The 72,089-nt window shown below is 41.7% G+C and overlaps 2 long non-coding RNA genes across 3 annotated transcripts; one reads left to right on the top strand and one right to left on the bottom strand.

Moving 5' to 3' along the window:
- Positions 1 to 22,190: 22,190 nt before the first annotated feature.
- LOC131184837 (uncharacterized) lies at positions 22,191 to 36,666 on the bottom strand. Of its 2 annotated transcripts, XR_009152038.1 has the most exons (5): positions 36,507 to 36,666; positions 35,185 to 35,417; positions 29,486 to 29,566; positions 26,238 to 26,360; positions 22,191 to 23,355 (listed from the first exon to the last, which is right to left on the bottom strand). It is a non-coding gene; the product is annotated as an uncharacterized LOC131184837 (long non-coding RNA). The 2 variants fall into 2 exon arrangements; XR_009152039.1 differs by lacking the exon at positions 26,238 to 26,360 and having other exon boundaries at positions 35,264 to 35,414; positions 36,507 to 36,629.
- On the top strand, positions 34,907 to 45,375 carry LOC131184840 (uncharacterized). The gene is made up of 3 exons (XR_009152042.1): positions 34,907 to 35,003; positions 36,537 to 36,682; positions 45,135 to 45,375. It is a non-coding gene; the product is annotated as an uncharacterized LOC131184840 (long non-coding RNA).
- The last annotated feature ends 26,714 nt before the right edge of the window (positions 45,376 to 72,089 follow it).

The following is a 72,089-nucleotide window of genomic DNA, read 5'->3' as shown; positions in this document are numbered from 1 at the left end:
CTTTTATCTTTACGATTTATATTGATATTGATTATATTGATTGATTGTAGCCTATGACTATCATTAAGTGTTGCATCATTAAGTGTTAAATTTGTCCCCTATGATTATCATTGTAAGTGTTGTACTTTGATGAAGATATCTTTTTTTTATGTACAGTGAGAGCATATGCACCAAGACAAATTCCTTGTGTCCAATCACATTCAGCCAATAAATAATTCTATTCTATTCTATTCTATTCTATTCTATTCTATTCTATTCTATTCTATTCTATTCTATTCTATTCTATTCTATTCCATTCCATTTCATTCCATTCCATATTCTATTCTATTCTATTCTATTCTATTCTATTCTATTCTATTCCATCCCATCCCATTCCATATTCTATTCTATTCTATTCTATTCTATTCTATTCTATTCTATTCTATTCTATTCTATTCTATTCTATTCTATTCTTCAGTGTTTCCATCAAAATTAGTTGATGATACATTTTTCTCTCTTGATTGTATTTCAGGACTGTTTTGTTCACTTTCGTATATTGTCTCTCCATGTTTCTAGAAACATTAAACCAAGCAGCTCCAGGCTACTTAGTGGTACTTCATGTAAGTAGGCCTTCTATCACCTTACAATGTCCTTCAGATGAGTTCACCACAAATTCCACAATGTTCTGAGTCCCACAAGTGGGGATGAAAGGAATTTCAGCCTGCACAGAGAAAGGTTTTGGATGGCATTAAATCACAGGGTCCAATTAAATCCATTCTTGGAAATCTTCCTATTTTAAACATTGTCTTAATTTACATCTGCTGTTTGAGGCTATTAATTTGCAACTTCTTTTTTTTTTTCTATTTGGCACCATGTGTTATATACTGCAAGCTATTTTAGGTAGGATTTTGCTGGCCTTTTTTTGCCAATGTATTTAGAGACATATGTATGTGTCTGCTTGCTTACGTAAAATATTTATATTCTGCTTTTCTCCCAAAGAAACAGAAGGGTCACACTCACAGACATGACCTTATCAATAGAAGAAAAAGGCATGGATGAAACAAGGCAGTGAGATTTTATTCTAGAGTTTCATTTGAAGCACTCTTGGATATGATAGTAACTGTTTTTTTCAATTAAAAAAAATCAAAGCACTTTGTATAGCGCCTTGGCAGCACAATGGATTTCCTTCAGATTGAGTCTGCCAATGAACAAGTAAAAGAAAAAAATAATACAATCAAATAACCAAAAACAAAACAACAAATATATACATATATATTAATAAATTCTCTCTTCAGTTCTATTCTAGTTCTCTAGTACAACTAGGAATGTCATTGCATTTATGTTCCAACTTCCACCTTAAAGCCATTCCTTCCTTCCTTCCTTCCATTCCTTCCTTCCTTCCTTTCTTCCTTCCTTCCTTCCTCCCTCCCTTCCTGTCCTTCATTTCCTTCCTCCTTTCTTTCCTCCCTCCTTCCTTCCCTCCTTCCCTTCCTTCCTTCCCTTCCTTCCTTCCCTCCCTCCCTCCCTCCTTCCCTTCCCTTCTTTCCTTCCTTCCTTCCTTCCATTCTTCATTTCCTTCCTCCTCCCTCCTTCCTATCCTTCATTTCCTTCCTCCTTTCTTCCCTCCCTCCTTCCTTCCTTCCTTCCCTTCCTTCCTTCCTTCCCTCCCTCCCTTCCTTCCCTTCCTTCCTTCCTTCCCTCCCTCCTTCCCTCCCTTCCTTCCTTCCTTCCCTTCCTCCCTTCCCTTCCCTTCCCTTCCTTCCTTCCTTTCTTCCCTTCTCTTCCCTTCCCTTCCCTTCCATTCCATCAGCTCCACAATCCTATTATTATTTGTGAATATCCATACAGGATTCATTGACCATTGACGTGCATTTGTGAAAAGGGGACGATTCAGCCCTTACTATCACCCTTGGTTTTGATATAACACTTCACCCCTATTTCCCTAAACTGCAGTGGAGCCGGGTTTTTTAAAAAAAAACACTTCCCATTTTCTCACACCTTTGGCAAGAATTCCAGCGCCTAGTAAATAAAGCAGCTGCCTGCATCCCTCTTAGCAAAAGCCATATATCTGCTCAGTGTTGTGATTTGCGCTGTTTATATCCTTTGCCCTTGAACTCTGCTTATTAATGCAATGTTTCTCCAAATGATGCCATATAAGTCTGCTGCAAGCATCTTCAGGGTGAGATGCACACAAAGGCAATTGTAGGAGGCCGTAGCAAAGAGAGAAAATGTGGAGGGCAAGGGGAGAGGAAAGGAGGAAGGAAAGAATGAGGGAGGGAGGAAATTAAAAGATAATGTAAAAGAAAGAGAAAAAGAGAAAGGGAGAGGGAGGGAGAGAGAGATAGGAAGGAAGGAAGGAAGGAAGGAAGGAAGGAAGGAAGGAAGGAAGGAAGGAAGGAAGGAAGGAAATTTAAAGATGTTGTAAAAAGGGAAATGGAAGGAGGGAGGGAAGAAGAGGGACAGAAGGAAGGAAGGAGGGAGGGAGGGAGGAAGAAAATTAAAAGATAATGTAAAACAAAGAGAAAAAGAGAAAGGGAGGGAGAGAGAGATAGGAAGGAAGGAAGAAAGGAAGGAAGGAAATTTAAAGATGTTGTAAAACGGGAAATGGAAGGAGGGAGGGAAGAAGAAGGACAGAAGGAAGGAAGGAGGGAGGAAGATAGTTAAAAGATAATGTAAAACAAAGAGAAAAAGAGAAAGGGAGGGAGGGAGGGGAGAGATAGGATGGAAGAAAGGAAGGAAGGAAATTTAAAGATGTTGTAAAAAGGGAAATGGGAGGAGGGAGGGAGAGAGAGAGAAGGAAGGAAGGAAGGAAGGAGGGAGGGAGGAGGGAGGGAGGGAGGGGGGAGGGAGGGAGGAAATTGATAATGTAAAAGAAAGAGAAAAAGAGAAAGGGGGAGGGAGAGATAGATAGGAAGGAAGGAAGGAAATTTAAAGATGTTGTAAAAAAGGAAATGGAAGGAGGGAGGGAGAAAAGAAGGAAGGGAAGAAGGAAGGAAAGAAATTGAAAGACGATGTAAAAAAAGGGGGAGAGATGGAATGAGAGAGAGAAAAAGGCAGGAAGGAAGGAAGTTAGTCAAGTTTCATGCAGTTGAATTGCAGATGAGTTGCTCATATACACAGAGTATTTTTAAGTCCCTCTGTCCAATTTGTTTCAGTTAGCTGCGAACTGCACATCCACTTCTCTTTCCTTTTTTTTACCCAGAGCAGCTCTAGGGTTGGCGACCTTGATGCATGACTTTCAGAGGAAAGAGAGTGTTAATGCTAAGTTGATCTTCCCAACTATCTTGTAAACCTGGGCGGTAATGTCATCTGTACATCTGACACATTTTTTCCTGCGTGGGAATGTAGTCAAGAGGTTGAGGATGGCTTGTCCATTAGGGCTATGAAGATGTGGAAATGATTGCAGGGTGACTCTCTCATTACTCCACCATTCATTAAAGAAACCATGCCTTTTTTTTAAGATCGCAATGTAAACTCAAAAAAGATCTCTCTACCTCAGAAGTCACACTAAAAATGTGTTGCTGAAATGATTTGATACATTAAAACAGCAGCAGCAGATATCTTTGGTCAGTTTTAAGGGGGAATCTGGGAAAAAAGATTGTTTTATTTATTTATTTATTTATTCATTCATTCATTCATTCATTCATTCATTCATTCATTCATTCATTCATTTCATCAAGCATGTATTAGATAACATATATAAGTATAGACATAATTATGAATACATGAGATGGATACGAATAAAAGGGAAAAATAGGACAGGAACGGTAGAAACGTCGATGCGCTTATGCACGCCCCCTTACAGACCTCTTAGGAATGGGGTGAGGTCAAAGAAAAAAAAAGCCTTTGATGATCAGGCAACTCAGCTGGGATTGTCAGAGGAGTCTTTTAAAAGCGTTTTTTCTACAACCTCTTTGGCCAGAAAAAATGCTTTTAAAAGCCTCTGATGGTCCCAGCTGAGCCGCGCGATCATCAGAGGGTTTTTTTTTTTACTTTTAAAAGCGTTTTTTCTGCTGAAGAAAAAATGCTTTTAAAAGTAAAAAAAACAACAAAAAACTCTGATGATCACGCAGCTCAGCTGGGCATGGGAGGGGGCAGGGATTTTTGTTACTGGTTCTCCGAACCACCCGCTACCATCGTTACCGGATCAGGCGATCCGGTCTGAATTGGGAGGATTTCACCCCTGGTCTGTAGGCTAAATTGTATGATGGTTGAGGGAACTAGGTATGTCTAGTCTATTGATAAGCAGATTGGAGGGAACATGATAGCTATCTAATTACTGCAGGTTCAAGTCCCACCAGGCCCAAGGTTGACTCAGCCTTCCATCCTTTATAAGGTAGATAAAATGAGGACCCAGATTGTTGGGGGCAATAAGTTGACTTTGTATATAATATACAAATGGATGAAGACTATTGCTTGACATAGTGTAAGCCGCCCTGAGTCTTCGGAGAAGGGCGGGATATAAATTCAAATAATAATAATAATAAAAATAATAATAAAGGATGGGATCTTGTTAAGGACAGATCCAATTTAGAGGTAAGGAGAAATTTTCTGATATTGAGAACAATTAATCAATGAAACAGCTCCTCCCCTCCCCCCGAGTTGCAAGTCCTCCCATCGATGGAGGTTTTCAAGAAAAGATTGGACCACCATTTGGGATACGGTAATCTAAGGCTCCTACCTTGAGCAGGGGGTTGGACCAGAAGACCTCTGAGGTCCTTTCCAGTGCTCTGATTCTATTTTCTATACTTTTCAAACATTTACAATTGTGATCTACCAAAATCTCTGGGACTGTAGCTTCCTCCTGCACTAAAAATGTCGTCCATGATGTCTTCTTCTAGGTAGAAAATGTTGCAAGGAAAATCAGGAAGGCTGCAGAAAGAATCACCTGGAATGGAATGGAATGGAGTGGAGTGGAGTGGAGTGGAGTGGAATGGAATAGAATACAGAATAGGGTAGGGTAAGATAGGATAGGATAGGATAGGATAGGATAGGATAGGATAGGATAGGATAGGATAGGATAGGATAGGATAGGATAGGATAGGATAGGATGATGGGATAATAGGACAGGACAGGACAGGACAGGATAGAATAGAATAGAATAGAATAGAATAATGGATAGGATAGGATAGGATAGGATAGGATAGGATAGGATAGGATAGGATAGGATAGGACAGGACAGGACAGGACAGGACAGGACAGGACAGGACAGGACAGGACAGGACAGAGCTGGAAGAATCTTTGGAGGTCTTCTAGTCCAACCCGCTGCTCAAGCTCAGGGGATCCAACACTATAACATTTCAGAGATGGTTGTCCAATCTCTTCCAGTGATGAAGCACCCACAACTTCTGAAGGCAAGCTGTTCCACTGGTTAATTATTCTCACTGTTTGGAAGTTTACCCTTAATTCAGGTTGCTTCTCCAGGTAAGTAGATAGACGAAGCAGGTATGAATGACACAGTGGTGGGTTGCTACCGATTTGCCCCGGTTCGGGCGAACCGGTAGTAGTGGTGGCGGGAGGCTCCACCCACCCACCCGGACGTCATCAAATACGCTTTGCGCATGCGCAGAAGTGGCACACGTGTAAGTGAAGCGCGCCTGTGCGCATGTGAGCAAACCGGTAGCAAAGGTTAATGAAACCCACCACTGGAATGGCAGGACATCCACATGCCTTGCTTGGGTGCATTGTGCATGTGATAAGGTATCCTGAAAAAACGTGCACACTCCTATGAGGATTTCGTTGCTGTTTCATTTCCAAACAGCCTTTGAGGTTGCTAGTTCATAAAAACCCCTTCAAGAGAGAGGCAGCTGTTTGTGCTTAGGCTGCCTGTCTGGGCCAGCTCAATCAATGGTTGTTTGTCCTAATTGAATGCTCAAGATCCTTTTATTGTGACCTGAAGCATCCATCAATTTTCCCATGTCAGCCCTTTATTTCTCACATTTGTGGAGGATCTCCGTGAGGTCATCAGTGATCTGAAATTAAGACATTAGAACTGACCATTGGCCCTTTCAATAGGAAATCAATAAGTCCTCCACAGAGACAAGCGGAGCTGGAAGTCACAAAAATCACAGGCAAACAATCGAAGATGCCTTTACAGGTGTTCCTCATCTGTTCCTCAGCAACAGAGACCAACATATTTTTATGAAATTGAGTGACTTGTTACATTGGGCATGAGAGGTAGTGGTTTTTTTCTACCCTACCTCGGAGGGGGTCAAATTTTCAGCTAGCTTTCAGAAGAACACCAGCTTTGTCCTCCTTTCTGGGGCAGCTATTACCTGCGCAATGATAAGCTTGATGGTACATTGCATGCACTGATTAAGAGGATATGGCAAATGTCCATTTGCAAGAGAGCAATTCCCTCCTCCCCCCCCCCCCGGATAGAAAGACTTGGAAGGACAAGGGGAGACAAAAGGCAAAACCCCCTACAGTTGATTATTCTGCTTCCTGCTGCCTACCCATGTGTGGTTTGTTTATTTCATATTTTTTTGAGTTTTTGGGATGAGTAGAAGCATGGCTGATATCTAAAATGCAAAACATAGCTGCCGCTGCGTAGCACCATTGATACACATTGGGTGGATTTCTGCTATTAATAATCTTTTAGGCGGTTTTAACTGTTCCAATCAGATAATTCTTATGAATTGCTTTTTGTTTTGGGCAACCAAAATTTTGAAAGCCTGCTTACGCATCCTTGGGAAATGAACAGGAGAACCGCTGGAGAGGAGGCAGAGTTACAGGAAAGGACTACAGGGAGGTAGTCCTTGACTTACAATAGTGCCTTTAGTGACCGTTCAAAGTCACAATGGCACTGAAAAAAGGGACTGATGACTGTTTGCCTCCAGTTAGGAGCTTTTCAGCATCCCCAGGATCGCGTGATCAAAATTCAGATGCCTGGCAGCTGGTTCACATTTATGATGCAAAAGAAAAGGGAAGGAAAAGGGAAAAGGAAAGGCAAGGGAAGGGAAGGAAAGTGTAATGTATCTTTAAGAGTTTTGGAGGGAAAACTGAGCGGGAAAAAGCACGTTGCTGATTGGATGAAGCCTCTGGCTAAACTGTATATAAAGAGAGGGTTTTCCCAGCCCGAGCTGCTGGGTTCACCATATAGTAAAGAGCTGTTGTCACTATCCTGGTCTCCTGCCTCGTTATTGCCCAAACTTAACACTGGCGACGAGGATGGGATCTCGAGGCTAGGAGCGCCAGGAAAAAAGCTGAATTCACCAGGAAGACGCGAACCCAGCAAACAAGGGGCGGAAAGCAGCGATGTCCAGCTACACACCGCCAGCGCCATTCGACCCAGCTAAGGAAAATGGGGTCATACATGGCTCGTTTGAGTGTTTCCTCGTGAGCGAACTCAAGGAGTCTCAGACAACAGGAAGCGGCGTATTTCCTGAGCCACTGCGGTCCAGAGGTTTTCGACACCGCAGAATCGTTGGCAGACCAGCCTTACAGTCGGTGCCGTGGCAGACTCTACAGACCGTATTGAAAGCCCATTATGCACCAACGCCGTCCAAGTATGTGCAGCGGTGAATTCAGGGGCAGCAGAGGCGAGTCCATCAGCGTATACATGGCAGCCCTGAGGAAAGCCACGAACCATTGCAGTACCAAGACTTGGAAGAGGCATTGCTGGAGCAACTCATTCGTGGGGTCAGGGACATCCGTTTGAAGAAGGAAGGAGGGAGGAGGAGGAAGAAGAAATTAAAAGATAGTGTAAAGAAAGAGAAAAAGAGAAAGGGAGAGGGAGGGAGAGAGAGATAGGAAGGAAGGAAGGAAGGAAATTTAAAGATGTTGTAAAAAGGGAAATGGAAGGAGGGAGGGAAGAAGAAGGAAGGAGGGAGGGAGGGAGGAAGGAAGGAAGGAAATTTAAAGATGTTGTAAAAAGGGAAATGGAAGGAGGGAGGGAAGAAGAAGGACAGAAGGAAGGAGGAAGGGAGGGAGGAAGGAAGGAAGGAAATTTAAAGATGTTGTAAAAAGGGAAATGGAAGGAGGGAGGGAAGAAGAAGGAAGGAGGGAGGGAGGGAGGAAGAAAATTAAAAGATAGTGTAAAAGAAAGAGAAAAAGAGAAAGGAAGGGAGGGAGGGAGAGAGAAGGAAGGAAGGAAGGAAGGAGCGAGGGAGGAGGGAGGGAGGGAGGAACTTAAAAGATAATGTAAAAGAAAGAGAAAGAGAAAGGGGAGGAGAGAGATAGGAAGGAAGGAAGGAAATTTAAAGATGTTGTAAAAAGGAAATGGAAGGAGGAGGGAGAGAGATAGGAAGGAAGAAGGAAGGAAAGAAATTGAAAGACGATGTAAAAGGGGGAGAGATGGAATGAGGGAGGGAAAAAGGCAGGAAGGAAGGAAGTTAGTCAAGTTTCATGCAGTTGAATTGCAGATGAGTTGCTCATATACACAGAGTATTTTTAAGTCCCTCTGTCCAATTTGTTTCAGTTAGCCGCGAACTGCACATCCACTTCTCTTTCCTTTTTTTTACCCAGAGCAGCTCTAGGGTTGGCGACCTTGATGCATGACTTTCAGAGGAAAGAGAGTGTTAATGCTAAGTTGATCTTCCCAACTATCTTGTAAACCTTGGCGGTAATGTCATCTGTACATCTGACACATTTTTTCCTGCGTGGGAATGTAGTCAAGAGGTTGAGGATGGCTCGTCCATTAGGGCTATGAAGATGTGGAAATGATTGCAGGGTGACTCTCTCATTACTCCACCATTCATTAAAGAAACCATGCCTTTTTTTTAAGATCGCACTGTAAGACTCAAAAAAGATCTCTCTACCTCAGAAGTCACACTAAAAATGTGTTGCTGAAATGATTTGATACATTAAAACAGCAGCAGCAGATATCTTTGGTCGGTTTTAAGGGGGAATCTGGGAAAAAAGATGGTTGTTTTATTTATTTATTTATTCATTCATTCATTCATTCATTTCATCAAGCATGTATTAGATAACATATATAAGTATAGACATAATTATGAATACATGAGATGGATACGAATAAAAGGGAAAAATAGGACAGGAACGGTAGAAACGTTGGTGCGCTTATGCACGCCCCCTTACAGACCTCTTAGGAATGGGGTGAGGTCAAAGAGAAAAAAAAGCCTTTGATGATCAGGCAACTCAGCTGGGATTGTCAGAGGAGTCTTTTAAAAGCGTTTTTTCTACAACCTCTTTGGCCAAAGAGGTTGTAGAAAAAATGCTTTTAAAAGCCTCTGATGGTCCCAGCTGAGCCGCGCGATCATCAGAGGTTTTTTTTTTTTACTTTTAAAAGCGTTTTTTCTGCTGAAGAAAAAATGCTTTTAAAAGTAAAAACAAAAACAAAAAACTCTGATGATCACGCAGCTCAGCTGGGCATGGGAGGGGGCAGGGATTTTTGTTACTGGTTCTCCGAACCACCCGCTACCATCGTTACCGGATCAGGCGATCCGGTCTGAATTGGGAGGATTTCACCCCTGGTCTGTAGGCTAAATTGTATGATGGTTGAGGGAACTAGGTATGTCTAGTCTATTGATAAGCAGATTTGAGGGAACATGATAGCTATCTAATTACTGCAGGTTCAAGTCCCACCAGGCCCAAGGTTGACTCAGCCTTCCATCCTTTATAAGGTAGGTAAAATGAGGCCCCAGATTGTTGGGGGCAATAAGTTGACTTTGTATATAATATACAAATGGATGAAGACTATTGCTTGACATAGTGTAAGCCGCCCTGAGTCTTCGGAGAAGGGCGGGATATAAATTCAAATAATAATAATAATAAAAATAATAATAAAGGATGGGATCTTGTTAAGGACAGATCCAACTTAGAGGTAAGGAGAAATTTTCTGACATTGAGAACAATTAATCAATGAAAGAGCTCCTCCCCTCCCCCCAGAGTTGCAAGTCCTCCCATCGATGGAGGTTTTCAAGAAAAGATTGGACCACCATTTGGGATACGGTAATCTAAGGCTCCTACCTTGAGCAGGGGGTTGGACCAGAAGACCTCTGAGGTCCTTTCCAGTGCTCTGATTCTATTTTCTATACTTTTCAAACATTTACAATTGTGACCTACCAAAATCTCTGGGACTGTAGCTTCCTCCTGCACTAAAAATGTCGTCCATGATGTCTTCTTCTAGGTAGAAAATGTTGCAAGGAAAATCAGGAAGGCTGCAGAAAGAATCACCTGGAATGGAATGGAATGGAATGGAATGGAGTGGAGTGGAGTGGAGTGGAGTGGAATAGAATACAGAATAGGGTAGGGTAGGATAGGATAGGATAGGATAGAATAGAATAGAATAGAATAGAATAGAATAGAATAATGGATAGAATAGGATAGGATAGGATAGGATAGGATAGGATAGGATAGGATAGGATAGGATAGGATAGGATGATGGGATAATAGGACAGGACAGGACAGGACAGGACAGGATAGGATAGGATAGGATAGGATAGGATAGAATAGAATAGAATAGAATAGAATAGAATTTTATTGGCCAAGTGTGATTGGACACACAAGGAATTTGTCTTGGTGCATATGCTCTCAGTGTACATAAAAGAAAAGATACGTTCATCAAGGTACAACATTTACAACACAATTGATGATAATATATCAATATAAATCATAAGGATTGCCAGCAACAAGTTATAGTCATACAGTCATAAGTGGAAAGAGATTGGTGATGGGAACTATGAAACGATTAATTAAATTAATTAAATTAAATTAATTACTGCAGATTCAGTAAATAGTCTGACAGTGTTGAGGGAATTATTTGTTTAGCAGAGTGATGGCCTTGGGGAAAAAACTGTTCTTGTGTCTAGTTGTTCTGGTGTGCAGTGCTCTATAGCGTCGTTTTGAGGGTAGGAGTTGAAACAGTTTATGTCCAGGATGCGAGGGATCTGCAAATATTTTCACGGCCCTCTTCTTGATTCGTGCAGTATACAGGTCCTCAATGGAAGGCAAGTTGGTAGCAATTATTTTTTCTGCAGTTCTAATTATCCTCTGAAGTCTGTGTTTTTCTTGTTGGGTTGCAGAACCGAACCAGACAGTTATAGAGGTGCAAATGACAGACTCAATAATTCCTCTGTAGAATTGGATCAGCAGCTCCTTGGGCAGTTTGAGCTTACTGAGTTGGCGCAGAAAGAACATTCTTTGTTGTCCTTTTTTAATGATGTTTTGATGTTAGCTGTCCATTTGAGATCTTGCGATATGATAGAACCCAGAAATTTGAAGGTTTCTACTGTTGATACTGTGTTGTCAAGTATTGTGAGAGGTGGAAGTATGGAAGGGTTTTCCTAAAATCTACCACCATTTCTACGGTTTTGAGTGTGTTCAGTTCCAGATTGTTTTGGTTGCACCACAAGGCTAGTCGTTCGACCTCTCGTCTATATCGGATTCGTCATTGTCTCGAATGAGACCAATCACTGTTGTGTCATCTGCGAACTTCAGTAGCTTAACAAATGGATCATTGGAGATGCAGTCATTGGTATACAGAGAGAGAAGTGGGAGAGCACACAGCCTTGGGGGGGCCCTGTGCTAATTGTACAGGTATTTGATGTGATCTTGCTTAGCTTCACCTGCTGCTTCCTGTTTGTTAGGAAGCTTGTGATCCACTTACAAGTCTGTTCCGGTACCTGTAGCTGGTTTAGCTTAGTTAGAAGAATGTCTGGAATGATGGTATTGAATGCTGAACTAAAGTCTACAAAAGGACCCTTGCATAGGTCTTTGGAGACTCAAGATGTTGTAGGATGTAGTGCAGAGCCATATTAACAGCATCATCTGTTGATCTATTTGCTCGGTATGCAAATTGCAAGGGGTCTAAAAGCGGATTCGTGATGGTTTTCAGGTAGGAAAGCACTAGCCTTTCAAAGGTTTTCATGACTACAGATGTTAGAGCAACTGGTCTGTAGTCATTCAGTTCCTTGATGGTGGGCTTCTTTGGCACTGGGATGATGGTAGAGCGTTTGAAGCAAGAAGGAAGATAGCACATCTCTAGTGATTTATTGAAAATATGGGTGAAGATGGGGGCCAATTGGTCAGCACAGACTTTTAAGCAAGAAGGAGTTATCTTGTCTGGGCCTGGCGCTTTTCCTGGCTTTTGTCTGTGAAATAGGTCCTGCACTTCCTTTTCTGTGATCACTAGGGGTTGTGAACCCAATGAAATGGGGTCAGTTGTAGGAGGCTTGGCTGTTGTTGGTGTGTCTGAGATGGGGGTTGTGGAGATAGGTGGCTGTAGTTTCCTAGGATAGGATAGGATAGAATAGAATAATGGATAGGATAGGATAGGATAGGATAGGATAGGATAGGATAGGATAGGATAGGATAGGATAGGATAGGATAGGATAGGACAGGACAGGACAGGACAGGACAGGACAGGACAGGACAGGACAGAGCTGGAAGAATCTTTGGAGGTCTTCTAGTCCAACCCGCTGCTCAAGCTCAGGGGATCCAACACTATAACATTTCAGAGATGGTTGTCCAATCTCTTCCAGTGATGAAGCACCCACAACTTCTGAAGGCAAGCTGTTCCACTGGTTAATTATTCTCACTGTTTGGAAGTTTACCCTTAATTCAGGTTGCTTCTCCAGGTAAGTAGATAGAAGAAGCAGGTATGAATGACACAGTGGTGGGTTGCTACCGATTTGCCCCGGTTCGGGCGAACCGGTAGTAGTGGTGGCGGGAGGCTCCGCCCACCCACCCGGATGTCATCAAATACGCTTTGCGCATGCGCAGAAGTGGCACACGTGTAAGTGAAGCGCGCCCGTGCGCATGTGAGCAAACCGGTAGCAAAGGTTAATGAAACCCACCACTGGAATGGCAGGACATCCACATGCCTTGCTTGGGTGCATTGTGCATGTGATAAGGTATCCTGAAAAAACGTGCACACTCCTATGAGGATTTCGTTGCTGTTTCATTTCCAAACAGCCTTTGAGGTTGCTAGTTCATAAAAACCCCTTCAAGAGAGAGGCAGCTGTTTGTGCTTAGGCTGCCTGTCTGGGCCAGCTCAATCAATGGTTGTTTGTCCTAATTGAATGCTCAAGATCCTTTTATTGTGACCTGAAGCATCCATCAATTTTCCCATGTCAGCCCTTTATTTCTCACATTTGTGGAGGATCTCCGTGAGGTCATCAGTGATCTGAAATTAAGACATTAGAACTGACCATTGGCCCTTTCAATAGGAAATCAATAAGTCCTCCACAGAGACAAGCGGAGCTGGAAGTCACAAAAATCACAGGCAAACAATCGAAGATGCCTTTACAGGTGTTCCTCATCTGTTCCTCAGCAACAGAGACCAACATATTTTTATGAAATTGAGTGACTTGTTACATTGGGCATGAGAGGTAGTGGTTTTTTTCTACCCTACCTCGGAGGGGGTCAAATTTTCAGCTAGCTTTCAGAAGAACACCAGCTTTGTCCTCCTTTCTGGGGCAGCTATTACCTGTGCAATGATAAGCTTGATGGTACATTGCATGCACTGATTAAGAGGATATGGCAAATGTCCATTTACAAGAGAGCAATTCCCTCCTCCCCCCCCCAGATAGAAAGACTTGGAAGGACAAGGGGAGACAAAAGGCAAAACCCCCTACAGTTGATTATTCTGCTTCCTGCTGCCTACCCATGTGTGGTTTGTTTATTTCATATTTTTTTGAGTTTTTGGGATGAGTAGAAGCATGGCTGATATCTAAAATGCAAAACATAGCTGCCGCTGCATAGCACCATTGATACACATTGGGTGGATTTCTGCTATTAATAATCTTTTAGGGGTTTTTAACCGTTCCAATCAGATAACTCTTACTGGATTGCTTTTCGTTTTGGGCAACCGAAATTTTGAAAGCCTGCTTACGCATCCTTGGGAAATGAACCGGAGAACCGCTGGAGAGGAGGCAGAGTTACAGGAAAGGACTACAGGGAGGTAGTCCTTGACTTACAATAGTGCCTTTAGTGACCGTTCAAAGTCACAATGGCACTGAAAAAAGGGACTGATGACTGTTTGCCTCCAGTTAGGAGCTTTTCAGCATCCCCAGGATCGCGTGATCAAAATTCAGATGCCTGGCAGCTGGTTCACATTTATGATGCAAAAGAAAAGGGAAGGAAAAGGGAAAAGGAAAGGCAAGGGAAGGAAAGGAAAGGAAGAGGGAAAAGGGAAGGAAAGAAAGAAAGGGAAGGAAAGAAAGAGAGGGAAGGGAAGGGAAGGGAAGGGAAGGAAGAAGAGATGAAGGGAAGGGAAGGGAAGGGAAGGGAAGGAAAGAAAAGGAAAGAAAAGGAAAGAAAAGGAAAGAAAAGGAAAGAAAAGAAAAGGAAAGGAAAGGAAGAAGAGATGAAGGGAAGCGAAGCGAAGCGAAGCGAAGCGAAGCGAAGCGAAGCGAAGCGAAGGGAAGAGAAGGGAAGGAAAGGGAAGGAAGGAAGGAAGGAAGGAAGGAAGGAAGGAAGGAAGGAAGGAAGGAAGGAAGGAAGGAAGGAAAGGAAGAAGAGATGAAGGAAGGGAAGGGAAGCGAAGCGAACCGAAGCGAAGGGAACGCAAGGGAAGGAAGGAAGGAAGGAGGGAAGGAAGGAAGGAAAGAAAGGAAGGAAGGAAAGGAAGAAGAGATGAAGGGAAGGGAAGGGAAGGAAAGGAAAGGAAAGGAGAGGAAAGGAAAGGAGAGGAGAGGAAGAGGGAGAAGGGAAGGGAAGGAAAAGGGGAAGGGGAAGGAAAGGAAAGGAAAGGAAAGGAAAGGAAAAGGTGAAGGGGAAGGAAAGGGGAAGGAAAGGGAAAGGAAGGAAGAGGGAAAAGGGAAGGAAGGAAAAGGGAAGGGAAGGAAAAGGGGAAGGGAAGGAAGAGGAAAAAGGGAAGGAAAGGAGGAAAAGAAAGGGAAGGAAAGAAAAGGGGGAAAAAGAAGGAAAGAAAAGGAAAGGAAAGGAAAGGAAAGGAAAGGGAAAAGGGAAGGAAATGAAAAAAGGGAGGGAGGAAGGATATTTTTAAAAAATCATTAGAAAGGTTCCCTCAGCTAAAATGACTTGCCGCCATCAAACAAATGAATGGAGCAGCAATATATCGATTACCCATCCTTACTGAAGGTTGAGGTGTTTTACTTAGCAGGAAAGGGAAGCATTAGTTTTTAGGATAGAAAGATGATTGGCATCAGGTGTAAAAGTCCTACTTAAGCTGTGCCAATAGAGAGAAAAATTGTGAAAATATCCAAATAATTGATTCATGGAACCATTTGCACTTCTAATGTAAAAACAAACACTCTACTGTTTCGTTTTGTGTTTTTGCCACAATATCAGCAACAAATCCAAAAGCCTGCAACAAATATCCATCAACTCAGATACCTTCACAATTTCTGATATGACAATCAGAGCAACATCTTGAGAATTGTAAATTCAATTGTTGTAAACCTAATCTTGCGTAGCTTCTTTTGCAAAAACACTACACTACTAACCAGAGCTTACAAAACATTTGCTAGATCAATTCTTAAATACAGCTCACCTGTCTGAAACCCATACCACATTTCAGATATCAATACAATTGAGCGTGTCCAGAAATATTTTACAAGAAGAGTTCTCCACTCCTCTGAATACAATAAAATACCTTATGCCACCAGACTTGAAACCTTGGGTTTAGAAAACTTAGAACTCCACCGCCTCAGACAGGACCTGTGTTTAACTCATAGAATCATCTATTGTAATGTCCTTCCTGTTAAAGACTACTTCAGCTTCAATCATAACAATACAAGAGCAAACAATAGATTTAAACTTAATGTTAACCGCTCCAATCTTGATTGCAGAAAATATGACTTCAGTAACAGAGTTGTTAATGCTTGGAATACACTACCTGACTCTGGTCTCTTCTCAAAGTCCCCAAAGCTTTAACCAAAAACTGTCTACTATTAACCTCACCCCCTTCCTAAGAGGTCTATAAGGGGCATGCATAAGAGCACAAACGTGCCTATCGTTCCCGTCCTACTGTTGCTTCATGCTTATGCTTATGTATGATGTTATGACAAATAAAATAGGGCCAGGCTATTTACGGGACCGTCTGCTGCTACAGAATACCTCTCACCGACCCGTGCGCTCTCACAGAGAGGGACTCCTCAGGGTGCCGTCAGCTAGGCAGTGCCGTCTGGCGACACCCAGGGGAAGGGCCTTCTCTGTGGGGGCTCCCACCCTTTGGAACGAGCTTCCCCCAGGACTTCGTCAACTTCCGGACCTCCGAACCTTTCACTGCGAGCTTAAAACTCATCTATTCATCTGCGCAGGACTGGACTAGATTTTAGATTTTAAATTTAAATTGGTTTTAATGGGTTTTATTATGTATACTGTTATTTTTAATTATTTGGCTATTTGGAATAAGTTTTTTAATGGATGTTTTATTTTGTATCTATATGTTTTTTATCTGCCTGTAAACCGCCCTGAGTCCCTAGGGAGATAGGGCGGTATATAAATACGAATAAATAAATAAATAAATAAATAAATAAATAAATAAATAAATAAATAAATAAATAAATAAATAAATAAATAAATAAATAAAAATAAATAAAAATAAAGAATTCCTCAGATGGCAGCTACATTGCTGAGGGACGTCAGTCTGGAAGGATGAAACAAACGATCACTGCAGAGCATGGTGAGAAGAAATGAAATTGACAAAAGGGGAAATGAAAACATAAAATGGCTGGGGGAAAATGTGGGAAGCAGGAATATTTATATGGAAACCTTCAAAAGTTTAAATCAAGGAAACATTTATCGGGTGTTTTTTTTTTCAATTTTAAAAGAAAAAGGGAATGCCACCGATGTAGATTGTACAACGTTGATAGACTTGCTTCTTGTCTTGCTGCATTTATTTCTTGTCGGCGTCTTCTGCTTTTGAACTTTTGCCAAGAAAAGCCTTTGGCAGTTTGCCTAATTAGACCAAGGTTGGCGATAAGACTGAAGACTTGTGTTATGAAGAACTTGCTTTGGATGACGCTGGGAATAAGTTAATTCTCAGCTGTTCTAATAAAGTCTGTTTGTTGTTGAACTGATTGTGTCTAATACTATCTACTCGGGCCTCGGTCACAACAGTGTGCTACATACACACAAGACTAAAAAATTACTAAGAGTCCAGGCAACTTGGCACCATATAAGAGTTAATGGATCAGGGGGACATGATAGCTGTATTCCAGTATTTGCCACAAAGGGGAGTCGGATCAACTTATTTTCCAAAGCATCAGAAGACAAGACAAGAAGCAATGGATGGAAACTAATTAAGGAATCCAGTCTCTTCTTAAAAAACTTCCATTGATGAAGCATCCACAATCTGAAGGCAAGCTGTTCCACTGGTTAATTGTCCTCACTGTCAGAAAGTTTCTTTTCTTTTTTTTTTCTTTCTTTTTATTTTGTCACAACAATATACGCAGACTTTTTTATTATTATTATTTGCATTTATATCCTGCCCTTCTCCGAAGACTCAGGGCGGCTTACACTGTGTTAAGCAATAGACTTCATCCGTTTGTATATTATATATAAAATCAACTTATTGCCCCCAACAATCTGGGTCCTCATTTTACCTACCTTATAAAGGATGGAAGGCTGAGTCAATCTTGGGCCTGGTGGGACTTGAACCTGCAGTAATTGCAGGCAGCTGTGTTAATAACAGACTGTCTTAGCAGTCTGAGCCACCAGAGGCCCTTAACATAAAACAACAACACATCATATAAACATATATATAAGCAAAAGTATGTAATAACTATATTGATTGGATATAATGAAAGGAAAAAAATAGACAGGAACGGTAGGCACGTTTGTGCTCTTATGCACGCCCCTTATAGTCCTCTTAGGAATGGGGTGAGGTCAATAGTAGACCGTTTTTGGTTAAAGCTTTTGGGAGTTTGAGAAGAGACCACAGAGTCAGGTAGTGTGTTCCAAGCATTAACAACTCTGTTACAGAAGTCATATTTTCTGCAATCAAGATTGAAGTGGTTAACATTAAGTTTGAATCTATTGTTTGCTCTTGTATTGTTGTGATTGAAGCTGAAATAGTCTTCAACAGGAAGGACATTGCAATAGATGATTCTATGAGTTAAACACAGGTCTTGTCGGAGTCGGAGGAGTTCTAAGTTTTCTAATCCAAGGATTTCAAGTCTGGTGGCATAAGGTATTTTGTTGTAATCAGAGGAGCGGAGAACTCTTCTTGTAAAATATTTCTGGATGCGTTCAATTCAATTCAATTCAATTCAATTCAATTCAATTCAATTCAATTCAATTCAATTCAATTCAAGGAATTAACTCCTTATTTCCAGGTTGCTTCTCTCCTTGATTAATTTCTATCCATTGTTTCTTGTCCTGCCCTCTGGTGCTTTGGAAAATAAATTAACCCCCTCCTCTTTGTGGCAGCCCTTCAAATACTGGAATACTGCTATCATGTCCCTCCTAGTCCTTCTCTCTAGACTAGACAAACCCAAATCCTGCAACCATTCTTCATAGGTTTTAGTCTCCAGGCCTTTAATCATCTAAGTTGCTCTTCTTTGCACTTTTTCCAAAGTCTCAACATCTTTTTTGTAACGTAGTGACCAAAACTGGATGCAATTATCAAAGCAGCATTTTGGGACGGCTCATGGTAGTAATTTGTAGTAATTACTGTAGTAATTCACTGCCCCTAGGCATGACCGCCAGTTGATTCAATTTGATTTTACAACTTGTTTTGATTAAGAAAATTGGTCCAATTCAATTTGGATATTCTAATGAAACCGAGCTGATTTGATTTGGATTTCCAAATTGATGCATAGAAGCCTGTTTCTGCAAATGTCAGAGCCATCCAAAAAATAGTTCCAGCCCATTCAAAGGCATTGTCAGAAGTCAATCTTCCACTTTCAAAAAGTCAATCTTGCCAATGAAATCTGCAAATCAAATACCAAAGTAACAAAACAGCTCCACGTTTTGGTTATTTTAGGTGACTAAACTCCTACCATCATTAAGGATTTCAAATTGCTTTTAATTTGCTATTACACTAAAGATGAATTTTCTTTCCTGTTTCTTTTCAATCAACTGTGTTTGATAACACAACTGGTACTTCCCATATTTTTTCTCGGGGTTCCTCTCTAATTCTTTTTGTTTACAGTAGTAGCCAAAATTGTGGAAACCTTTTTGGGAAAAGTATATTTCTGAGGTTTGATGGCTAATAACACCACTTTTTTGGGGGGGAGTTTCAAGCTAATCATATTCCACTGCTGGAATGGCCTGGGAATAGCCCAGACCTTCACCCAATGGAAAATCTGTGGAGCTGACTAAAGAAACTTGTTAGTCAGAAGCGACCCAGCAATAAAACCCAGTTAATAGAAGCAATCATTCAATCTTGGTTTCCCATTAGAACAGCTGCAGAACTAAAAGACTTGGTTCACTCCGTGGAAGACACTGTAAGGTCGTAATTCATGCTAAAGGTTACCCAACGAAGGATTAACTGACATGGTGATCATTTCTGTATATATCTCGTTTTTTCTATGGTGATAATTTTTGTATATCTCGTTTTTTCTACGTGTTTCACTTTTCTTCTTTATACTGTAACTGCTATTCTAATAGCAAATCCTTCATAAAAGTTATTGCATTACATTCTTGATTAAATTATCTTTCCACTGATATATAATTTTAGGGTACTACTCCCCACCCAAAAAAAGTGTTATTAGCTAGTTTTAGAAAATACACTTTTCCAAAAAGGTTTCCACAATGTTGGCCATTACTGTAGCTTCACCTAGCACTTCCTACCAAACCTGAAATCTCAGTTTTCTCTTCCAACTCTTGTTGGAATGACTTTATCTCCTGTAATCTAATCGTGTCTCCTTGATTCTGAACTAAATGCATAATTTGAAGAGCTCTTAATCTGTAATGTCGTTCCCATTTGGCTGGAGGCAGACTTCGCTTCATGATGTTAACTTTTCCAGCAAAGGGCAACAACTCTTTCTTTCTTTCTTTCTTTCTTTCTTTCTTTCTTTCTTTCTTTCTTTCTTTCTTTCTTTCTTTCTTTCTTTTCCTTTTTTCTTTTCCTCCCCAAGGATGCACAGCAAGGCCATTTCTCATGGAAACCACTTATTCAAGACGTTCTGACATCTTAGCATAACAACTGGGTGACAATGGATAACCTTCATCCCTCCGCTCCCTCTAGGGGAGGAAAACACTCGGATGGAGCGAAGTTGATCCAATGGGGCCACACAAAAGATCTCTGCAAGACGGAAAGAAGGAAGGAAGGAAGTTAAACCAAAGTTGTCACTTTTGTCTCTCCCTCTCCTGACACTTTCAAATTTATATTGCTCACAGTTCATTCAATTAAAAGAACATTAGTAAAAAGTTCTTCGGCAGACAGGCTTGTAATCTTAGGAAGGGTGGTGCCGCATGAGAAGTTATTTCAGGCTCACTCATTTTCCTTTGCCACCTAAAATTCCCTAAACTTGTTGCCTTGCAAATTTAACATTCTTTACGTGTGTGTGTGTGTGTGTGTGTATTTGGTGGCAGTGCATAGCTTTAATTGAGTTAGGTTGATAATTCAAAGTTAAAAAGGTAAAGGTTCCCCTCGCACATGTGTGCCAGTCGTTCCCGACTCTAAGGGGCGGTGCTCATCTCCCTTTCAAAGCCGAAGAGCCAGCGCTCTCTGAAGATGTCTCCATGGTCATCTGGCCAGCATGACTCAATGCCAAAGGCTCACGGAATGCTGTTCCCTTCCCACCAAAGGTGGTCCCTATTTTTCTACTTGCATTTTTTTATGTGCTTTCGAACTGCTAGGTTGGCAGAAGCTGGGACAAGGAACGGGAGCTCACCCTGTTATATGGCAGCACTAGGGATTTGAACCGCTGAATTGCCGACCTGTCGATCAACAAGTTCAGCTTTTTAGCCACTGAGCCACTGATAATTCAGAGTTAACTCCATGGAAAATTCAAAGTTAAATCTGGGGGTGGGGGAAACCCTTAAGGCATTTCTATCAAAATGCCCAGATGGTACTAAATTGTAATTTTTATCTGGACAAAGAGGTAAATGTATTAAAAACAGAAGATGAGATAACAAATGCATTTGATTTGATTTAGACAGAATTAAATGTGTGCTTGTGGATGAATATGCATAATGTGTATACAGATATTCCTCGACCTACGACCACAATAAAGTCCACAATTTCTGTCGCTACATGTGACGTTTGTTAAGTGAGTTTTGCCCCATTTCTTGCTGCGGTTGTTAAGTGAATCACTGCAAGTCGTTAAGGGAGTCACACGACTGTGAAGTGAAGCCGGCTTCCCCATGGACTTTGCTTGTCAGAAGGTCAGTTCTCCTCTCTCAGCCCACTCTACCTCACAGGGTTGTTGTGGTGAAAATAGGAAACGGGAGGTGCGTTGGATATCTTCACTGCCTTGAGCTATTAGCAAAAATAATAAGGGTGTGATACACATAAATAAAATAAAAGTGATAGAATCAAGATCATGTGAAGTGTTAATACTACTTTACAATGCCTTGATAAGGCCACACTTGGAATACGGCATCCAGTTTTGGTCGCTACGATGTAAAAAAGATCTTGAGACTCTAGAAAGAGTGCAGAGAAGAGCAACAAAGAGGATTAGGGGACTGGAGGCTAAAACATACAAAGAACAATTGCAAGAACTGGATATGTCTAGTTTAATGAAACGAAGGACTAGGGGAGACATGATAGCAGTCTTCCAATATCTCAGGGGTGCCACAAAGAAGAGAGAGTCAAATTATTCTCCAAAGCACCTGAGGGTAGAACAAGAAGCAATGGGTGGAAACTAACCAAGGAGAGAAGCAACTTAGACCTAAGAAGAAATTTCCTGACAGTGAGAACAATTAATCAGTGGAACAACTTTCCTCCAGAGGTTGTAAATGCTCCAACACTGGAGGTTTTTAAGAAGATGTTGGATAACCATTTGTCTGAAGTGGTGTAGGGTTTCCTGCCTAAGCAGAGGGTTGGACTAGAAGACCTCCAAGGTCCCTTCCAACTCTGTTATTCTATTCTATTTCTAAAATAAATGAATATTTATCTCTTGGCCTTTTTTAATCTTCCACCTCGCCTTTAAACAAAAAAATCAAGAACAATTCACAGTCCACTAAAATTGTACATCCTTTTTTTTTTTTAGAAGATTAAAGACAGAAAAGGCAATTCTTTAGAATCTGTCCAATTACTACCAGCATGATGGTTTAATAAGAGCAAAGATGGAAGAGGTACACCATGAGATCACAGGCACAGTAGGCTCCAGAGTATCTGGTTACTGTAGGCTGTATAAAAAAATAATTGTTACTGTTATTATTTCAGCAGGAAAAACAAGAGCGGTATTACTAGCCACAGCTTGAAACCAACGCAACCCAATATTACATATATCTTGGGGAAAAAATGCTCTATTACTATTGTGGGAAAGGACTCTTTCTAAAAAAAAGATGTAGCTGTCAGTTTTCTTTTCCCCCATCTTTTTCCTTTTTCCTTTTACTATTTATCCATCATTTATAAAGAGCTTTGAGATATTGGGAAGTTATTATCCAAACATTTCACTAAGAAAGGGAAGAAGATTCAAACAAGATTCTCACAATCCGGGCCCACCAAATTCAATAGATGATTGAATGGAATTGAATAATCTTCGTTATTAATTTAACCATTTGGTTTCCAGTTCGACTTGATTTATAAAGAGCCACCTCAGGATTTTCTTCTGCTACCTCTGAAAAAAAAAATCTACGTTTTTGCTAAGAATGGCGCTAAACTGCAGCCTTGTTCACCTCTCATTTTCTTACATAGAAAAGAAAAGACACTCAGACTTTTCCTCTTAGGAGTTAGGAGTTGGCAAGATATAATCTTTAGAGTAGAGATTATTCTAAGTGGACTTTAGTGGATAGCCCCCTAAAACCTTCTGCAGATCGTCTTTCAAAAAATTTGTCGGAGTTCTTTAAGTTCATCATAAAACGGTTCTCCATAAAACCACAGTTCTTAAAATTCATCACAAAAAGCTCCTTGCGTTTAACGGACAAGCCCGTCACAAAGTGCAACGTGTGTGTTTCCACCGCAAACTCAATTACCTCGTGCAGGGAGTGCGTGAGCGTTTATCTAAGGGCGCCTTCAAATGACAAATCCAAAATCCCCAGTTAGAATCGAACGATCTGCAAAGTTGGAACGCTGAAACCTCAGACTCATTTTATGCAAAAGCACAGATTGGCTTTAAGCTGAAGGTCACATCAGGGTCATAGTTTTAAGTGGTTTTCAGGCTTGAAATGGCCATAAATGAAGACAATAGGAAGTCCGTGGTGAAGCTGAGGAATAATATTTAGATAATTGTGAGATCCTTCATCCGGGATTTCGGAAGAAGTTCAACTCGATTGAACTTGGGCTCAGCAGGAAGTCAGACTTGTGTTTGAAGAGGCCTTCTGGCCTTCGGAGACTTTGCCGGGGACTGAGAAGACAAGCATAAAGCATAAAGCATCTTCTCGACCTTGGTTCTGGAGAGAAAAAAAAAATCTATAGAGGAAACCAAACAATAAATAACCCAAATTATATTTATAACGGCTGTGGCAACCCACACATAGGCTATCGGCCTGGGAGAAGGAGTGGAGAATGTTTTCACAGTCATAACAACTTGAGGCCGTTTAATTCCAGCCTTTGCCAAAACACCCTTAGCGGATGTCCCTTCTGAGTGCATGTGCATTTAATTCGGTTGCTGCCATAAACATATATATATATATATATATATATATATATATATCCCCTCCCCCACAAAAGGACAGAGCCATGGCTATATAAAAGGACATAAAATGACACATCTTCCATCTTCCAGCAAATAAAAAAGCTATCAGCTCATAACAAGGCGGTGATAAAAGGTGCTGAGGCCAGTAAGATTAAGACTTTGTAATAAGGTTCGGGCGCCAAAACTGACAGCCATTTTCTTTTATATTTATCATGTCTTCACATAGGGGTGAGAAGCCATGGCTCCCTCCCATTGCCAGCCAGAATTTATGGCAGCACCATTATTAGGAGATTGAGCCAAAATGGGATCGAGGTCCATTTCCCCCCCCTCCCTCCCTCCCTTCCTCCCTCCCTCTCTTTTTTCTTTCTTCCTTTCTCTGGAGCACCACAATAGCCTCTTCCATTATGAAGCTGACAGCTTTGTCAGTGGCTTAGCACGGAGTCTTGTCGAGTACTTTAATATCATTAGCACTATTTTCTTAATGTGTCTGCTGTTTCCAACAGCCTGGAAAAAAAAATACCGTAGATCATCCCAAAAGGGGAGAGAAAAGACGTTATCTCACTCCTACAACCCTGCTTTGAAGTTCGCTAGTCAAGTGACTCTTTGGAGCAGGAGTGGATTCCTTCTTCCATTATTTTATTGCCATATCTGGAGAGTGAGGGGTGGGGAAGGGAGGAGGGAGCGTTTTAATCAAAATAATGGGCCCATTCCTCTTTATTGATTAACAAGTAAATATGTATAAATATGTAGTTAGGCTGGGTGACCATTTTAAGGGGGATATTGGAGACAATATCATTAATAGCTCCGCGGGCAACGTGAGTGGGTGTTTGTCTTGATGCTGCAGAATTGTGTCTACCTCCTTCCTTGTATTTAATTTTTTAAATATTTTTTTTACTAATATTGCTAAGGGTGTGCGCACATTACATGCACGGGGTCAAAGGTCACAGAGAATGAGCTGCATTCTCATTTGCCGAGTGCCCTGTCCGTTCAACCTTATCACCTGAAAGATATGCAAATGTGAAGTTCGTGACTGTGGTAACCTTCGATTATAATAACCACAGTCGTAGGCAATGGCATACATTTCTGGACATTGCTGGAGGGCCCATTAGGATGTATTTAATTGTAGGGAGCGAATAACTCTGCTTTTAGTACAATTGCTCCTGTTCTATATTTAGTACTATTGGTTTATAATTGTTATAATTGTTGAAGAGGGAGGGAGGGAAGGAGAAAGTAGAAGCAAAAAAAAAAAAGAGGGAAACGTAATGAGGGTGTTTGATGAGGGGGACTTCCAATGAGGGCAAATGGCAAGGAAGGAATAAAATTTATCAAGATGGGTATCACCCAGGGGTGAAATCCAGCAGGTTCTGACAGGTTCTGGAGAACCGGTAGTGGAAATTTTGAGTAGTTCGGAGAACTGGCAAATGCCATCTCTGGCTAGTCCCAGAGCGGGGTGGGAATGGAGATTTTGCAATATCCTTTCCTCAGGAGTGGGGAGGGAATGAGGATTTTGCAGTATCCTTCCCCTGGAGTGGGAAGGGAATGGAGAGCTTGCAGTTTGGGGCCAACCAAAGGTGGTATTTATTGGTTCTCTGAACTACTCAAAATTTCCACTACCAGTTCTCCAGAACCTGTCAGAACCTGCTGAATTTCACCCCTGATCTATAGGCAGTGGTGGGCTGCAACCGATTTAACAACCGGTTCTGTGAGTGCACACTTTGCGCCTAATGAGCTTGTGCGCAGTGTTCAAAATACAGCCATTTGAAGCTCAGCTGCTTACTTTCTAAGGCAGCCCTGGTAAGTAGAACAGCAGAGGCATGGAAAACAACTGTCCTGCATGAATCAGCTGATCCAGAAAGAAGGAAATATAGGACAGGATAGGGTGGGTGCAGGTGGGCGGGCCCAACTGCTGACCGTAACTACTGGTTCACTCAAACCAGCTGACTCCCACCCCGTCTATAGGGTGAGAGTGCAAAAATCCGGAGGGTAGACATGCCTATGCAAATGAAAACCCAATGGTTCACTCAAACCAGCTGACTCCCACCCCGTCTATAGGGTGAGAGTGCAAAAATCCGGAGGGTAGACATGCCTATGCAAAATGAAAACCCAAATGAAAATCCGGCACAAAGAATCAGGACCGCTTGTGAAGTTGCCGCATGGAAGGTTGTTTTTTTTTCTTTTTCCCAAGCCTATACACAAAGAATCTGATCAACCAAAGTTCCTCACAATATTGGCATCAGCTAATGGTCAATGGAATTCAGGAGGGGTTGGACTTGGAACGTTTGTGGGAACGCCACAACTCGAAACTGATGACGTGTTAAACTCCACCCTCCCAACTCTGCCTGCTGTTCTACACCGATTATTTTTACGTACATGCGACGCACATAAAAAGAGGCGGCACTTTGATTGTGTGGGCCAGAGCCACCATCTTGGCTTTTTGGATTCCTTCCGTGGAGAATGCTGCTTTCTCTCTCATGAAGCAAGGGCCCTTACTTGGTGTTTACTCATCAAAGCTTGAAAGGAAAGGGATCTCGTCGGCTTGGATGCCATGCAACGCATCTGCCACAAGAGCCCTGGTTAATTTCATGACATCCCCAAAGGATTTAATTAAGTAACCCTTCTGTGAAAGGGTGAACTCACCCTTGGCTTCCTTCCCAAAGAGAGAGCAGAGGCATGGAGCGGTTTTCTTAAAGTTCCTTTTCATGCGCCATACCGACGTTCAGAAGGTTATTGCTTTCATAATCACCCTCACCACATTCTTGCCTAGAAAAATAATCTGTTATATCCATCACACGTCTTACCTTCATGCTGGAAACAAACAAGTGCCAACAGAAGATGTTCATATTTGGAATCGACCCTGGTCTGTGTTTGCATTACGCAGGAGATTTAATGGACATTCTGATCCTTATGTTTGGACTATCACAGCCCAGTGTTTGGTTCAGATGGATATCTGCCGATGCCTTGACTTACGTTAGGCAAAGATTTATTTATTTATCCTTTTGTTTCCAATGGGTCTCATATGCTCTTGAGCAAGAGAAGGAGCCCTTAAGGTGGGCTTCAAGAAAAGTTAGGTTATTATGGGATGCTTCCCCCCTTCCCCCCACATTCCTTTTTGCTCTCACCCAGTGTTAAGGACGCTTAAGGTATTTCTTTCTTAAAAGTGTTTGAATGCCGCTTACATAGTTATTGTATGTTTTAGATATTTGCAATGTGAGAAGTTTTCTTACCATTGATGTGTCTTCTTCACAGAATAACAGAATTGGAAGGGACCTCAGAGGTCTTCTAGTCCAACCCCATGCTCAAGTGTTGGTGAAACTTTTCAGCACCGAGTGCTGAAACGGGAGAGCGCGCGGGTACGTGCGTGCCGGAAAACAAAAGACCAGCTGCCCAGTGCTCATGTGCATGCCGGGCTGCTGCTCTTCCAATTTTTGGTGCACGTATGCACACTGGCCACCTGGTGTTCCGGGTTCTGGCACGCATGTGCGCACAAAGACCAGTTGGGAAACTGGATGAGCAGCCATCCCCTCTTCTGGTTCCCAGCATGCGCTTGCGCACTGGCCAGCTGGTCTTCGAGTGCACATGTGCACCAGAAACCAAAACACCAGGTGGCCGGTGTTCCACACGCTGGCCAACGCGCTGGAACCCAGAAGAGCAATGGGCGATGGCTCGTGTGTCTGGAGAGATGGCTCTGTGTGCCAGTTCTGGCACGCATGCCATAGGTCCGCCATCATGGCCCTATACCATTCCAGACAAATGGCCGTTCAATCTCTTCTTAAAAACCTCCAGTGATGGAGTTGTTCCAGGATGGAGTGTTGTGGTTCTTTTCCATTTCCCAGACGGATTCAAAGACTGGATGTCCTTTCTATCATTGAGAGTTGTGTGGGTCTTCAGAGGGATGTGTGTTTGTGTGTCTTTGCTTCGATGGCGGCTTGAGCAAAAGGGCTCCCCCAAGACTGTGTTGTGAAATAGGAATAGCAAAACAATAGTTTCTAAGGCCAATGCAAAGACTCCACTTTGCCTATGCTGAGTGCTTTCGACGACCCTTATAATAGCCAGAAGAGCATCATGTCCAGGCAAAGTATCTTCCTCCAATAATTCTAGTCAATGGCTGGAAGTGTCAGAAGGGGTATCTGCAGAGGAGCTTTCTGATTTATTCAAGTGCTGGTTGATAGTGTTAAACTATCTCACAAAGGTCTACCTGTTGTTATTGTTTTTTTAAGAATATTCCATCAACTTTTCCCCTGTTTCATCAGGCATTTCAATGTCTTGCTGGCATGACAAAGGGCTTTATCTTTATTTTGCTCAGTTAAGCTGTAATTGTTATTGTGGATGAACTCACCATATCTAATTGCAAGAAAAGATCTCTTTATCTCGTTATCTCTTTCTCCCTCTCCCTCTCTCCCTCTCTCTCTCTCTCTGTATATCTATTATATGTATATCTATTCTCTCTCTCTCTCTCTCTCATCTATCTATATCTGTATCTGTATCTGTCTCTATCTATCTATCTATCGATCTATCGATCTATCATCTATCTTATGTATGTGTGTGTATGTATGTATGTATGTATGTATGTATGTATGTATCTATCTGTCTGTCTGTCTGTCTGTCTGTCTGTCTGTCTGTCTGTCTGTCTGTCTGTCTGTCTGTCTGTCTGTCTGTCTGTCTATCTATCTATCTATCTATCTATCTATCTATCTACCTACCTACCTACCTACCTACCTACCTACCTACCTACCTACCTACCTACCTACCTACCTATCTATCTATCTATCTATCTATCTATCTATCTATCTATCTATCTATCTATCTCTATGTTAAAAAAGATGTTGAAAGTTATGGAAAGAGTGCAGAGAAGACCAACATAAATAGGCTGAAGCATATGAAGAACGGTTGCAGGATTTGGGTTTTGCTAGTCTAGAGAAAAGAAGGACTAGAGGAGTCATGGTAGCAGTGTTGCAATATTTTAGGGTCTGCCACAAAGAAAAGAGGGTCAACCTATTCTCCAAGGCACCTAAAGGCAGGACAAGAAGCAATGGATGGAAAATAATCAAGGAGAGAAGCAACCTGGAACTAAGGAGGAATTTCCTGACAGTGAGAACAATTAATCAGTGGAACAACTTGCCTCCAGAAGTTGTGGGTGCTCCATCACTGGAGACTTTTAAGAAGGAACTGGACAGAAACTTGACTGGAATGGTATAGGATCTTCTGCTTGAGCAGGGGGTTGGATTAGCAGATCTCCAAGGTCCCTTCCAACCAGTGGTTAAATCAATTTTTTTTTTACTACCGGTTCTGTGGGCATGGCTTGGTAGGTGTGGCTTGATGGGCGTAGCAGGGGAGAGATACTATAAAATCTCCATTGCCTCCCCAGTCCTGGAGGAAGGATACTGCAAAATCCCCATTCCCTCCCCACTCCTGGAGAAGGATATTGCAAAATCTCCATTACCACCCCACCCTGGGGCCAGCCAGAGGTGGTATTTGCCAATTCTCCAAACTACTCAAGATTTCCGCTACTGGTTCTCCAGAACCTGTCAGAACCTGCTGAATTTCACCCCTGCTTCCAACCCTGTTATTCTGCTATTTAAAAACCAGGGCGTAAATAGAAGTTTCATCTTGCAAACAGGAAAGACATTGACTGCCTCGTTTTTTGCCATTAAACCCAGATTGGAAAAGCTGACAGGCTGCTCGGCAGTTCCAAAGCATCCGGAATACCTTCTTATGAGAAACCTGGAGGCCATGCAATTAGTGAAGATGCCAACCATTATCTGATTGCTCAGGTTTTTGGCTGTTGTGCGACTCTACCAGCGAAAAGCGAGTCTCCTGTAATGCAAGACCGGATGCTTCGGTTGTATTGACTTCTATGTCAGCAGCTCAGTCACAACAAACCTCACCAAATTTTCCCCGCCGTCCTTCATGTCCAGGCAGCCTTCCTTGTGAAAATGAAGCTGTCTTGTTTTCGACTTCATAAATCACTGTCAAGCCAAAGAGAGATGAGAGAAATGAGTACAGATTTCTCAGATTATGACTCCTGGAAATGACGCTATTAACTCTACAGAGAACCACTTGATTTTCATAAGCCCTGTTGACTTAGCAGAACTGAGACCTCGGTGAGTCTCGGCGGAGGGAGACAGTAATTGGAAATCAACATGCAAATCTTCTCACCTTTCCAGTCCTCCCCACTTGTGTTCCTCTTTTATCTTTTCTGCATTCAAGATATTTTTTTACACTCATGAAAATCCCCAAAGTAGAGCCATGTCACCACAGTTATGGAGCTTCTTCTGCCCAGGAATTTCATGACTGGTTATATTTTATGTCTGGGTTGCTTTTCCTCTCCACCTCTTTAATTGCTAAGTGCAGAAGTGGCTTTCGCATAATTTAACAACTGGTTTGCCTGGAATTGAACATGTGAGCACGCACATGCACATGCTTGCTTCATGCTTTGCGCGCATGTGCACTGCGTCAAAAACATGACGATTGTATAAGATGCAATAGCGCCAGAACGGGTAGGCAGGCCCAACCATTGGCTGTAACTATTGATTTGCTCAAACTGGTCCGAATTGGCTGAATCCCACCCCTGGCTAAGTGCCTTATCAATTAAATCTAAATCATCAGATCTGGAAACAGAAGTAGATTATGTATTTAATTGTTATAATTTTATTATACTTTGGAATTGTACTTTGGTTGTAATATTTGTTGTAGTTACCTAATATTAATTTTGGATCATAAGAAAGATAATTAATTCTCCTTGAAGAAGGACTGAAATTACAGATTGGGGTGAGGCCTGACTACTCTGCTATAGAGGAATTGGTGAAGGTTGGACCAGGAATGGTTTGCCTCTGGAAGTTGTGGATGGTCCTTCATTGGAGGTTTCCAAGAAGACATGGAAACCTCCAATGTTTGGAGGTTTGTCTTGGATGCAATAGGACCTCCTGCCTTTACTTTTCAAGGGGTTTGACTAGAAGACCCCAAGGTTCCTTCCCACCCTATGATTCTAAGTCTAAGATCTTCAGGATCATAGTACTAAATCTTGGACCTCTAAATGCAGTTCTCTTGTCTACTTGTCATAGAATTACGATTACTGCTAAGCCGTTGAAGGCAGCTGTGACAAATCAAACCCAACTCGACCACATGTGTTGCTCTCCACTTTCTCCAACAATAAAGTAAACTCAAAGAAAAGTTGGATATTATTTTTCAAGAATTCCTGAGGACAAAGCAAAAAAGAGAAGCTTCTAATGCAGGGGAAGTAATATTTCAAAAAAAGAAGAATAAGAAGTCAGAACTCATTGTAGCATTGAAGATTTTGTTTGGCATTTGTGCTGTTGAAACTGAGAATTCCAAGGTTGGGTTTTTCTCTTTCTCTGATGTTATCTCACAGATGTCCCAAAAGTGCTTTTTCAAAGGACAACTGGATTTTCTTTGTTTTGCTTGAAGGCATTTTGCTTCTCATCTCATCCCAGAAGCTTTTTTGGGGGCAGACCTTCTTGGATGAGAAGCAAAATGTCTTCCAGCAAATCAAAGGAAGTCCCATTTCCTTTTGGAAAACTGCCTTTGGGACAAGCATGACCTGGATGACTGAGAATCTCCATAGACATTTATTTCACAGATAAATTTTGGGATTCAGCAAGGGGGACAAGACTAAAGAACATAGGCAAAACTACAAGGCTTCGTCAAGTAGATCAATCCAGATAGGAGGACTGCTAATCAAACACCTGCAATTATGAAGGAGGAGTAGTCCAAGGGCTCAGTGGCTAAGGCACTGAGCTTGTCGATCGAGAGGTCGGCGGTTCGAATCCCTAGTGCTGCGTAACGGGGTGAGCTCCCGTGACTTGTCCCAGCTTCTGTCAACCTAGCAGTTTGAAAGCAAGTAAAAAATGCAAGTAGAAAAATTGGGACCACCTTTGGTGGGAAGGTAACAGTGTTCTGTGCGCCTTTGGCATTGAGTCTTGCCGGCCATATGATCACGGAGACGTCTTTGGACAGTGCTGGCTCTTCGGCTTTGAAACGGGGATGAGCACCGCCCCCTAGAGTCGGGAACAACTAGCACATATGTGCGAGGGGAACCTTTACCTTTACCTAGTAGTCCAATACATCTAGAGGACATTATGCAAATGTCCCAAGTTCAACAATTTCAGGCCTGACATGATTCTAGAGATTTTTTGGAAGATATTATACATCTTCAAATTTAATCATAACTTCCATTGGAACCGGCAGCTCAAATTGGTCAGTCAGTTTGATGATTTGATAGATGGGAAAAGAGCAATTTATTTCTTTTTTTACTCAGATTGTGAAATCTGATTGTGGATCATAGGCAACAATTCCAAGTACCAGGAACGGTTTGCCTCTGGAAGTTGTGGGTGGTCCATCATTGGAGTTTTCCAAGAAGACATGGAAACCTCCAACGTCCAATTCCAACTACAAATTTGAGACAAACCAAATTGGGGGACCTGAATTAAAAAAAAAAATCAAAGAATCTATTCAAACCAAGGCTGCCATACAGATGATACTATTTACCCAAGACTAAATATTTCACTGGGCATATTTTTTTGAAGAGAAATTAATAAGATTACTATAAATAGTTTATAGTATGTTTAACAGAGGCTAGGGATGATCCATGCTTTGATTGTTGTTTTATTGTTTGAATTTTACGCACTGCATTGATCATCTTTCAGAACATGGTAGAAAATTGTTTATAGATTATATACCATGAATGTTATTTATTTTAAGTTCTATCAGCATGTGCCTATGAAGAAAAAACAACAACAAATCAGCAGTTTTTGTTATCGTATATAATTTCCCTAATCTTTTTCTAACATATTTTCCCCTATTATGCAGAGTTTTGTCAGCAATTATCTCTGCTGTTCACTGGGGATATTGATCTCTCCCCATTTCTAACACCTGTTTTCCCAGTACATCTTTTCTTCATATCAACATTGTCCAGTTGCAGCGTTTTCACAGGCCCTCCTCAAATATTTGTACCTTAAGGTGACTGCAGCCAAGAAATTAAAAGACACTAGCTCCTGGGGAGGAAAGCTATGGCAAACTTAGACAGCGTACTAAAAAGCAGAGACATCACCCTGCCAACGAAAGTGCATATAGTCAAGGCTAGAGTTTTCCCAGTTGCAATGTATGGCTGTGAAAGTTAGACCATAAGGAAGGCTGAGTGCCAAAGAATTGAGGCCTTTGAACTCTGGTGCTGGAGAAGACTCCTGCGAGTCCCTTGGACCGCAAGGCGAACAAACAAGTCAGTCCTAGAGGAGATCAACCCTGACTGCTCTTTAGAAGGCCAGATCCTGAAGATGAAACTCAAATACTTTGGCCACCTAATGAGAAGGAAGGACTCACTGGAGAAGGGCCTAATTCTGGGAAAGATTGAGGGAAAAAGAAGAATGGGACGACAGAGAACGAGTGGCTGGATGGAGTCCCTGAAGCAGTCGGCATGAGTTTAAATGGACTCCAGAGGATGATAGAGGACAGGAAGGCCTGGAGGAATATTGTCCATGGGGTTGCGATGGGTCAGACATGACTTCGCAACTAACAACAAAAGGTGCTTTTGGGAGAAATGTCCATCTGGGTTCAGTGCCAAGTGGGGAGAAAGACACTGGAAATACGGACACTGCTTGAAAAGATGGTTTAATGGTGGACAGGACCACATGGTTTGAGGTACTGGGAGAAAAAGCACATGGGTGAGATAGATAGATTTATACCCTCTGTTGGGCTTTGAATTTGAGCTTGTATTCTGATTGGTTGTCGGACTCCCATGTAGCCATGCAGGGGTGACTTTGTAAGTTGTCTTTGGAGTCCCAAGCTTGGTTGAGCCTTGCTGGGTGATGTTGTAATGAAAGGGCTTTGGGCAATTCCTACTCTGGCTCTGCCTGAAGGAGGTAGATCTTTGTTATGTAGAATAGACTGCCCCAGGCCTTAAAGGCCCATTGACAAAGGTGTGGGGGGGAGGGCTGAATTTCTGCCTCCCTTTTAGGGGAAATATTCTGCCCTTTTAAAATTTCCCCAAATATTTCATTTTCCTAGGAGAGGGGTGGGTATTAACTTCCTACAGTGCAAAACTTGAAATCCAAGAATTATTTTGAGATATTGCTTCCAACTTCCATGACTTTTCAGCTCATTTAACTAACTCTTCTGGGAAGAAATAATTGTGGAAAAGTCCCTCAACGTGACTCATTTAGCTCAATAGCAATGCAAAGTTTTATATCACAAAAGTCATACATTGTGTTAATGTCAATCAAAGGTACAGGGAAGAAAAATATCAAATTGGATTCCTCAAAGGCTAGTGAGTAATCGGAGCTTCTTATCTCTTTATTCCCTAGAGGGACAAAGTTACAAGTCTTTATATTCCTTTTTTTTTCCTTCTGCATTTGAGTTGTTAAAAGTTGTGATTAACCCCGGAGCGAACGGGATCTCCCTAGTTAAGCAATCCTTTTAAGTTTGATGTCCTCTGACATTTCTTCTTTAAGTTCAATTTAACATTTCAGTTTAAGTTCAGAGAAGAACAACTAAGATGATCAAAGACCTGGAGACTAAAACATATGAAGAACGGTTGCAGGATTGGGGTTTGGCTAATCTAGAGAAAAGAAGGACTAAGGGGGAGATGATAGCAGTACTCCAATATTTATGGGGCTGCCACAAAGAAGAGGGGGTCAACTTATTTTCCAAAACACCAGAAGGTAAGAGAAGAAATAATGGATGGAAGCTAACCAAAGGAGAGATGCAACCTGGAATTAAGGAGAAACTTCCTAACAGTGAGGACGATTAATCAATGGAACGGCTTGCCTTCAGACGTTATGGGTGCTTCATCACTGTAGGTTTTGAAGAAGAGATTGGACAACCATTTATCTGACATGGTATAGGGTTTCCTGCCTGAGCAGGGGGTTGGACTAGAAGACCTCCAGGGTCCCTCCCAGTTGAACATAGTTTAGATCAGTGGTAGTCAACCTGGTCCCTACCGCCCGCTAAGTGGACGTTCCAGCTTTCATGGTGGGCGGTAGGGGTTTTATCCGATACTGAAGCACTTTCCTTTTTTTTTAATTTAATTGACTTTTTAAAAAAATTTCATAGCATTATTTAAAAAACATTTTCATTAGGTTTTCATAAAATTCCCTGTGACTATTTAAATTTCTGAAAATATACTATTTGTATCGCCCGCGCATAAGTTTAGTTCACGTTACGTAAGTGAAACTAAATGGCGCTGTAGTGCGACCGCAAACAGAAGAGCCTCGTCCCAGAATAGCTCGTGCATTTCCCCCCCCACACCACCCAGCTGTAAGAGACAAGCAGTGCTGGTAGCTGATGTCTCCTCCCCCAAACCCAATCTACAATGTGCGAGAGGCAGTCGACGATACACGGCGCATTACTGTGGAACCAGTGGGCGGTTAGAAAATTTTACTACTAACAAAGGTACAAAAGTGGGTGGTAGGTATAAAAAGGTCGACTACCCTGGGTATAGGGTTTCTTGCCTGAGCAGGGGGTTGGACTAGAAGACCTCCAGGGTCCCTTCCAGTTGAACATAGTTTAGATACAAAGAACCTCCATTGGGTGCTTCTGAGCTTTTTCCTGGGAATCTGCAAATGTCCCCTACCTTTCGCCTTACACCGGACACTCTTCCTCCTTTTTCTCCTCCCCAAACACGTTTAACAATTCGAACAATGGATGTTAACCTTTGTCACTTTCCTTTTTGGCGGTTGTTGTTTTATTATTCGTCTCTGCTTCCACTACCGACTCCGCGCAGAGGGCTTTGAGCTAATTATGTTCCGTGTGCGGCAGCCAAGACTCCGGTTGCTTCATGCTGACATTCAGATACATCTGGGCCTGCTAACAATTACAAATGCTCTCAGCAAACATTAAAGGAAAAAGGAAAAAGAGCTTACGTTTTCAATGTGAAACAGCATGCTTTATGGCTCGCATAATGGTCAGATAAATACAATGGACTCACATCTCTTTGAGGGTTTCCCCTCCCCTTGGAGACATTTGGCAAAGATCCCTTTAGATCAGGAGACCATCAAACTGAGAGAGAAGCCAGAAACTTGTTTGTTTATTTGTTGATTTAGTAAAGAATTGCCAGATTTAGCCAAGGTATCTTAGCCAAGGCCTAAATAAAAGAAAAAGTCTTGACTTCATTCTCTTGGTGGTCCTGTTAGGATAACAACTTTCTGCAAATAAGAGAAGAACAGGAGTTGGAAGGGACCTCGGAGGTTTTCTACTCCAACTGGCCCTGCTCAGGCAGGAAACCCGATACCATTTCAGACAAATGGTTGTCCAATCTCTTCTTAAAAACCTCCAGTGATGGAGCATCCAAATTTCTGGAGGCAAGCCATTCCACTGATTAATTGTTCTCACTGCCAGGAAATTTCTCCTTATTTTGAGTATGGATCTCAGAATACGGAATACAGTATAACAGAGTTGGAAGAAACCTTAGAGGTCTTCTAGTCCAACCCACTGCCCAAGGCAGGAGACCTTATATCATCTCAGATAAATGGTTGTTGAACCTCTTCTTGGAAACTGTTCTTCATATGTTTTTTTTTTCAAATTGAATATTGGTACTCGGAAGACTTGAAATGATAGAAAGTAGTTTAAGAGAGAGAAGAAAGAAAGAGAGAGAGAGAGACAGAAAGGAAGCAAGAAAGAGAGAGAAATTCAGAAAGAGAGAGAGAAGGAAAGAGAGAGAGAGAAAGAGAGAGAGAAAGGAAAGAAGGAAGGAAAGAAAGAAGACGGGGAGGGAGGAAGAGAGGGAGGGAGGGAGGGAGGAAGGAAGGAAGGAAGGAAGGAAGGAAGGAAGGAAGGAAGGAAGGAAGGAAGGAAGGAAGGAAGGAAGGACCTAAAACTCCAAACCTAGCAATCTGACTCTATTTCTTGATAAACATAGAAATGCCAGTGTTTTTCTCTATCTGCATAATATTGTACCTTTAATCAGTCTCCTTGCCATTTATGTAGATTGTAGAGAGTTCTTTCTGAAGATTTCAGTCTCCTGATTATTTGAATCTTCGTCATATACTTGGCCTGATCCTCGGCGAACCAGACTGCCAACAGCATCAGACCAACCCAGGACAAATATCTAAATGTTTACCACATGACCATAAGTAAGTAAGATGAGATAGCAGTCATTTTGTGAGCTCAAGGAAATCTTACAAAGAGACTGGCTTGTTTTAAAATTATGTTGACCTTGATACAAAAGCAGTTCTTTGAATAATCCAATATCTGAGCTTGTGTGTCTAATATAAGGTGTTTTTTTTTAATATATATAATCCAATATCTGAAGACATTAGAAACAAGAGGGTTAGTAGTTCAAAATAATTTTTTTTCAAAGATCTTGGTTTTAGGAACTTAATGGTGCAACTTATATTTAAGTCCTGATGAAATGTCTCAGGATCCTGTGCTTTAGTAAATTTAATGTCTGGTTAAATTTCGATTTGCAAGAAAAGAGACAGAGCGAAAGTGCGGAATAATGCATTGCAAGAAATTTGAGCACACCGGAGCTTTTTCTTAGATTCCGCATGAAAAATAACAGGTAGATATGTACCCTGCCAATAAAAGTGCGTATAGTCAAGGCGATGGTTTTTCCAGTGCAATGTATGGCTGTGAAAGTTGGACCATAAGGAAGGCTGAGCGCCAAAGAATTGAGGCCTTCGAACTCTGGTCCTGGAGAAGACTCTTGCGAGTCCCTTGGACTGCAAGGCGATCCAACCGGTCAGTCCTAGAGATCAACTCTGAGTGCTCTTTAGAAGGCCAGAAGGCCAGTAACTACCGGTACTCAAAATTTCCGCTACCGGTTCTCCAGAACTGGTCAGAACCTGCCGAAACTGACCTCTGGGATGCATGTATGCCCATGAATGCATATTTCAAAAGAATTTCAGAATCCTGGCATTATATAACCGGGGGGGGGGGGATTATGATTCGAATTTATTGCCAAATAAATCAAAGAAGGAATTAAGCATTTTGACCTCATAGAGTTCTGCAACCACAATCCAGGGAAAGCAAGGAGAAATTAAAGATCCCCCCCCCTCTTTTACTAGATTTCTCCAATTGGCCATTTCATAGAACTGAGGACTTATATACTCTTTCTGTGTTATCATTATCAGCAGACCGACATCTTTCCTTAGTAAACAGTTGTTCAGTCATAAAAACTGAGTGGCACGGATAAGTTTAACCTGGCAAATTTCCCTGAATTTCGTGTTTACATCTCCTGAAGTATATCTTTGTCAAATGGCTGCAAGGCTGTTTTACAATCTCCCGTTTCTTTGGCAGGACAACAGACACTTTTCCTATCATGTTTGCAAATACGTAACCCACTTAGCTGTCATTCTTTCTTTCTTTTTTTCGTTTGAAGTGAAAAAAAAAATCATATCCAACTTGTGCGTAGAGTTAGTTCTCCATCACAGCACTATTGGGTCTCCTATTCTGCAATATGTTGAAGAAGAGATGTTTTAAGGGAGTCATGGGCTTTCAGGAAATATCTTACAGAAATTTTTTTTTCATTTATGCGGAAAGAATTACCGTATTTTTCAGAGTATAAGATGCACCTTTTCCCAAAAAAAAAGAGGGTGAAAATCTGGGTGCATCTTATACTCTGAATGTAGCCCCGCCCAGCTTCTCAAACGGGGGTTTTAGAGGCTGAAAAAAACATCAGAAACAGAGCTTCAGAAAAAGAGCCCCAAACGGAGCTTAGAAAAAAAGCCCCAAATAGAACTTCCAAAAAAAGCCCCCAAACAGAGCTTCCGAAAAGAAGCTCCCAAACAGAGTTTCAGAGGCTTTTTTTCTGAAGCTCTGTTTTGGAGGTAGAAAAAAGTTTTTTTCTGAAATGGAGTTTCAGAGGCAGGAAAAAAGAACAAAAAACAACAACAACAACAACAACAACAACAAAACAAGGCAGAGAGCTCACAACCAAGGAACCTGTTGCTAAAATTCACCTCTGGGAACAACTGATTGGGGGTATTCCGGGCGGCCGATCCACCTGCCAATCAGCTTTTTTCATATTTTCCTCCCCAAAAACGAAGGTGTGCCTTATACTCTGAAAAATACAGTAATTGTGTGGCTGTGCTTTTTGCCTGAAGGATGGCATAGAATTTTGTTTGGTTGGCAACTGGAGAAGAAACTTAGTGGATTTGCACTTCCTACTTCAGTCTACCATTGAAATCAAGACATCCTTCCATATTCACGATTCTCAGAATATTGTAGTGGCAATGTTCTCAACAGGCCAAAAACTGCATACCAAATAAAGTATCTTCTCTTTTTCCTTTTTTTTTTTTTTTGCAGAGACATTTGACAATAGGAAACTGTGAACAAGAGCTCCTTATATAAAATGTGGGGCGAAATGCTTCTTTTTAGGAGGAAAGTACATGGAAATCTACCTGAATTTTGATCCACAAAAAAAAAAAAATTGTAAATAAGCCTCAAACGGATGTAGAAACAAGATGAAATGCATTTTTAATATTAGAAAATTTGAAACGGAGAGAGACAATCTGAGTCTCTTGCATTTGGGCACATATACTCACAGCTACAAAACAGAGAGAGAGAGAGAGAGAAAGAGAGAGAGAGAAGAAAGAAAATATAAGTTCTTTTCTTTTCTTTTCTTTCCTGGAAACCTAGCTTCCTGCATTCTCAGGGGTTATAAAAATGGGAATCATTTTTATTGGCAATCCACTGGAATAGTGCTGAGACAAATGGAAACTTGAAGATAAGGATCCTCGGAGGTGAAAACATACAGCTGTTGGGAATTGCCAGAGATTCTGGCCAATAAAGGAAGTTGAGGTTTTTTTCCAGGCCTGAAGTGAATTATTAGCCAAGACGGGTGTTGTATATTTATGCAAGGGTGCAACAAGGGAGTTTCAACGCCCGTATATTGCTGAAAGAGCATCATTCAGATCCATGCTAAGACAAAAGGTGGAAATGAAGGCATGTCCTGAGTGAAGAAAGGCTCATGACAGTATAATAACATTTCAAAGAAGGGGGGGTGTTGGTGGTGTGCTGGGCCGTGGGTAGGCCTCCGAATGAGGAAATGATCAAGATGCCTTGTCAAGCTTTTTTTGAGAGAGAGACAGAAAGAGAGAGAGAGAGAGAGAAGAAAAAGAGAGAGGGAGAGGGAAGGGGCAAGGGAAACAAAATCCAGATAAACACAGGCTCCCCTTCACTATAGTGGCCTCAGCGAGAGTCCTTGGGAAGAATAGCGATTTATCTTTCCAAGAAATGCATACGCAATTACTCGCAAACTTCATCAGCAGAGTAGCAAACCAGAGATCGGCCTGCCAAAAATCTTAAGAAATGCATACATCACGGCACGTATTATAATTTTGATTCCGAGGCACTACTCTGTTTATCGGTCTAAGGCAATCTCCAAAGCTGATTGCATGCACCAGAAAGCGTTTGAAGTTCAAGGAACATCCAGATTTTGAAAGCAGTTGTGATTTTAGAGAGATATGTAGTGCCAAACATTTAAAAAAAACAAAAAACCGTTGCTTCGTCATGGCTTTGTTAAGGTTCCCACCTCTGACTCCTTTATTATTTTCATGAGTTATCTTCCTGCAAACAACGGTCAATAGGTAGTCGTAGAAAAAGAAGAGAAACCATTCTGACAGCATTAAAACTATCTTTGGTGAATCATTCCTTCAAGCCAGAAAAATCTGGAAGCTCAGAGATGGGATGTGAATACATTCGAAAATTACCTACTGCAAAGAATAATATTTTCTAGCATGCAGAAAAAGTCATTGGTATGTTTTTCCCCCCCCTTTCAGTTCTTGTTCTTTCAAAGAAGAAGGATTTTGAGAAATTCTCATAAACGAAGGGTGGTCTGACTGAAGTTATTTGTTGACAGACTGGCCAAAAGAGATGTGTAACAGTCGTTCTCCGGTGCAAAATATTCTTTTGGTGATCTCACATCCCTCGGCTCCTTAGATTGAAAAAACCACACACACACACACACACACACACACACACACACACACACTTCTCCATACCAAAGGGTGTGTGGGGGGGGAATCAAAGAAAGATAATCAGGAAGGAAATCCTCTTAGGGACTTTTTTCAGATTAGAAACCGTAGTCAGCTAAGGAGATGCTGAACGGCAGAAAAATATGCTACAGAAAATGCCGTGCTGAGAAGGGAGTTGCTCCACTTCTTGAATCGTTTTGGTTGCCGTGTCCTGCAGTTTTCAGTTCTACCAAATCTGAGGGGGAAAAGAAAGCTGACCAAAAGAAGGCTGTATCTCAAACCACTGGATTTCAAATTCAGAATAACAAGCATTGGAAGGGACCCTGGAGGTCTTCTAAACCAACCCCCTGCTGAAGCAGGAGACCCTTTACCATTCTAGACAAGTGGCTGTCCAATCTCTTCTTAAAAGCCTTCAATGATGGAGAACCTACAATTTCTGTTCCACTGCTTTAATTGTTCTTCTCACTATCAGTAAAATTTCTCCTTAGTCCTAGTCTGCTTCTCTCCTTGATTAGTTTCCACCCGTTGCTTCTTGTCCTGCCTTCAGGTGCTCTGGCAAATAGATTGACCCCTTTTTCTTTGTGATAGCCCCTCAAATATTGAAATCTTGCTATTTAGTGCTATTGGTGCAATTCTGGTCTAGACACTGTCCATAAATTAGTCCTGTCAATTCCCGTTTTTTAAAGGTATAAATTCATATCCTAATCTGTGCTCAAAATCTTTTGTTGACTTTCATCCACAAAAATTGTGTGTTTTTTTTAATTTTGTCACAACAGTATATACAATCATCAACATAAACAATAACCCATCATGAGAGAGAAAGTATATATAAGTAAAAGTATAAGTAAAAGTATGCACATAATACTATAATGAAGAGAACAATAGGACAGGAACGGTAGGCACATTTGTGCTCTTATGCACGCCCCTTATGGTCCTCTTAGGAATGGGGTGAGGTCAATAGTAGACAGTTTTTGGTTGAAGATTTTGGGGTTTTGAGTAGAGACTATAGAGTCAGGTAGTGAGTTCCAAGCGTTAACAACTCTGTTACAAAAGTCATATTTTCTGCAATCAAGTTTGAAGCGGTTGACATTAAGATTGAATCTATTGTTTGCTCTTGTATTGTTGCGATTGAAGCTGAAGTAGTCTTTTACAGGAAGGATATTACAATAGATGATTCTGTGTGTGTTAAACACAGATCATGTCGAAGTCGGCAGAGTTCTAAGTTTTCTAAACTCAGGATTTCAAGCCTGGTGGTATAAGGTATTTTGTTGTTTTCGGAGGAGTGAAAAACTCTTCTAGTAAAATATTTCTGTATATAAAATATTTTGTATATGAAACTGCACACATTTCAGGTGGGAAATAGGTTGCCACTTTAGCCATTACTGGCTAAATAATGGCTATCGGTTTTAAAAGAAATGTTGGATTAATTTTGGAATCCTCTGGACAACTTGTATTTTGGGACGTTGTATGGTTGAACCTGACTTGATTGATAGTCCTCATAATTAAGTCTGGGACTTGCTGACTTAAGCCAATCTATTTAGCAGTCTGTTCAGGGTTTTGCTATTGTCAATGATTGTTCTTATTAAAATAGCATACACAGTATTTTAGGAAAGCTAATTACATATGCATAGATATTAATATGGTCCATTCTCTCTAGTATATTGCATATTTAATTCATTTCATCATCTATTAGCTTTTGAACATTCCCGAGACTCTGTTTTTAAAGTGAGAGGCAGAATAATATTTGTTGCTGCAATATTTTCCCCCTACCTATGTGTTCTATTTTAGGTCATAGATTTACAGTATGCTTTTATACTTTTATATTTTGAATATTATTGTTATGAGATGGTTTGAGAAGCGTAATCTGAAAAGCATTCAACAAAAATAGTAACTGTAGAAATAAAATGGAGTGTGCATAGGCTTTGCAGCTGGGATTTCAAATGTACAAGTAATATCCACAACACGGACTGCAACAGTAAAATATTCCACAATATATATTTAGCCAATCATCAGAGTGCCTTTATTTATAAAGGATATTTGAAAAATAAAATATATTTACAGAATGGAGTTAAAATAGAGTTAAGAACAAAAGCTAATTAGATGTTTATCTTTCTGTTTTTAACTAAATATCAAAATAATCCTTTTTGGAACATTTGTCTGTAACATATATTATATACACAATTTCCCACTGATAATTGTATGACTGAAACTACATACAATTTTCCCACTAATATATGAAAGACTAGGAATAAAAACATTGATAAGTTAATGTGGAAGCTTTCTATAAAAAGCAATTTTTAAAAAATCATTGCCATGAAATACAGCTATTGTTGCATGTGTGCATACCACAGAGCGTAAACCTTTTTCAAAACTTGGGATTTACTTTTGAGTAAATGTGGCTTGAACTGTGTGCAGGCAAGTCATTGTTGCTCACGATGGACATCTGTTTATAAACAACAACAACAACAACAACAAAAAAGAACAAAAAGCTCTAAGACAAATGAAAATATTAAAGTTTAAAAAACAAAAACACTGCAGTTTGCATTCAGGATCTAGAGCAAATGTCCTTTTTAATTGTCTGTCTTAGTTAAACAGATTCAGCTTCCGATAATAATAATAATAATAAAAAGCCAACCACAAGACAGTGCACAATGTATCCCAAATAATTTTAGAATTCTTTAGTTTTCCTCTTCCCAATTCCAGGATCTGAGTTTTTTTAACTCAGCGAGCTTTCCGATGGACAGAGCTTGAAAGCCAAACTACTTTTTTGAACGGATGGATGAATCAGTTTCCTTTTTACTTAACTTACCAACATTATTATCCTTTATACATTTTTAAAAAAAAAAGGCAGGTTAGGGAGGACGGGGGAAGGGAGGTAAAGTTCTTGCATTAGTCCTTTTAGTTGCAAGGAAATTACAAAATGCTTCCTTGCCGACTAAGCAATTTCTGCAGTCTGCTGGGACATCCATCTTCGTAATGAGTCTTGTTTATAACCCGACACCACATTCTAGTCACCTACCCTGTTTACGTCTTTGGCCCCTTTAATTAAGAGGAGAACCAGTTAAAAGAAAAGTAAGAAGAAATATTAATACGATCTGATTAATTCAGCTAGCAGGAGGTTAGGGGGGACCAAGGTTATTATAACTTATAAAGGCAGCACAAGTAAAGCTTCGTTCATTTGTAATTTTATTAGGCGGAGCAAATTAGCGAGTTTGCATGGCAGTGACAAAAGACTCTTCCTTATTCTCACTTACCCCCTGCTGAAAGAGCCAGGAGCCGAAAGTTAGGCCCAATATTAAGCAAATGAGACCTGATAAATCTCAGACACGCATCTAATGAGGCCCTCCAGATACAGAACTGTGCTAATTTGAAAAGATTAGCTGGACTTTCTCTCTCTCCTTTCCCTTTCCCTCCCTCCTAGTTTATCCGAGAAGTCCAGTGAACTCAAAAAGTGACAATTCCAAGAAAAAGCAACCAAAGAGAAAAGGAGATTCAGGGACAAAAAAGTTTTAAGTTTGGGAAAGAAGGGCAGTTTAGGGAAATTAGAAACATGACCACAGATTAGGCAGCACAGTTAGTAAGTGATTCCCAGAATTGGTACTTGATTCATTGATTCAAGAGGGCTGTGGAAATATCTACAGACCCCTCACATCCTGGACATAAATTGTTTCAACTTCTACTCTCAAAACGATGCTATAGGGCACTGCACAGCAGAACAACTAGACACAAAGACAGTTTTTTCCTGAATGCCATCACTCTGCTAAACAACTAATTCCCAAAACACTGTAAAATAATTTACCAAGACTGTATTACTATTATTCTTCTCTTCCTTACTTACTCTTCCCACTTATTACTATAACTTGTATCTTTCAATTTATATTGTTTTTACTTGTTTCCTAGTACGATTTGATAGCTTATTAGTAACCTTGACTATCACTAAGTGTTGTATCTTTTTATTCTTGATGAATGTATTTTATTCTCTGTATGTACACTGAGACCATATACACCTAAGACAAATTCCTTGTGTGTCCAATCACACTTGGCCAATGAAGAATTCTATTCTATTCTATTCTATTCTATTCTATTCTATTCTATTGAGAGGAAGAGGAGAAGGACTTTTTCAGATGTAGCATTTTTCTGCTTATTATCTCTGGTTTGCAAAATCAGTGTGGATAAGACTCAAATGCAACAGCCAAATAATGAATTCGTTTTTCATATTCCATGAACATGTACACAAAGCGGAACGATGTACTATGTATCATGTAAAAGTGTGCAGAGTCACGGGCATTTTTAAAGAGAATTGTACATGACACACCGACATCAGGAGAAAATATGGGGAGAAAAAAAATCATGGCTTAGTGAAAGTTGCTTGTGAAGGGGTTTCACACACTAATGTTCATATCGAAAGAGACACATTAGCATTGCCCATATATTTTCATGCATGATTTGTTGAAAAAGCATGTAGACTCATTCACTGAACTGATCTAAGGTTGGAAAAAATGAGAAACTGAACAAAATAATAATGGAGGTGTATATTTTCCAACAGAAAGGTAAGATCTGAAAGTCAATTCTTGAATCCACAGCACAATAATGTTATTTATTTTATCAGATGTCTCCTATTTAGCACCTTTCAGCCACTGTATATTGAGTCTACCAGTCCCAGAATTCTTCAGCCAACAAGGGAGTTATGAGAATTACAAGTCCAAGACATCTGGAAGGATGAACCACTTTGGAGAAAGTTGTGTTAAGCTCTTTTTATTATTATTAAATCTCTCCTATGCCACAGTTCATGAGAAGTTCAGATGCTAAGAGAATAACACGGATAGTTCAGCATGAACTATGATCTACAGTTCAACGGGTGGCCTTGGACTTCATTAATTGTTTATATATTTCAAGGTTAAAATGTTTAATTGATTGTTCAATAAATTATCACTTTACAGATCTGGCTGCTCTCTTGAACAACACTCCAGTAGTTGCGTTAACATGGAGATATAAATGATGTCCTCTCAATAGGATAAACACTATTCCCAAAGTATGGTAGGTGTGGCAATTAGGTTATTGATTTTAGGTAAATGTCTTGTTAATTATGCAAGGGGCTTCATGTCTTCTGTTAATTAACTTACTCCTTCAAAAAAAAATCAATAAGGAATAGTCCATGAGGAGAAAAAAAAAACACTGACTCCATGGACCTCAGGCCAGAGGGAGAAAAACTCTTGCTTGTCTCTATTGAAATGGGCATCTTTCCCATTTTAAGAAGATAAATGGCAACAGATTGTAACAGACCTTGATGCAGCTATAGACCACGCAAAGTTGAATGTGCATGTTTCTAAACTGAGGGAAGTTAAGTCTCACGTATGTTAATGGCTATCCAAGTTCCTCAAATAATTGGAAAGTAAATTCAACACTGTGTGGTAAAGAGATAACAGAATAACAGAGTTGGAGGGAACTTTGGAGGTCTTCTAGTCCAACCTCCTGTTCAAGCTGGACACCCAGGGGTGGGATTCAAGTAATTTAACAACCGGTTCTCTGCCCTAATGATTTCTTCCAACAACCAGTTCGCCAAACTGCTCGGAAGGTTAACAACTGGTTCTCCCGAAGTGGTGCGAACTGGCTGAATCCCACCACTGAGGACACCCTATACCCGCTCCCAATTCCAGATAAGTGGCTGTCCAGTCCCTTCTTAAAAGCAACCAGTGAGGGAGCATCCACAACTTCTGAAAGCAAGCCATTCCACTCATTAATTGTTTTTATTGCTAGGAAATTTCTCCTTAGTTCTAGGTTGCTTCTCGCCGTGATTAATTTCCACCCATTGCTTCTTGCATTGCCTTCTAGTGCTTTGGAAAATGGAAAATTCTTTGTGGCAGCCCCTTGTATAATGGAAGACTGCTATCATGTCATCCGCCAGTCCTTCTTTTCACTAGATTAGCCATACCCAATTCCTGCAACCATTCTTCATATATTTTAGCTCTTTGTGCTCTTCTTTGCACTCTTTCCAAAGTCTCAACATAACAGAATAACCCCCGCTGTTCGTGTGAGCAGGATAGATCCGGCTGGATTTCACCGCTGGGCTCAGCCTATTCTCCAAAGCACCAGAAGGCAAGACAACAAATGAAAGATGGAAACTAATCAAGGAGAGAAGCAACCTAGAACAAAGGAGGAATTTCCTGATTGATTGTTCTAACAGTTAGGAAATTTATCCTTTATCCTAGTTTTGCTTCTCTCCTGGAGGCGTGCTCCATCACTGGAAGCTTTTAAGAAGAGACTGGACAGTCATTTGTCATTCAGTTTTGATCGCCACAATGTAAAAAAGATGTTGAGACTCTAGAAAGAGTGCAGAGAAGAGCAGCCAAGAGGATTAGGGGACTCGAGGATGAAATATATAAAGAACGGTTGCAGGAACTGAGTACGTCTAGTTTGATGAAAAGAAGGACTAGGGGAGACATGATAGCAGTGTTCCAATATCTCAGGGGTTGCCACAAAGAAGAGGGAGTCAAACTATTCTCCAAAGCACCTGAGGGTAGAACGAGAAGCAACGGGTGGAAACTCACCAAGGAGAGAAGCAACTTAGAACTAAGGAGAAATTTCCTGACAGAACAATTAATAAGTGGAACAACTTGCCTGCAGAAGTTGTGAATGCTCCAACACTGGAAATTTTTAAGAAAATGTTGGATAACCATTTGTACGAAATGGTGTAGGGTTTCCTGCTTGAGCAGAGGGTTGGACTAGAAGACCTCCAAGGTCCCTTCCAGGTCTGTTTATTCTATGAATAGTTTTGTTGGTTTCCTCTGGGCAGTGTGAAAGTGTCAAAGACCTTTTAAAAGTGTTTTAACAACAAAAGCCTTAATCCTTTCATTGAAAGCCATTCAACTGACCTTGCCCATTATAGACACTTGATGTCTTTTTTTTTTTAACTAGGAGGGTGATTTGAGCAATAGCCATACTCATGGAGGGAGACAGGCAAAGGAAAAGTGCAAAACACTTTCTCCTTTTCACTTTCTTGTTTTAAAGGAGACTGGCACGCCCCTCTAATAAAATAGTACAAGTTGGAGCGCAGTTCCACACCGATGTTTACACGAGAGCCTGTTATACATAATTCTCCGAAGCTGTTCTCAATCATGCAAATTATTTTTTTCTTTTTGCAATATGCTAATGCAATCTGATTTATTTCAGTTGTAAAAGTTAATTACAATGTGTTTGTGAGTCCCTAAAGATGATGTATTAAATGTTTATAACCAGGATTATTAAAATGTCCTGTCTCGATTACAGTGCTTTCTTTCAAACACTAGAACTAATTGTAGCCTTAAATCACAACAACCTCACTATTAAAATTAACACAAGGGCAACATTGCATAATTTTAATTAATTTTAATTTGGCCAAAGCAAATTAATTTTTGCTTTCTGGAAGGACAGCTAAACTCTCCTGCAGCCATCTTCCCGATGAATATTGAGTTCAAAATTCATCCTGTTTTGTCCAGCTCTCCAATTTTTTAAATCTTTTTTTTCCCTTTCGTTATTCTGTATATTTATGTTTTCGCTTTTCATGTAACTTTAGTTGTGCTCCACTTATTTTTCCCCTGCTGTGTAGAAAAAAACAACAACCCCAAATTCTTTATTTAGTTCCTGCAGACTCATTCCTTATGGTGGAAATATTATTAGTATATTATCCAAATGAATATAAAATATACTGGAAAAGACTTAACTTTCAAAAATTATTTTAAAGAAGAAAAAAAATTCAGTGGAATATTTCTCTCTGCTGTTATGTTCTCAGAGCTAAGAACCATATGGATGCCCCGTCCATCATTATATAGTCATCCAACCAGAGAGACCATCACAGACTCGAAAGGGACCTTAGAGGTCACCTAGATCAACTGCCTGCTAAGCATATGATCCACTAGAATCTCCTTCTGTTCAATCAGAGGGAAGACATCAGGAGTGAATTGCTATTTTTTTTTTTTTTTGCAAATAAATAAATAAAAATCCTCTGCTTTTTTCCAATGAGAGCAACAGAAAATATCACAGAAAATAACACCAGCAAGTTGCCTCTTCTGCCCCCAAGATAAATTAAAATGGAACTCTTAAATTACCTGAGGTAATAAGGTAGGAAAATAGAAACCTGTTTTATAAGGAAATGAAACTCTGGAGAAGTTTTGCACTTACGAGTGTCACAGTATGGTCACGGGATCACGACTTGTGACATTCCCAGGTGGCTTCCAATAAGCAAAGTTAAAGGGATCTAAAATGAAAGACAAAAGAAGAAAGAAAGAAAGAGAGAGAGAGAGAGAGAGAGAGAGAGAAAGAGAAAGGAAGGAAGGAAGGAAGGAAGGAAGGAAGGAAGGAAGGAAGGAAGGAGAGGGAGGGAGGGAGGGAGGGAGGGAGGGAGGAAGGAATTATCAAACAAAAATTTGATTTTAAATTACAATGAACTGTGTAAAAAGATCCTGATCGATCAGTCGATATACATACTAGTTGATAGGTGCCTTGGTTGAAATTGATTATAGGTTCTAGCCATAACATATATAACAAATGAAAGGTTTCCACAATAAAGGGTATTAAAAAAAATAACCATCTGTCCTGGATAGGGTTGATGTAGATTCTCTCACCAGTAGATTAATGGCAAGCACCACTCAATTTTATTTAAAAAAAGAAATTGGTTTAATTTTAAGCAGACATCCTAGCCAGGTTTTGCTTTCTTCCATACCCATTAGAGGAAGGCGCCAATCATTCCTAGCCTACTCTAATTAAAAGAGGAACTAGGGGTGACATGACAGGAGTATTCCAATATTTGAGGGGTTGTCACAGAAATGAGGTTGGGTCAATTTATTCTCCAAAGCACCTGAAGGCAGAACAAGAAGAAATGGGTGAAAACAAATCAAGGAAAGAAACAACCTAGAATTAAGGAGAAATTTCCTGACAGTGAGAACAATTAATGAGTGGGACGACTTTCCTTCAGAAATCGTGGGTGCTCCATCACTGGAGGCTTTTAAAAAGAGACTGGACAGCCATTTGTCTGAAATGGTAGAGGGTCTCCTGCTTGAGCAGAGGGCTGGACTAGAAGACCTCCAGGGGCCTTTTCAACTCTATTATTCTGTTCTATTAATCTTTTTTGAAGCACTTCCTTAATGAACCAGGCACTAACCTGAGTTCCCCTAGTCCAGTGATGGCTAACCTTTTTGCCATGGCTGCTAGGAGCATGTGTGTGTGTGTGTGTGTGTGTGTGTGTGTGTGTGTCGCACGTGCGCGTGCCCATACCCGTAATTCTAAGCGCCCTGTCCCCACGCATGCGCGCTCGATCCCTCCACTTCCCCCGCTCCTGGCACACGATGGCACGGTAGGCCCGTAACCTCTAGAGCCTTTCTAGGAGTCTACGGAGGGCAAAAACAGCCTTTCCCATCCACTGGAGGCCCTCCGGAGGCAGAAAATGGCTTGTTTGGCAAATTCTGGTCCCACCAGAAGTTGGCAAATGGGCTGTTTCCAGCCTCCAGAGGGCCTCGCGGGGGGAGGGGGAGAAGGCCATTTTCACCCTCTGCTGGCTCCTAGAAAGGCTCTGGAGGCTGGGGAGAGTAAAAAACTGGCCTTCCCGCCACCCGAGGCCCTCCAGAGGCAGGAAACAGCCTGTTTCCCTACTTCTGCTGGGCCCAGAAGGCCTGAAAATCAGCTGGCGAAGCTGCGCTCGCATGCCCACCGATTTGGCTACGTGTGCCACCTGTGGCATGCATGCCATAGATTTGCCATCATGGCCCTAGTCCTTCAAGGAAGAGCTTTAATATCTGCGTTGGGCACTGTTATAAACATGTAGAGGTTTTTCTTTTCCTTTAGAAGGTTTTTTTTTAGGTAAAGATTTTTTAAATTTTTTTCAACATATGTCAATATCACCAATATCATCGTATGGACACTGTATGTCCAAGTGTCATTCATTTTGATACAAAACCAATATTAATAATAATAATATTATTATATTAATATAATATAATAATAATATATAATATAATAATATAAATATATTATTTATATATTTATATTAAATATATAAATATAAATATAAATATAAAATAATATAATAATATAATTATTATTAAGGGGCGTGCATAAGTGCACAAAAGTGCCTACAGTTCCTGTCCTATTGTTTCCTTTCAATATATGTTCCTGTATATAATGTTATGACAAAATAAAAAAAAAAATACAAATAAAAGTCACTACATTAGTCAAACTTACACGGTCTAATGTTATTATACCTATTTCTACCATCACAAATTCCTTCATTTTTCAATTATTCAATATTTGCTACATCGTTCTAATAGTCCTAACATTATTCTTGGGCATATCTGATAGCATCCTTTTTCCAAATCTAATCTTAACCTCTAACATTCTCTTTAAATGTGTTATGTAAAGATAGGTATAACAATATCTCCCCCCCCCCCCCGTCCCCGTTTCTAATTTCTTACTCTATTCTAATTCTCAGTACAGCCAATCATTTTTTTTTTTAAAAAAAGATCCTTTCTATCCATCATCTCTCACCCTGTTGGAAGTTTCATTTCTTCTCTTTTTAACTTGCCTCCCACATTCCTCCTTTCCTTTAAAAGTTTAAACAAACAAGCTAGGAGTGAGTTCCTCCTCAAAAACAAAACAAAACAAAACAACAAGCTTTGTATTTTATTTTCAAAACTATATAGCCACCCTTCCAATCTTCCCTTAACATCTTTCTGTCTATCTGTCTGTCTATTCTACAGAGCCAACTATCAACAGAACATGTTTACACTAATTGGCACATCCTGTGTGTGTGTGTGTGTGTGTGTGTGTGTGTGTGTGTGTGTGTGTGTGTTGCAGCCTTAATCACTACCATTGATTGTGAATGTGACCTCAGTCCACACACTTCCCCTTTGACAGGGCTCTCATTCAACAGGAAGTGGAGAAGATTAATGAAGCTGCAGCTTGGTGTGGAATCTCAATGACTAAGATGATAAATCTCACTTTGCACATGCTGGCCAATAAGAAGACTGGCATCTTCTAGCTCTATTGGATTGCAACTTCAATACTCAGACATTGAGATGACTGCATTACTCTTATTGGGTGTAAGGGACAAAAAAAAGTGGCCCAAGTGATTGATTCTCCCTCTTGTCTTTCTGAAAACTCATTTATATTTCTTGGAGATCGTGGCCAAGTGGGGAGAAAAATCTTCTTTGGCACTAATTCTCTGAGTCGGAGTATATTTTCTGCTTGCCAAACTCTGGATTGTCTAGTAGATATTAGGGATCTTAAAGTGGAATCTTCAGAGCAAAGCAAATTGCATCTCAACACCGACACCACTCTGGCTTGAATCTTCTCGAATGTCTAAGGAGATTCTCAGTCCTCCAGGTCATGGTTGTCCCAAAGGTGCTTTTTCCAAGGGGCACTAATGCAGTCACCGCAGTGGCGGAGTATTGAAGTTGCGCTCATTCCAAAACCTAAAACTAAAGATAAATTTTCTGACAGTGAGAACAATTGATCGGTGAAACACATCACTGTTCCACAGCTTGCGGTTGCCCCATATTCATTTCAAGAAGTTTGGAAAGCCATTTGTCTGGAATGGAATAGCGAATCCTTTTTTTGAGCAGCGGGTTGGATTAGGAGACCCCCCAAGGTCCCTTCCAACCCTATTATTCTATGTTCTATGACCACTTGATAGAGTTTCAGATATTTGGATGCTTAGGGGAGATCTTTCTTCTTCTTCTCTTTTAACTTGCCTCCCACATTCCTCCTTTCCTTTAAAAGTTTAAACAAACAAGCTAGGAGTGAGTTCCTCCTCAAAACAAAACAACAAGCTTTGTATTTTATTTTCAAAACTATATAGCCACCCTTCCAATCTTCCCTTAACATCTTTCTGTCTATCTGTCTGTCTATTCTACAGAGCCAACTATCAACAGAACATGTTTACACTAATTGGCACATCCTGTGTGTGTGTTGCAGCCTTAATCACTACCATTGATTGTGAATGTGACCTCAGTCCACACACTTCCCCTTTGACAGGGCTCTCATTCAACAGGAAGTGGAGAAGATTAATGAAGCTGCAGCTTGGTGTGGAATCTCAATGACTAAGATGATAAATCTCACTTTGCACATGCTGGCCAATAAGAAGACTGGCATCTTCTAGCTCTATTGGATTGCAACTTCAATACTCAGCCATTGAGATGACTGCATTACTCTTATTGGGTGTAAGGGACAAAAAAATAATACAAATAAATGTCACTACATTAGTCAAACTTACACGGTTTAATGTTATTATACCTATTTCTACCAGCACAAATTCCTTCATTTTTCAATTATTCAATATTTGCTACATCGTTCTAATAGTCCTAACATTATTCTTGGGCATATCTGATAGCATCCTTTTTCCAAATCTAATCTTACCTCTAACATCCTCTTTAAATGTGTTATGTAAAGATAGGTATAACAATATCTCCCCACCCCTCCCCGTTTCTAATTTCTTACTCTATTCTAATTCTCAGTACAGCACAGTACAGTACTTTTTTTTTAAAAAAAAAGATCCTTTCTATCCATCATCTGTCTCCCTGTTGGAAGTTTCACTTCTTCTCTTTTTAACTTGCCTCCCACACTCCTCCTTTCCTTTAAAAGTTTAAACAAACAAGCTAGGAGTGAGTTCCTCCTCAAAAACAAAACAAAACAAGTTTTGTATTTTATTTTCAAAACTATATAGCCACCCTTCCAATCTTCCCGTAACATCTTTCTGTCTATCTGTCTGTCTATTCCACAGAGCCAACTATCAACAGAACGTGTTTACACTAATTGGCACATCCTGTGTGTTTGTGTGTGTGTGTCTGTTGCAGCCTTAATCACTACCATTGATTGTGAATGTGACCTCAGTCCACACACTTCCCCTTTGACAGGGCTCTCATTCAACAGGAAGTGGAGAAGATTAATGAAGCTGCAGCTTGGTGTGGAATCTCAATGACTAAGATGATAAATCTCACTTTGCACATGCTGGCCAATAAGAAGACTGGCATCTTCTAGCTCTATTGGATTGCAACTTCAATACTCAGCCATTGAGATGACTGCATTACTCTTATTGGGTGTAAGGGACAAAAAAAAAATGGCCCAAGTGATTGATTCTCCCTCTTGTCTTTCTGAAAACTCATTTATATTTCTTGGAGATCGTGGCCAAGTGGGGGAAAAAAATCTTCTTTGGCACTAATTCTCTGAGTCGAAGTATATTTTCTGCTTGCCAAACTCTGGATTGTCTAGTAGATATTAGGGATCTTAAAGTGAAATCTTCAGAGCAAAGCAAATTGCATCTCAACACCGACACCACTCTGGCTTGAATCTTCTCGAATGTCTAAGGAGATTCTCAGTCCTCCAGGTCATGGTTGTCCCAAAGGTGCTTTTTCCAAGGGGCACTAATGCAGTCACCGCAGTGGCGGAGTATTGAAGTTGCACTCATTCCAAAACCTAAAACTAAAGATAAATTTTCTGACAGTGAGAACAATTGATCAGTGAAACACGTCACCTCCACAGCTTGGGGTTGCCCCATATTCATTTCAAGAAGTTTGGAAAGCCATTTGTCTGGAATGGAATAGCGAATCCCTTTTTTAAGCAGCGGGTTGGATTAGGAGACCACCCCAAGGTCCCTTCCAACCCTATTATTCTATGTTCTATGACCACTTGATAGAGTTTCAGATATTTGGATGCTTAGGGGAGATCTTTCTTCTTCTTCTTCTTCTTCTTCTTCTTCTTCTTCTTCTTCTTCTTCTTCTTCTTCTTCTTCTTCTTCTTCTTCTTCTTCTTCTTCTTCTTCTTCTTCTTCTTCTCCTCCTCCTCTTCTTCCTCCTCCTCCTCTAATAGCAATGATACTTTTCCCAATCAAAATCAATCATCTGTCTCTTCTACTTTAACAAACTCTCCTCCTCCTCCTCCTCCTCTCTTCTTCTTCTTTATCCACATTCTTCTTCTTCTTTATCCGCCTTCTTCTTCCAACTTCTTCTTTTTCTTCTTCCCCCTCCTCCTCCTCCTCTTCCTCCTCCTCCCCTTCTTCTTCTTCAAGTGCTTCTTCTTCTTCAAATGCTTCTTCTTCTTCTTCTTCTCCTTCTTCTTCTTCTTCTTCTTCTTCTTTTCCTCCTCCTCTTCCTTCTCCTCCTCCTCTTCCTTCTCCTCCTCCTCCTTCCTCCTCCTTGTCTCCACCACCACCTCTACCACCAAAAGCAGCCATAGAAGAGAAACAATTTGATTTAGTGGTTAAGGCATCAGGCTAGAAAGCGCAAGACTGAGAGTTCGAGTCCTGCCTCAGTCATGAAAGCCAACTCGGTGTCCTTTGGGTCAATCAATCTCTCTCAGCCCAGTCAGAGGATTGTTGTTATGGAGAAAACAGGAGGTGGGATATGTTTTCTGTTATTCAGAGATATTATTCTCCCCCGTCCATGAACCGACTCTGCCTCATCCTTTCCAATGGTACAGAAGATGCGGCTCCAACTCCTTCTGACATCTTATGAATGGAACGCCTATATTTAGCTTTCTTTACCAGGGGAACTTTGACCTCCATTTAAATTTCAATCTTCAAATGATCTATGCTTTCCTCCCCTTTGGATTACAACAATGTCTGCATTTGCCTGGCAGACGTAGCATTGTGACTCCATTGGAAGCAGCTGCCCCATTTTCATCCACTTTTTGATAGAGGAAGTAAAAGTGCAATTAAAAAAACTGCATTGTTCTCCGATAGGCAGTCACGCTGAAGGGGGGGAAAAATGTAATCAGTGCCTTTCCTTTTCGGCAGAAGGTGCGTGCGACCAGAAAGACCTTTTCAAATAGGGTTGTAAAAAGTACTGTGATATTAGATAAGACTTATTCTTCTATTCCTTAGGAGGAGATAAGCAAAAGAAGGAAAAGATAAGACATCTTGCTAGGGAGACTCGTGTTTTTAGACAAACATATCTGGCGTTGGGTTTGATTTGGAGAATTCTCTTCCTGCATTTCTTTGGTCATAATGGATGTTACCGTGGGCACCAGACTAAAGCTGGAAGCCCGACTTCAAGGCGGGAACCTCTATTCATCCTCCCCCTCACAAGTTATGGGTGCCTGACCTCCAGGGGTTATCAAGGATGTAAATGAAATTTTTCCCTCCTCAGATGTGGCTGGGAATTCAAAGAAGGGAACATTAGGAGAAGAGGAAATAATGTGCGGAAAAGCCCTAGAATAGTTCTGTCACAATTTGCAAAGCCCATATTTTAATAAGAGTTTCTCATAGGAAAATCTTTCTTCTGAAGTAGAAGGAAAGAGGTGGGGAGAAAATGCCATGGGATCTGTCTGAAAATGGCCATCCATCTTAATCAATCCATCAGAATAGAGCCCGAAAGGGACCTTGGAGGTCTTCTAGTCCAACCACTTGCTCAAGCAAGAGACCCTGTTCCATTTCAGACAAGTGGCTGTCCAGTTTCTTCTAAAAAAAAAAAAACCCTCCAGGGATGAAGCACCTACAACTTCTGAAGGCAAGCGGTTCCTCTGATTAATTGTCCTTCACTGTTAGGAAGTTGCTCCTTAAAGGTAAAGGTTCCCCTTGCATATATGTGCTAGTCATTGCCGACTCCAGGGGGCGGTGCTCATCTCCATTTCTAAGCCGAAGAGCCAGCGCTGTCTGAAGACGTCTCCATGGTCATGTGGCCGGCATGACTCAATGCCAAAGGCTCACAGAACGCTGTTACCTTTCCACCAAAGGTGGTCCCTATTTTTCTACTTGCATATTTTTTATGTGCTTTCGATCTGCTCGGTTAACAGAAGCTGGGACAAGTTACAGGAGCTCATCCCTTTACGCGGTGCTAGGGATTCGAATTGCTGAACTGCCGATCTTTCGATCAACAAGCTCAGTGTCTTAGCCACTCATCCACCATGTCCCTTAATCATTCTCCTTAACTCCAGGTTGCTTTTCTCCTTGATTAGTTTCCATCCATGGCTTTTTTTGTCCTGCCTTCAGGTGCTTTGGGAAATAAGTTAACCTCCTCTTCTTTGTGGCAGCCCCTCAAATACTGGAATACTGTTATCATGTCGTGTCCCCAACCACTCCACCCCTGTCCTTCTTTTCTCTAGACTAGCCAAACCCAGTTCTCTGTGTCTCATTCCTCAAAGAATGTTTAGTGCAGGGAAAAAGGCAAGCTTCTCAGGCCAAGATGAATCACTATTTTTAGAATTTCCACATCATGGGGGTTGAGGACATGTTCTCCTAGAAGAAGCCAAATGGGTGTTCTCTCCCTCTCTCTCTCTCTGTGTATGTATGTATGTATGTATGTATGTATATATATATATATATAAATATATGAATGAATGGGAGAGGAATCGGTTTCCCTCAGACTGCCAGTTCATGGCCAGCCTGGCCTTCTCCTTTTCCCCCCTCCATCCACTCCCATTTCTGGTTTGTGTCTTGTCACCTAAAATATAAACAAAGCTGGGGAATTCAGCAAGAATAATGAGAGGGGTCCTGGTTCCTGGGGGAGGACGAGATGCCATTTCCTGCTTTTCCTTCCCACTATCTGCTCTGAACGGGAACATTCCAGTCGCACAGACTTTCAGGCAGATAGAGTCCATGTCACTTGGCATCTCTCGAGAGGGACGGCTGCAAATAGAGATTCTGCAGGGCTTTCCTTCCTCCTTCATCCCCACCCCACCCCCCACCCCCATCCTCCCAGCAACCAGCAACAAACTTGTTTGTTTGATGTGTTCTTCCCTTAGAGAGGGATGTGTTTTTTTCTCTCTCCACCCAATGGGTGAAAAGGAGAAACCTCTTATCTGCTTCCTTGGTGTCTCCAAGAGCTTTTGATAAGTTTCAAATGAGGACAACTCTAAATAATGACTGAGAGAGAGAGATCCAAGGTGCCTCAAACTGATATGGGTATCTCCATTGGAAAATATAAATAAGAGTTAAAAATAGTTCTTTGGAATCAAAATGTAAGCCTCTATCCTAAAGTATCACAGGCTGCATTCAAATATCCATCCCTGTTGTTGCAACGAAGATGTTTTAAAGTTTGAACACAATTCTAACAAGCAAAAATGTGGAGTTCGTGGCAGCAGCCATAAAAAGCTAATACAATCCTGCTTCCTTGGTGTCTGCAGGAGCTTTTGATAAGTCCTAAGACATCCAAGGTGCCCCAAACTGATCTGGGTATCTCCATTGGAAAATATAAACAAGAGCTCTGAAATCGGAGTTAAAAATAGTTACTTGGAATCAAAATGTAAGCCTCCATCTAAAATATCACAGGCTGCATTCAAATATCCATCAATGTTGCTACAAAGATGTTTTAAAGTTTGAACATAGTTCTAACAAGCAAAGATGCACAGTATGCATCAGCAGCCCCGCAAAAAAGCTAATGCAATTTTCAGTTGTATAAAGAGAGCAGTGGTGAAATCCAAATTTTTTTACTACCAGTTCTGTGGGCGTGGCTGGGTGGGCGTGGTGTAGCTTGGTGGGAGTGGCAGGGGAAGGATACTGCAAAATCCCCATTCCCACCCCACTCTGGGGGGAAAGATACTGCAAAATCCCCATTCCCACCCCACTCCAGAGGAAAAATACTGCAAAATCCCCATTCCCACTCCATTCCTGGGGGAAAGATATTGCAAAATCTCCATTCCCACCCCATTCTGGCAGAAGGATATTGCAAAATCTCCATTCCCACCCCATTCTGGGGCCAGCCAGAGGTGGTATTTGCCGGTTCCCCGAACTATGCAAAATTTCCGGTACCGATTTTCCGGAACTGGTCAGAACCTGCTGGACTTCACCCCTGAAACACAGGCATAGAATCAAAATCACATAAAGTATTAGTATCGCTTTAGAAAAAAGCCTTAGTAAGGCCACACCTGGAATACTGCAACCAATTTTGGTCACCACATTACAAAAAAGATGTTGAGACTTTGGAAAATGTTCAGAGAAGAGCAACAAAGATGATCAAAGATCTGGAGACTAAATCATAGAAAGAACGGCTGCAGTGGTCAGCCTAGAGCAGGAGTAGTCAACCTTTTTATACCTACCGCCCACTTTTGTTTCTCTGTTAGTAGTAAAATTTTCTAACTGCCCACCGGTTCCACAGTAATGCGCCGTGTATCGTTGTCTGCGCATGCCTCTCACGCATTATGGATTGGGTTTGGGGGGGCGCCGGCTACCAGCTCTGCTTGTCTGTTACAGCTGGGTGGTGTGGGGGGAGATGCGCGAGCTATTCTGGGATGAGGCTCTTTGGTTTGCTGTCACACTATAGCGCCATTTAGTTTCACTTACATAACGTGAACTAAACTTATGTGCAAGTGATACAAATAGTATATTTTCAGAAATTTAAATTGTCACGGGGAATTTTATGAAAACCTAATGAAAATGCTTTTAAATAATGCTATGAAAATTTTTTTAAAAGTCAATTAAATAAAAAAAAAAAGGAAAGTGCTTCAATATCGGACAAAACCCCTCCTGCCCACCATGAAAGCTGGAACGCCCACTAGTGGGCGGTAGGGACCAGGTTGACTACCACTGGCCTAGAGAAAAGAAGGACTAGGGGTGACCTAATAGCGGTATTCCAGTATTTGAAGGGCTGCCATAAAAAAGAGAGATTGAACTTATTTTTTCAAAGATCAGAAATAATGTATGGAAACTAATCGAGGAGATATCTAACCTAAAATAACGGAGAAACTTTCCAACAGTGAAAACAATTAACCAGTAGAACATCTGGCCTTCAGAAGTTGTAGGTGCTCCAATGCTGGAAGTTTTTAAGAAGAGACTGGACAGCTATTTGACCAGAATGGTGAAGGGTCTCTGCTTGATCAGAGGTTGGACTAGAAGACCTCCAAGGTCCCTTCCAACTCTGTTACACTGTTACTTTCCAGCAGCAGTCTATAGGGCCAGGAGTGTCAACATTGGCAAGATGTTGGATGGAGTGTCTCCATGAAAGCTCTACCAAATCGATGTGTGATGTTGGTACATATCCAAAAAGAAGACAAGGTTCCATCTGTCCTTTGGCCAACACACACAAACACTCTTGAATACAGCTCGCCTGTCTGGAACCCATATCACATTTCAGACATCAATACAATTGAACGTGTCCAGAAATATTTTACAAGAAGAGTTTATTTATTTATTTATTTATTTATTTTATTTGATTTTTATACCGCCCTTCTCCCGAAGGACTCAGGGCGGTGTACAGGCAAGATAAAACCAGCAATACAAATATACAGGTTAAAATACCATTTAAAAAACTTATTTAAAATTAGCCTGAAATTAAAATTACCGTAAACTAAACAACCCGTTTAAAATTAATAAAATTTCATTAAAATCCAATTTAAGCCAGCCCCGCGCGAATGAAAAGATGTGTCTTCAGTTCGCGGCGGAAGGTCCGAAGGTCAGGTATTTGGCGTAAACCCGGGGGAAGCTCGTTCCAGAGTGTGGGAGCCCCCACAGAAAAGGCCCTTCCCCTGGGGGCCGCCAGCCGGCATTGTTTGGCGGACGGCACCCTGAGAAGTCCCTCTCTATGGGAGCGTACGGGTCGGTGGGAGGCATGTGGTAACAGCAGGCGGTCCCGTAAATACCCAGGTCCTAAGCCATGGAGCGCTTTAAAGGTCGTAACCAACACCTTAAAGTGCACTCGGAAGGCCACAGGTAGCCAGTGCAGTCTGCGCAGGAGCGGTGTTACGTGGGAGCTACACGTAGCTCCCTCTATCACCCGCGCAGCTGCATTCTGGACTAACTGAAGCCTCCAAGTGCACTTCAAGGGAGCCCCATGTAGAGCATTACAGTAATCCAGCGAGAGGTAACGAGCGCATGAGTGACTGTGCATAAGGCATCCCGATCAAGGAAGGCGCAACTGCGAACCAGGCGAACCTGGTGGATCCCCCCCCTGGAGCCGGCCGTCAAATGACCTTCAAACGACAGCCGATCATCCAGGAGGACACCTAAGTTGCGCACCCTATCCTTTGGGGCCAATAACTCGCCTCCAACAGCCAGCTGCGGCTGCAGCTGACTGAATCGGGATGCCGGCATCCACAGCCACTCCGTCTTGGAGGGGTTAAGCTTGGGCCTGTTTCTCCCCATCCAGACCCGTCGGCTTCCAACCACCGGGACAGCACTTCAACAACTTCATTGGGGTGGCCCGGGGTGGAAAAGTACAGCTGGGTGTCATCAGCGTACTGCTGGTATCTCACCCCGAAACCACTGATGATCTCACCCAGCGGCTTCATGTAGATGTTGAACAGCAGGGGCGAGAGAATCGACCCTGAGGACCCCACAAGTGAGGCCCCTCGCGGTCGACCTCTGCCCCCTGTCAACACCGTCTGCGACGGTCGGAGAGATAGGAGGAGAACCACCGATATCGGTGCCTCCACTCCCAATCCCCCAACCGGTGCAGCAGATACCATGGTCGATGGTATCGAACACCGCTGAGAGGTCTAATAGGACCAGGGCAGAGGAATAACCCCTGTCCCTGGCCCTCCAGAGATCATCCACCAATGCGACCAAAGCTGTCTCCGTGCTGTATCCGGGTCGGAAGCCGGACTGGAGCAGGTCTAGATAGACGTCTTCATCCAGGTATTGGGGTAGCTGTCACGCCACGGCACTCTCTACAACCTTCGCAACAAAGCGAAGGTTGGAGACTGGACGATAATTACCCAAAATAGCTGGGTCAGGAGGGCTTCTTAAGGAGGGTCTCACCACCGCCTCTTTCAAGGCGGCAGGAAAACCCTTCCAACAAAGCGTTGATAATCCTCTGGAGCCAGCCTCGTATCACCGCCTGAGTGGCCAGTACCAGCCAGGAAGGACACGGGTCCAGTAAACATGTCGTGCCGTGAAGCCTCCCCAACAACCTGTCGTCGTCCTCGGGGGCCACAGGGTCAAACTCATCCCAAATGGGCTCAACAAGGCGTGCCTCCTCTCCCTCGCTTGGATCATCCCAAATTCGGTCCAGACCGTCCCTCAGCTGGCGATTTTATCGTATAGATAACCACTAAACTCCTCGGCTCGTCCCTGCAAAGGTCATCCGCACCTCCTGATGTAGGAAGGCGGGTCACCCAGCTGGGGCGGCGGGCGGTTATCTGCCGGCGCAATGAGGGTGGAGGCATAGGAACGCCTCGCTTCCCTCATTGCCACTAGGTAGGTCCTAGAATAGGATCTAACTAGTGTCCGATCAACGGGCGACTGGACCTCCAGGTGCTCTCAGGCGTCTTCTCCGGCGTTTCATCTCCCTCAGCCCCTCGGAGAACCAAGGGCCGGACGAGACCTCGCCGGGTCAGAGGCCGCAAAGGCGCGACACGGTCAAGGCCCGGCGCGGCCTGTTCCCAGGCCACGACCAGTTCCTCAGTCGTGCCGTGGGCCAGTTCCTCAGGGAATGGCCCAAGCTCCGTCAGGAACCTCTCAGGGTCCATCAGGCGCCTGGGGCGGGACCACTGTATAGGTTTCGTCTCCCTTCGGTGGGGGATGGCGGTTCGAAGTCTAGGCGAAGGAGAAATGATCCGACCATGACATTGGTTCTGTTACTAAATCATCTAACACCAGATCATTTAACCACTGTCCAGAGATATAAATCAGATCCAGCGTGCCTCCCCCCGTGTGCATAGGGCCATCATTTACTCGAATCAGGTCCAAGGCCGTCATGGAAGCCAGGAACTCCCGAGCTGCCGTCGATGACAAGCCGACTGATGGCAGGTTAAAATCCCCCATGACTATGAGTCTGGGGGTCTCAACCGCCACAGCCGCGAGTACCTCCAACAGCTCGGGCAGGGCTGTGGTCATGCAGCAAGGAGCCAGGTACGCGATCACCAAGCCCAACTGATTCCTATAGCCCCACCGCACATAGAGGGATTCACAGCCAGCAATCTGAGGAACAGTGGTCTCCCTCAGCTCTAGATCCTCCTTAATAACAACCTCCACCCCCCCACCCCTACCTTGGGCCCTCGGCTGATGAAATGCTCGGAAACCTGGAGGGCACATCTCAACAAGGGGGACCCCCCCCTCTGGGCCCAACCAGGTTTCCGTAATGCCCATAAGGTCTGCGGACTCCCCCTGAATAAGATCGCAGATCAGGGGAGCCTTATTAACCATGGACCGAGCATTACATAACATCAGCCGAAGATCCAAGCTCTGAGGATCATGGCCACCCGAGGAACGGGTAGGGACTGAGGGGCCGGAGAACGCGATCGCTCTCAAACATCGAACGTGTGCTCCCTCAACTCGGTACAGCCCCTCCCCCCCGCCATATCTGCCTCTCCCACTTACCGTACAGATCGAACAACCCTCTAAACCTGGAACGTCCTCCAGTTCTCCAGTCCCCTGAATACAACAAAATACCTTATGCCACCAGACTTGAAATCTTGGGTTTAGAAAACTTAGAACTCTGCCACCTTCGACAGGACCTGTGTTTAACTCATAGAATCATCTATTGCAATGTCCTTCCTGTTAAAGACTACTTCAGCTTCAATCGCAACAATACAAGAGCAAACAATAGATTTAAACTTAATGTTAACCACTTCAATCCGGATTGCAGAAAATATGACTTCAGTAACAGAGTTGTTAATGCCTGGAACGCACTACCTGACTCTGTGGTCTCTTCTCAAAATCCCCAAAGCTTTAACCAAAGACTATCTACTATTGACCTCACCCCATTCCTAAGAGGTCCGTAAGGGGCGTGCCTAAGAGCACAAACGTGCCTACTGTTCCTGTCCTGTTGTTTTCTTTCATTATATCCAATTAATATAGTTATTGCATGCTTATGCTTATATATATATGCTTATATATTATATAGTTACTTTCATGCTTATGCTTATATATACTGTTGTGACAAAATAAATAAATAAATAAATAAAATAAAAATAAACAAACACCCACACGCATACCATAGATGTTGTCCAACTCCCTCCCTACTTGAACGTTCCACAGTTCCAGCTTTCTCCAGTGGAACAGCCTGCCTCCAGAAGTTGTGGGTGCTTCATCACTGGAGATTTTTAAGAAGGGACGGGACAGCCACTTGTCTGAAATGGTATAGGGTCCCCTGCCAGAGGAGGGGGCTGGACTAGAAGACCTCGAAGATCCCTTCCAGCACTATTCTAATTGATTGATTGATTGATTGATTGATTGAAGATGAATTCACATGCTTTTTCTGGGGCAAGAGAGTTCATAAGTGTCACAAAGAATGGTTTCAAACCAGTGGTGGGATTCAGCCAGTTCGCACCACTTCTGGAGAACCGGTTGTTAACTTTCTGAGCAGTTTGGTGAACTGGTTGTTGGAAGAAATCATTAGGGGAGAGAACCGGTTGTTAAATTATTTGAACCCCACCACTGTTTCAAACCCTTGCATCTTAAGCGACTGGAAAAAAATGATGAAGGGATACACCATCATACCTATTTTAAAAAAAAAAGAAAAAGAAAAGAGAGCCCATAGAAAAGTAAATGGATCAGGAAAAAAAAAGTAATTAAGACGAATGATGCCACGATCCACATCAGAAACCTTCTAATAGCAAGGCAAGTGTTAGAAAGAATGTGTGGTTAAACCCCATTAGTAAAAATAGGCCTGGTAGTTGCTAGAGGCTCAGATGAGGAGACATTCCTCCCTTTGTGAAGTAGCCAGTGAAGTTGGCCTAGAAAGAGGATTCCTTGATTTCTTTCAGCAAATCAAGTTTGTCCTCGATTCTTTGATCAGCTGGCTGATAGGACATCCCAGGACCTACTTTATAGCTAGGCCAGTTCTTACCACCCATAATAATTCTACAGAGGAATCTGATCTTCCAGAATTTTCTAGTATATTACATTTTATGCCCTTTTTGATATCTATAAAAGTCCCCTCTCCCAGTGGCCACCTTCCTGTCTTTTCTATAAACTTTATATTGGTATAAATCAGTGGTGGAATTAATTCTTTTTTACTGCCGTTTCCGTGGGCATGGCTTGGTGGGCGTGGCCTGGTGGCTGTGGCAGGGGAAGGATACTGCAAAATCCCCATTTCCTCCCCACTCCTGGGGGAAGGATACTGCAAAATCCCCATTCCCCCCCACTCCTGGGGGAAGGAGATGGCAAAATCTCCATTCCTACTCCACTCTGGGGCCTGCCAGAGATGGTATTTGCCGGTTGTCCGAACTACTCAAAATTTCTGCTACCGGTTCTCCAGAACCTGCTGAATAGCACCAGGGGTGGGTTCTACTTACCTTTACTACCAGTTCACATCATGCCCGCGCTTTGGACACCTAATGAGACGGAAGGACTCACTGGAGAAGAGCCGAATGCGGGAATGATTGAGGGCAAAAGAAGAACGGGATGAGGTGGCTGGATGGAGTCACTGAAGCAGTAGGCATGAGTTTAAATGAACTCCAGAGGATGGTAGAGGACAGGAAGGCCTGGAGGAACGTTGTCCAAGGGGTTGCAATGGGTCGGACACGACTTCGCAACTAACAACTACAACATTTCTTGATCTATTGACACCCTTCTGAACTGCACACTGTCCAGTATCTATTGGTTTCCTCCAGGGATCTGTTTAAATCCTGTTTTACCAATTGTTAAAGTAAATCTGATTCCACTTGGGTTGACATGGAACCCATTTCTTGTGTAGCTTTTTGCCTTGTCTCCCAAATTTCCATGTGCCCCAACGATGGAAACCCTCTTTCTCAAACCATCAGCGCATCCTTTCATTAAAACCTTAAAACTCTTCTTATCCAGTTGGTCTTCTGCCTGAAATAGATGGGATTTCTAAGAATGCTATCTTGGCACAGTTCTGGATTTTAATCTGCTACTAACAGACTAAATTTGGCTTCCAGGAATGGTCGATTACATTTTTCAATGTCATCTCTGGGTTAGTTTGACTTTTTTTTTTTTTTGGATTTTAATAATCACTTGGCTGGAAATTTGTCTTTAAATAGAACAGACCATCTTCCAATGCCAAGTTAGAGACTACTGCGGTATATCCCTTGATTGTTTAGAGTATTGTCTCAAAGTTGCATGAAGGGTTCCAGTGAGATAAGAGAACTGGAAATTCCAGCAAAAGTAAGGGGAATTTTAGAAATGGCTTGTTAGATCTCAGGTTGTTTTATTGCATGCAGAAACTGAAATCACAAGACAGTCCCTCCGATGGATTTCCTTAATTGATTAAACTTGCCCAATTTCTGATCATTGCCTTGTTAACAGGCTCACCTAAGAGAATTAAAAAAAAAACAACAACACCTGCCCTTAGATCTTTAGGGTGAACGGAGAATTGTAATGCCATATGGCTCTATTCGTTTTAAAAATAAAATATTATTAATGATAAAATGCAAAAGCCTTTCTAAGCATCCGCCTTAACTGCACCTCAACATCTTTTAAAAAGCAGGAAAAAAATGAACTTTGTGGTTTTAATCATATTTTACAGTCCTTATGATTGCAGAGTGGCAAAAATGAATTTAAAAATAATTATATCAGAGTTGGAAGGGACCTTGGAGGTCTTCTAGTCCAACCCCCTGCCCAGGTAGGAAGCCCTACACCATTTCAGACAAATGGCTATCCAACATTTGCTTAAAAATTTCCAGTGTTGGAACATTTACAACTTCTGCAGGCAAGTTGTTCCACTGATTAATTGTTCTAACTGTCAGGAAATTTCTCCTTAGTTCTAGGTTGCTTCTCTCCTTGATTAGTTTCCACCCATTGCTTCTTGTTCTACCCTCAGGAAGCAATGCGTGGAAACTAATCAAGGAGAGAAGCAACCTAGAACTAAGGAGAAATTTCTTATGAGTTACTTCAGAAAAGCATGTACTGGATGCATGAAATAGCCGGCGACATCAACTTTTTAAAGGAAGAACATCAGAGAAAAAGTTGAGGCATTGCGATGTCAGAGTAGTTTGGGTTTCAGAAACAATTTCATTACTTTCAATAGAATAGCAGAGTGAGACGGTCTTCTAGGCCAAGGGTCTCCAACCTTGGCAACTTTAAGGTCAGTTGATCATCTTCGTGTTATTGATGGCTTCGTGTTCGTGGTCGTGCTGGCCAAACAACAGCAATGCAGCTCACCAGCTCAAATCCCCCTGCAACTCAGACTAATCTGAGCACAACCAAGCTCCCACCTAATCAGTTCAAACCCCCACTAGCAGTTAAAAGGAAGAAACAACTGCAATCACACATTGCTCCCAGAAGAAGAAGTAGTCAAAAAAATTGAAGGTAGGATCAAGAATGAACATTGAAATGCTCAGTATGTTTCAATATGTTTCAACTATGGGTGACATGATAGCAGGGTTCCAATATTTGAGGGCTGTCACAAAGAAGAGGTGTGTGTGTGTGTGTGTGAGTTGTGTGTGTGTCAGCCTATTTTCCAAAGCACCAGAAGGCAAGATGAGAAGCAATGGGAGAAACTAATCAAGGAGAGAAGGAGGGTGAAATGCTCCTGGATTGGATCGGACCAGCTCGCCCGATCCAGTAGCGATGGCAGCGGCTGGTTCGGAGGACCGTAGCAAAATTCCTGGCCCGCCCCCTGCCTCTGCTGAGCTGCACCATCTGCAGAGGTTGTTTTTTTTACTTTTAAAAGCCGGTTTTGCTTCAGCCAAAACATGCCTTTAAAAGTAAAAAAAAACAACAACACCTGCCCTTAGATCTTTAGGGTGAACGGAGAATTGTAATGCCATATGGCTCTATTCGTTTAAAATAAAATAAAATAAATGTGGTAGAACTTTCACTAAAGATGGAGAATGGATGGAGTCATTTTAAGTTAGGAAACACTGATAGAAAGAAAGAAGGTGGTCTCTTAGGAGGAATTATTGTGGAAAGCAAGTGTCAATTGTTGTGGATAAAGATATGTTTATACCCATGTTGATATATGGGAGGAGAGGAGGAGGAAGAGGAAGAATTAAACTGTAACTCCAGTAACCTAGCATTTTGGGATTGCCAGTGGCCAAATTGAAGCATTTGAAAAGCTCCCAGAAGAAGAAGTAGTCAAAAAAATTGAAGGTAGGATCAAGAATGAACATTGAAATGCTCAGTATGTTTCAATATGTTTCAACTATGGGTGACATGATAGCAGGGTTCCAATATTTGAGGGCTGTCACAAAGAAGAGGTGTGTGTGTGTAAAGTGTGAAAGTTGGTTTTGAGCTTTTTGTGGCTGTGTGAAGTGCAGCTGCTTTTACATTGTCAAGCCATTTAGTTGCCTTCTGAATATTCTAAAGAATCTCTCCGGGTATTCCCTGCAATTTTTATTTTACAATTTCCTCTGAGCTCATTGCTCATATATTTGAAATCCATCAAGTTCCAGTTCATGATTTGAGGGGTGGGGGAAATGCACGAAGTTCTTCCTCTGAATCTCTTCTATCTCACTTTCCTAGCAAAGCCCATTTGCAGAAGTCATCTAGGTTTTTAGAAGTCCTTTAGATCTTCATTTTCCACTATGCTAAATCTGTCTAATTCTAAATGCAGTATGGATGAGTGTATAAGGAAAGCTTATGTATGGAAGTGTGTTAAGAACGCGAACATTTATACACGTTTGTATATATATATATATATACAGTGGTGTGTGGTTGACTGAGAACAAGACTGATTTGCAATAACTATTAGTGTAATGCAACAAGGAGCAAGGATCTGCAACTTGATAGATCAAAGAACAAGGCGATTGTGTTTGACAGAGGAAATGGACTGAATGTTTGACAAATGGTGAGCAACTAGTGCATAAAATAAATGTGGTAGAACTTTCACTAAAGATGGAGAATGGATGGAGTCATTTTAAGTTAGGGAAACACTGATAGAAAGAAAGAAGGTGGTCTCTTAGGAGGAATTATTGTGGAAAGCAAGTGTCAATTGTTGTGGATAAAGATATGTTTATACCCATGTTGATATATGGGAGGAGAGGAGGAGGAGGAGGAGGAGGAGGAGGAGGAGGAGGAGGAGGAGGAGGAGGAGGAGGAGGAGGAGGAGGAGGAGGAGGAGGAGGAGGAGGAGGAGGAAGAAGAATTAAACTGTAACTCCAGTAACCTAGCATTTTGGGATTGCCAGTGGCCAAATTGAAGCATTTGAAAAGCTCCCAGAAGAAGAAGTAGTCAAAAAAAAATTGAAGGTAGGATCAAGAATGAACATTGAAATGCTCAGTATGTTTCAATATGTTTCAACTATGGGTGACATGATAGCAGGGTTCCAATATTTGAGGGGCTGTCACAAAGAAGAGGGGTGTGTGTGTGTCAGCCTATTTTCCAAAGCACCAGAAGGCAAGACGAGAAGCAATGGGGAGAAACTAATCAAGGAGAGAAGGAGGGGTGAAATGCTCCTGGATTGGATCGGACCAGCTCGCCCGATCCAGTAGCGATGGCAGCGGCTGGTTCGGAGGACCGGTAGCAAAAATTCCTGGCCCCGCCCCCCTGCCTCTGCTGAGCTGCACCATCTGCAGAGGGCTGTTTGTTTTTTTTTACTTTTAAAAGCCGGTTTTGCTTCAGCCAAAACATGCCTTTAAAAGTAAAAAAAAAAGGTTTTGAGGATCCCGCCCCTCAGCGGAGATCGGCAGAGACTTTAAACTTAAAAAAAAAAATGTAAAGTCTCCTCTGGCGATCTCATCTGAATTCCTCATCAGCAGAACCTTACTTGTACTCTTACTTGTAGAAAACATGTTTTCTACAAGTAAAAGTAAGAGATTCTAAGGCACTTATCTGATTACTGATGAACACATGGCTCTTTTTCCAGCCCGAAAGCAGTTTCAGTTTCAGCCAGACAGAATCAATCGCTTAGCTAATCTATTTCCTTGGTGTTTAACTGGCTGGCTTTGCTGGCTGAGGAACTCTGGGATTTGAAGTCCACAATAAAATAAAATAAAATAAAATAATACAATAAAATATTTGTGCATCTTTCTGAGATTTGGTGTGTTTCTGTAGTGTTTCACTCTAACTACACAAACACACAAAATCTCAGAAAGCTGTATGTGGCATTTTGTGTGTGTGTGTGTGTGTGTGTGTGTGTGAGTTGTGTGTGTGTAAAGTGTGAAAGTTGGTTTTTGAGCTTTTTGTGGCTGTGTGAAGTGTGAAGTGCAGCTGCTTTTACATTGTGTGTGAGTCACTTGTGTTGTGTTGTGTTGTGTGTGTGTAAAGTGTGAAAGTTGGTTTTTGGTACCTCTTATTGTTTTTTATACTTTGTTAATTATTTTTATTATTTATTGTTATCGGCCACACCCACCCAGTCATCTGACCACCAAGCCACGTCCACCAATTAAGCCACGCCCATAGAACCGGTAGGGAAAATTTTTAGATTTCACCCCTGGAGAGAAGCAATCTAGAACTAAGGAGAAATTTTCTGACAGCGACAATAATTAATCAATCGAAAAAGCTTGCCTCCAAAAGTTGTGGGTAGATGCTCCATCACTGGCGGCTTTTAAGAAGAGACTGGACAGCCATTTATCTGAAATGGTATAGGACAGTGTTGACGAACCTTTTTGGCACTGAGTGCCAAAATAGGAGCGTGCGCGCGTGTGCATGCCAGAAACCGGAAGAGCAGCAGCGCACATGCGCGCGCTGGGAAGATGATCTTCAAATTTCTGGCACTAGTCTTCCCATGTGCATGCGAGCCGGAAACCGGAACACCACATAGCCGGTGCGCACGTGCACACCGCAAGCCGGAAGATTGTCTTCCCGGCATGCGCATGTGCACTGGGCAGCTGCTCTTCCAGTTTCCATCGCTCCCGCATGCGTGAAGACCAGCTGGCTGGTGCGCCAGAGCCCAGAAGAGCAACGGGCGATGGCTCACCTGCCGGGAGTTGATGGCTCTGCGTGCCACTTCCGGCATCCATGCCATAGGTTCGCTATCACGGGTATAGGATGTCCTGTTTGAGCAGATAGTTGGACCAGAAGACCTCCAAGGTCCCTTCCAACTCTGTTGCTCTGCGTTCTGAATGTAGCTCAAATGCAAAAATGGCTTACTAGTTTGAAGTGAGGACATTGAGGTAGTTTGGCCATATAGGGAGAATTCTTCAGCATCAAGCTGCAAAACTAATCTGTGAAGCAGGAGTGAGCGGTTGGATGGACTTGACAAGTTTAAAGAATTTAGAAAGTGGAGAAGTTGAAAGGGGGGGAAAAAAGAAAGAAAAAGTTAAGCGGTGTAAGGATGAGACACAATTCGGAACAGTATTTCTGTAAACTAGATTTGATTGATTAAGCGCCATCGGACTGGTGTCATTTCTTCGTGCCCCCGTATGTAGATTGTCTGTAGGAAACTAGATTTAGATATATTTCTTTTTCATACTTCATTCCCTTAATTTATTTGGATTACTCCCTCACAAGAGAATAATATGATGAATTTGTATGTATGTATATCCAACTATCCATCTTAATTCATAATAGCAAGGCCTGACTTTTCTTTTTCTTTTTCTTTTCTTCTTTTGGATCCTGGCTGTAGCACAGGAGAATTTTAGATTCCACAGGGATGTAAATAACAGAATAACAGAGTTGAAAGGAACCTTTGAGGTCTTCTAGTCCAACCCCCTGCTCAAGCCGGAAACCCTATACAATTTGAGACAAGTGGTTGTCCAATCTCTTCTTTAAAAAACAAAAAAAAATGTTTTTATTGTTTTATTGTGATACACAATCTGACAAACAGAACATACAACATATAAATATCTCCTATTTTTAAACAATGTTTCTTAGTGGTCTTCTTTCGCTTTTATACCTTTCCCCCCATATCTCAGATCTCATTTATTATTTTACTTTCTTTCTTATCCCATTTTCCTTATTTACATTAAATTATCTAACACTGATAGCTTTACTTTTCTACATTCTTATATATTTATTATTTACATATTGTACATTTCTAATTTCTCCCCTTTATTTTTTTCCTGTGTCAAGCCATTTGTGCCGTTTGTTCCATATAGTAATCTGTCTCTTCTTTCTCTTTAATTTCTTTTGTTAACTTGTCCATTTTGGTACATTCTAAAACTTTCCTTATCACTTCTTCATCTGTTGGTGTCTTTTCCTGTTTCCAATTTTGTGCCTATGTTATTCGTGCAGCTGTTATAATGTGTAAAATCAGATATTTTATTTCTCTGGTGTAAGGATTCCTAGTAAAAATGTTTCTGGCTTACTTTCAATTGGTTGTTCTGTTATTTTTTCTAGCCATTTTTTTATATTTGCCCAGAATTTTTTTGCCGCGGGACACGTCCACCATAGATGGTAGTATGTTCCATGAGTTTTCTTGCACATTTTCTCCAACATGTTGAATTATTGGGAACATCTTTGCAAGTCTTGTAGATGGAAGGTACCATCTCTAAAACTTCTTCAACTGGTTTTCCTTGTATGCTGTCCAATCTCTTCTTAAGAACCTCCAGTGATGGAGCACCCATAACATCTGGAGCAGCGGTTCTCAACCTGTGGGTCGGGACCCCGTTGGGGGTCGAATGACGATTTGCCAGGGGTCGCCTAAGACCATCGGGAATATGGGAAGTAAACTTGCGAGTCGAAGAATCGCGCTCCAATGGTTGACTCCACAAGCCAGCTGCAGGCTCTTCAAATCGCTAGCCGAATTCGGCTTCAGGCGCGATGAATTAAAAAAGAGAGAAATCTTTGCTCTGATGTCTCCCTCTCAAGCCAGCTGCAATCACTCCCAATCGCTAGCCTAATCTGGCTTCAGGCGCCATAAACTTAATAGGGGAGGAGTCTCCG

The sequence above is a fragment of the Ahaetulla prasina genome, chromosome 13 (assembly GCF_028640845.1).
Source record: "Ahaetulla prasina isolate Xishuangbanna chromosome 13, ASM2864084v1, whole genome shotgun sequence".
NCBI classification, from domain to species: Eukaryota; Metazoa; Chordata; class Lepidosauria; order Squamata; family Colubridae; genus Ahaetulla; species Ahaetulla prasina.
Note: the sequence above shows the minus strand (reverse complement) of the source record. Positions and strands in the feature narration are given on the sequence as shown.